Source organism: Nerophis lumbriciformis, linkage group LG08, assembly GCF_033978685.3.
Source record: "Nerophis lumbriciformis linkage group LG08, RoL_Nlum_v2.1, whole genome shotgun sequence".
Lineage (NCBI taxonomy): Eukaryota > Metazoa > Chordata > Actinopteri > Syngnathiformes > Syngnathidae > Nerophis > Nerophis lumbriciformis.
In genome coordinates, this window is record NC_084555.2 from 10,355,701 (window position 1) to 10,427,456 (window position 71,756).

General features: G+C 39.0%; 4 protein-coding genes across 13 annotated transcripts in view; 2 read left to right on the forward strand and 2 right to left on the reverse strand.

Moving 5' to 3' along the window:
* Window positions 1–408: 408 nt before the first annotated feature.
* On the reverse strand, window positions 409–12,671 carry LOC133611446 (uncharacterized). 5 transcript variants are annotated; one of them, XM_061968231.2, is made up of 5 exons: window positions 12,519–12,671; window positions 11,290–11,345; window positions 11,146–11,220; window positions 1,182–1,274; window positions 409–1,120 (listed from the first exon to the last, which is right to left on the reverse strand). In XM_061968231.2, exons 2-5 carry the CDS (start codon window positions 11,314–11,316, stop codon window positions 614–616), a joined length of 702 nt encoding a protein of 233 aa, XP_061824215.2. In that variant the 5' UTR covers window positions 11,317–11,345; window positions 12,519–12,671; the 3' UTR covers window positions 409–613. The 5 variants fall into 5 exon arrangements, with proteins under 5 accessions (XP_061824215.2, XP_061824216.2, XP_061824213.2 ...); XM_061968232.2 differs by lacking the exon at window positions 12,519–12,671 and adding an exon at window positions 11,556–11,930 and having other exon boundaries at window positions 11,146–11,217; window positions 11,290–11,376; XM_061968229.2 differs by lacking the exon at window positions 12,519–12,671 and adding an exon at window positions 11,556–11,929 and having other exon boundaries at window positions 11,146–11,217.
* On the forward strand, window positions 12,400–30,819 carry wdr20a (WD repeat domain 20a). Its single transcript, XM_061968227.2, has 4 exons — window positions 12,400–12,680; window positions 17,457–17,639; window positions 23,701–25,062; window positions 29,705–30,819. Exons 1-4 carry the CDS (start codon window positions 12,417–12,419, stop codon window positions 29,756–29,758), a joined length of 1,863 nt encoding a protein of 620 aa, XP_061824211.1. The 5' UTR covers window positions 12,400–12,416; the 3' UTR covers window positions 29,759–30,819.
* Window positions 30,820–31,958: 1,139 nt separating this feature from the next.
* On the reverse strand, window positions 31,959–54,095 carry LOC133611451 (MAPK/MAK/MRK overlapping kinase-like). Of its 4 annotated transcripts, XM_061968247.2 has the most exons (13): window positions 54,020–54,095; window positions 48,252–48,394; window positions 43,772–43,886; window positions 43,601–43,690; window positions 40,762–40,832; window positions 40,605–40,683; window positions 38,657–38,705; window positions 38,333–38,511; window positions 36,496–36,597; window positions 36,221–36,394; window positions 32,626–32,734; window positions 32,367–32,558; window positions 31,959–32,300 (listed from the first exon to the last, which is right to left on the reverse strand). In XM_061968247.2, the coding sequence occupies exons 1-13, from the start codon at window positions 54,022–54,024 to the stop codon at window positions 32,226–32,228; spliced, it is 1,383 nt and encodes a 460-aa protein (XP_061824231.2). In that variant the 5' UTR covers window positions 54,025–54,095; the 3' UTR covers window positions 31,959–32,225. The 4 variants fall into 4 exon arrangements, with proteins under 4 accessions (XP_061824231.2, XP_061824230.2, XP_061824232.1 ...); XM_061968246.2 differs by lacking the exon at window positions 54,020–54,095 and having other exon boundaries at window positions 48,252–48,588; XM_061968248.2 differs by lacking the exons at window positions 48,252–48,394; window positions 54,020–54,095 and adding an exon at window positions 47,913–48,154.
* LOC133611447 (ribosome quality control complex subunit NEMF) overlaps window positions 53,682–71,756 on the forward strand; it is a 29,249-nt gene continuing 11,174 nt past the window's right edge. For 2 of the 3 annotated variants that reach the window (XM_061968234.2, XM_061968233.2), the window contains exons 1-27: window positions 53,682–53,826; window positions 53,968–54,036; window positions 58,128–58,230; window positions 58,637–58,762; window positions 58,834–58,982; window positions 59,558–59,625; window positions 59,713–59,802; window positions 59,884–59,957; window positions 60,034–60,104; window positions 62,490–62,565; window positions 62,644–62,784; window positions 62,852–63,060; window positions 63,126–63,299; window positions 64,483–64,546; window positions 64,626–64,714; window positions 64,801–64,904; window positions 64,977–65,039; window positions 65,126–65,238; window positions 66,850–66,907; window positions 66,982–67,040; window positions 67,097–67,217; window positions 67,280–67,454; window positions 67,534–67,576; window positions 67,647–67,696; window positions 70,050–70,194; window positions 70,259–70,336; window positions 70,993–71,187. In XM_061968234.2, coding sequence (XP_061824218.2) covers window positions 53,768–53,826; window positions 53,968–54,036; window positions 58,128–58,230; window positions 58,637–58,762; window positions 58,834–58,982; window positions 59,558–59,625; window positions 59,713–59,802; window positions 59,884–59,957; window positions 60,034–60,104; window positions 62,490–62,565; window positions 62,644–62,784; window positions 62,852–63,060; window positions 63,126–63,299; window positions 64,483–64,546; window positions 64,626–64,714; window positions 64,801–64,904; window positions 64,977–65,039; window positions 65,126–65,238; window positions 66,850–66,907; window positions 66,982–67,040; window positions 67,097–67,217; window positions 67,280–67,454; window positions 67,534–67,576; window positions 67,647–67,696; window positions 70,050–70,194; window positions 70,259–70,336; window positions 70,993–71,187 — 2,766 coding nt within the window. In that variant the 5' untranslated portion in view covers window positions 53,682–53,767. The remainder of the gene's footprint in view (window positions 53,827–53,967; window positions 54,037–58,127; window positions 58,231–58,636; window positions 58,763–58,833; window positions 58,983–59,557; window positions 59,626–59,712; window positions 59,803–59,883; window positions 59,958–60,033; window positions 60,105–62,489; window positions 62,566–62,643; window positions 62,785–62,851; window positions 63,061–63,125; window positions 63,300–64,482; window positions 64,547–64,625; window positions 64,715–64,800; window positions 64,905–64,976; window positions 65,040–65,125; window positions 65,239–66,849; window positions 66,908–66,981; window positions 67,041–67,096; window positions 67,218–67,279; window positions 67,455–67,533; window positions 67,577–67,646; window positions 67,697–70,049; window positions 70,195–70,258; window positions 70,337–70,992; window positions 71,188–71,756) is intronic. The other variant, XM_061968236.2, reaches the window with a different exon arrangement.

Genomic DNA, 71,756 nt, shown 5'->3' on the forward strand with positions numbered 1-71,756 from the left:
TATGAGTTTGAACATCAAATATGTTGTCTTTGTAGTGCATTCATTTGAATAAGGGTTGAAAATGATTTGCAAATCATTGTATTCTGTTTATATTTACATCTAACACAATTTCCCAACTCATATGGAAACGGGGTTTGTAGGCTACGGAGTTTCATTTTTTTAAATATATTCTGCTAGTGGCGTGCCTCGGGATTTGTTTCATGACAAAGAAATTGCCTTGGCTCAAACACTGATTTACAGCCCTCATTTTAATATTACACTATTATTTTGCTGCAAATAAAACATCTGGGGGAAAAGAGCAGGCTATGTTTTCATGGATTTGATATTAATTTGTGCTTTTATCACTTCACCTTGGGGGGTGGGTGGGACTCACAAAAGTAAAATCATTTCATCAAATAAGTCAGCCTATTTAGTGAATTTCATTGGTACATTTATTTTGCAGCATGCACTTCCTTAACATAAAACGAAAGAAAATCTTAAATAACTCAATCCTCCACTATGGTTAAGGCCAACAAAAGAAAAAAAAAAAGTTGTCTCAGTACAGAGTTGTCGTTATAATTGAGGTAAATTAGAAGACACGAGTGCTTCATTAAAGAAAGTGCATCACAAGAGTTTAACATGCGTCCCAAGTAGAATCTCCTTCCTCCATGTTGACAACACACGGCCTCTTTCTGTGACCAAGCTCCAGCCCCTCAGCTGCGGGGACAGCCAGTTTCCTCTTGAACAGAACCCTGAGGTTACACGGTTTGCCGGGTGATCTGGCCGAGAGTGTAGACGGCAAGGCGGAGTCGTCGAAGAGTTTTACTTTCACGTCCGAGCCGGTCGGCATCTCCTCCGCAGGTCCACCGCGATACAAGTCCGCCTGGGAGGACAGAGAGACCAGCTCGCAAAGCCAAACCTCTGAGTCCTCCACGCACTTCATGTGGACGTCCACGAGATGCTGCTGCTCTGGTGGAGTTTTCACAAGCTGCCGAAAGCCAATCGCTGCAGGATGATGGAGGATAAAACGCCTGTTTTTACGTGACAGGCGGCCTCCTCCTTTTCCCTGCTGTCTCGTTCGCCTGCTAGGGACGTCCGTGTCGTCAGAATCTTCAGAGCTGCCGTCGTACGGGTCCAGAAACTACAACCATACACAGACTTGGGCTCATACAGTAGTGCCACTGGATTGTGTGGTGTCTTACCAAGGAGTAACAGCCATGTTTTCCAGGAGGTTCACGCATCAGAGGCAACGTCTGCTTTAAAGTGCCGCTCTCTGGTGCACTGCTCACACATTCCTGCCACAAACACACCATATAGACTAGGGATGTCCCGATCCAGGTTTTTGCACTTCCGATCCGATACCGATATTGTTTTTGCATTTCTGATCCGATACCGATACTGACCGATACCGATACTGACCGATACTGGCCTATCCGAGCATGTATTAAAGTTTAAAGTTATTTAGCCTACTTAGTTGTCAGAATCATGTTGAAAAGGGTTTTAGTACTCTTGATAACAACTAGCCAGCTGAATTAGGGGAGTTTGAATAATACACAATGGTTGGTAACAAGAAACTAACCTGTTTATTCAAGGATAAACACAAAATAGACAAAATTATACATGACAAACAGAAATGGCATCATTGAACTAAGGCTGGGCGATATGGCCTTTTTTTAATATTGCGATATTTTAAGGCCATATTGCGATACACGATATATATCTCGATATTTTGCCTTAGCCTTGAATGAACACTTGATGCATATAATCACAGCAGTATGATGATTCTATGTGTTTTGATTGATTGATTGAGACTTTTATTAGTAGGTTGCACAGTGAAGTACATATTCCGTACAATTGACCACTAAATGGTAACACCCGAATAAGTTTATCAACTTGTTTAAGTCGGGGTCCACTTAAATTGATTCATGATACAGATATATACTATCAGATATATACTATCATCATAATACAGTCATCACACAAGATAATCACATTGAATTATTTACATTACAATACCATCCAATATACAAAACCTATTCCAGGATAGAGATGCTCATCATAGTTACAGTCTAAGAGGAAACAACAAATTATATTTGCCTAAATTTAGAACAACTTTAAAATCAAATGTGCATTTCAGTGCGTGGAGTCAGTCTGTGGAACAACTTAGGGGACGAGTTAAAAACCTGTTCTAACATGATTACATTTAAAAGACTGAAGAAGTACGAGGAGGAAAGAGAGTGATGCCCTAAGCACAGAGCGATGGGAGAGAGGTGTATGGTCAGAGAGTGTTTGGGCCTGTGTGTGTGTGTGTGTATGTGTGTGTGTGTGTGTGTGTGTGTGTGCGTGTGTGTGTGTGTGTGTGTTTTGTCTCGTCTTGTCTTGTTTTATAGTAACAGTGGTACTATTGTATTGTTAGTGTACAGGAGCTTTTCTTGTTTTTGTTTGTATAGTATTGTTCTTGTATTATATTGTTTATGTTAAATGTGGAATGAGTGAGAGGGGTTGGGATATTATAAGCATTTGCTTCATCCAACCCCTTTTCAAGCCTTGCATAAATGTCCCTGCCAAAATGTTTAAAAAAAAAAAAGTGTGTGTTGTACTGTGCAGGTTTGAAATAAATAATTCAATCAATCAATCACATTATTTATAATCCAGGGTGTGGAGGGGGGCGCCGGATGTAAGTGTCAAAAAGACAGCCAAAAGAGTTTGATATGAGAATAAATCTAAAGTTAAAATATAGGGTAGAAATGCACCCATTTGCAGGAAATGTAGTCTTGATTTTCAAAATTTTCTTTCAAGGCTTGCATGTCTACATTAAAACATTCTTCTTCATACTGCATTAATATATGCTACTTTTAAACTTTCATGCAGAGAAGGAAATCACAACTAAAAAAATCACTATTTTTTTCATACGGTGTTGATGCGGAAATGTTTGCCTCTGCATTTTGATGGTGTGGACGTGTGGCCCCGAATGGAGATAAGCGTCTCGACAGACGTCACAATATTTTAACAATGATGACGAAAACTGTTTTCTCTGTCGTGTCCGTGTGTCAAAAATTGTTATGCGCTTATTTTTTTTATTTGATTTTGTGCGTGGCATAGATTTGCTATGCGCAGAGGACGCTTAAACAGTGCGCAATTGCACAGGGGAGCACCTTAGAGGGAGCGTTGATCGCACGGCTGCGCTAGCATCACAGCTAACGTTAGCCATGCTGCTACCTCTCTGCTCGGGGAGGACGTATACGTATATGACGTATGACGTGACAGTATGTGACGTATGTCGTGACAGTGTGTGACGTGTGTAAGAAGGTGCACTTGCTGTCTGTGAGAGGGAGACACAGGAAAGAGTGAGAAGAGCCTGTCGTGTAATGCCAGCAGCTAAAAGCAACTGCGTGAGAATTCACAGACCTGTGGATGTGTTGAAGGTGTGCTGGAAAATGCGGAACGGAAATTACGGAGCAGCAGAAAAGTGGAATGTATTATTTAAATCGGTGCGTTGGAAAACACGGACCGGAGTTTTTTTTAAACTGGATCTGGATCGGCATTTTCCCATGCTTTGCCGATGCGCAATTTTTGGCAAATATCGGCAGCCGATCCGATCCAAATATCGGATCGGGACATCCCTAATTTAGACCAGGGGTGTCAAAGTCACTGAATTATCTATGGCCCCCGGGATGATATTTGATTAGTATTAGAACCGGCCCGCAGGCCACAGCCGCCTGCTGCTGTTTTGCACGCACCAATACTCCCATCAGTGTTGGCGCTAGGAATTTTCAAAATGGGGTCCCAGGGATCCCATCAAGTCATAAAAATGGGGCCCCACAGTAAATTTTTGGGGTCCCACTTTTTTGTAACCGTTTTGAAAACAAATGATAAATGTATGCATTATCCTGTTATAGCTAACATTCTATATCAGGGGTCGGGAACCTTTTTGGCTGAGAGAGCCATGAAAGCCAAATATTTTTAAATGTATTTCCGTGAGAGCCATATAATATTTTTTAACACTGAATACAACTAGATGCGTGCAATTTTAAGTAAGACCAACATTTTAAAAGTATAATAAGTCTCTTATTCTTTTTAATAACATTGTTATTCTGAAGCTAACCAATAATAAATAAAATACTTCTTATAGATTCCTAATGAAGCCTTTAGCTTGACGCTCCTCTACTTTCTCCTGGCTGCCCACTGCTCCCCTCACCTCCCAGGGGGTGATCAAGGGGATGGGTCAAATGCAGATGACAAATTTCACCACACCTAGTGTGTGTGTGACAATCATTGGTACTTTAACTTAACTTTAACTTTACACATACAAACTGTAGCACACAAAAAAGCACATTTAATTAAAAAAACTTTATTATGGTCTTACCTTTACTTATAAGTGCGGGAACAGTAGTGTTCGTGTTGGAGGAGTTGTGAATGAATGAAATATGAAATCCGTGCTGCAGTCTGCAAGTGTACCTAATGTTGTGTCCCTGCAGTCGTTCACGGCTCCTCCGGCGCGAGCATTGTTGTTTTTGCACTTTTTGGCTTCTTGTTAAGTGACTTTTTTTGGGTGGATTCGGTCTTGCACGTGGAGGGTTTGGGTGCGGGCTTTGGTTGGTGTGGCGCTCCCGTCGGGGGGTGCATTAACCGGCACCAGGAGGCAGGATTACTGCGAGCCTCACACAGTGCGTCTTCGCAGCAGTTTTATGATTGCTCAGCACAAGAAATACGTTACACACATACAGTTGTTGACAAAATACACTGTACATTATATACCTCAGCTAACTAAACTATGGAAATGTATAATATAATTCATATAGCAACACGGTCTCACTGCACAGCAGGCCAGCAGTTAGCCGAGTCCGCAATCCATGGTGAGGCACAACTGAGTGACGTGCCTCAACTGGCTGCTTCTCAGTATTTGAACGGCAAATGTGAAAATTCAGCGATTTTGAATAAAAATAATCTAAAACTGGTGAAGTTAAATGGAAAATAACTTTGTAGTATAATCACTGAATACATCCATCCCATCCATCCATTTTCTACCGCTTATTCCCTTTGGGGTCGCGGGAGCCTATCTCAGCTACAATCGGGCGGAAGGCGGGGTACACCCTGGACAAGTCGCCACCTCATCGCAGGGCCAACACAGATAGACAGACAACATTCACACTCACATCCACACACTAGGGCCGATTTAGTGTTGCCAATCAACTTATCCCCAGGTGCATGTCTTTGGAAGTGGGAGGAAGCCAGAGGACCCGGAGGGAACCCACGCAGTCACGGGGAGGACATGCAAACTCCACACAGAAAGATCCCGAGCCCGGGATTGAACCCAAGACTACTCAGGACCTTCGTATTGTGAGGCAGATGCACTAACCCCTCTGCCACATACATATAACAATTTAATTACTCCGCTTGCTTAAGCAACCACAAACAAACTCCAGACGCTCCTCTTCGTTTTGTATCGTTTACTTGTCACTTAATTATTCAAAAACGTAAAACAATAACGATGTGGGAACAAATGAATGGCAAAATAAAGAGAGTTTGTTACAGTAGGTGTTAGAAAAAGCAAGACTAAGAAAAAGTAAGAGTGAGGTCAAAAAACTGTGTGGCTCAATTCCCCCGCACCTGACTGCCATTACCCATAATGCACTGTGTCCAAAAACCAACCAACCACACAGATCCTTCCGCCATATATGTAATCAAACAGTTACGTCATCAAATTTAGACAAATGTAATAATTACAAATAAAGTGTACCTTATAATTATTCTAAGCATGCAAATATATACATTTTCGTATTATGCAAATAAAGTAAATAGTCCCATTTTGGCTGAATAAACATAAAAATGTAAATTAACTTAAACAGCATTTAGGCTCCTACACTTCTTACCATTAATGCGACTTCTTGAACAGGTGCGGTAGAAAACGGATGGATGGATTAAAATGCATGAGAATGTTTTATATTATGAACGTTATTTTTAACACTGTGATTACCAGCTGAATTATTCATTACTTATCCTGTTAAGCAATGCCAGCTAAGATTTATCTGAGAGCCAGATGCAGTCATCAAAAGAGCCACATCTGGCACTAGAGCCACAGGTTCCCTACCCCTGTTCTATATTGTGTTTAGGAAAAAGATTGTCATAAACGTTAATTCATTAAAAAAAGAAAATACAAAAGAAAACACTTTTATGCATATGTAAATGTATTCAGTTATAAACATTCATTCACTTTCTTCTTTCCTTCATGGATCTAAACTTGACCGCTGACGGTATTTTTTTCTATATTTTTATTGTAATATTTTCAGAATGTGTTTGTTCTATTTTTGGCCAAAGTAAGACAAAGAAAACAATGAGAAGTTGTCTTTATTTTTTAGTTTTAATGCCATGATTTTAATAGTCCGGCCCGCGTGTGCACAGATTTCCCTCCATGCGGCCCCTGAGCGAAAATGAGTTTGACACCCCTGGTTTAAACAAACATAATGTATAGTAGATGCTATTTTTTGTTTTGTTTCAATAAATATACTGTAAATCAGGGATATTCAGCTAAATTGTTTTGGGGGATGCTAAGGAAAGCTAAGGACCTTCTTCCATCACAATTTGTCTTATTTTGCATATTACAGAGAATCAGCGTCCTCTACAGCAGACATTTAATTTTGGTCTATTTATTTGTCGGAGTTACAAGAACATTCTGCTGTTTTTAAGGACCTTCTGAAAAAAAAGCTAGTCAAAGATCATCTCTATGGCAGCACTCCAGTGTTTTCAGGAATCTGCAGCAAAATGTGAGTCTCAAGTTTTTTTTTTAACTGAACCTGCAAGCTTCCAATTGAATAGCCCTAATGATGAAAAAGAGGGGACCTAAAATGCAACCTTGAGCAACACCAAGAAGTTGAACAAATGACTACTGACTGCATCTGAAGAAACAAGCTACAGCAAAATACGTTCAAAATATAAAACATTCTCATGCATTTTAGTTACATAAATTACATTACAAAAACAATTTGGAACAGTCAAACGTGGAGAAGACTTAAAGGGGTGCCTTGAGGAACGCCTTAGTTATGTTAATCACTAGATTGGACACCTAGATTTGCTAGTTATGTTAAAACGTCAATGTGAGGCTCTGCCACTGTGTTCAGACTGGTCCAAGTACCTCTATACAACAGGAGCATTCTAGTCTTTTTTGGAATTTGCTGCGTTTTTCCTTTCCGCTTTCCTATGCACTCCAAATTGTAAACAAATATGGAATATAAATGTTTCCATTTAGGACATAACAGCCTCTCTCTCCAATTATTGCCTGCTCCTAATTAACGCCCTATCATCTTTGCAGTTGAAACCCCAACTATAACGAGCATGTCATGTCATTTATATTTAACCCTCAGTGGACAAAGGTCGACTTTTTTGTCCTTTCAGGAATTTTTAGCTGTATTTTTGGCAATATGTTTTTTGTGTTACTTCGTTCCGCATGATTTTTGCGGAGAGTTTTTTTTTGTTCATGTTTCATTCAAATTTTAATTTCTAATTATTTCACAGTTGTAGGCCAGATACACTGGCCAAAAGTCTAAGGGCATAAAACATTTGGATTTATATATGTATATTGTAACATGTTATGCTTTTCCATATTATCCCTTTTTAGGTTTTTTGATCAAACTATTTCTCCAATTGTCAATTAGTAAAAATTTGCATTATTAGTAAAAAAAATAAAAATAAAAGTTATTTTACTGTCCTAAACATGTGACATTATCTGATTAAAATGCCTTCAAAAGGGTCAAATGTTTAAAAAACATTACATATTTGATATTTCAAAAACTGAAGTTTGGGAAATTTGAGCAAAAAAGTAGAATATATGATTCCAAAATGTTTTTATGCCCTTTAAAAACATAATTAATTACTTTTTTATGTCCTCTTTGGCTTTGAAGATAATTAAAATGGAATGTCCCCAAAGTGGTGAAATATTTCCATTGTATATTTTTAAAGTAATTTAAAACATTTTTAATCCCCCCAAAAAATTACCAACTGGTTCTAGTTTTACACAGTAACCAGTAATTCCAGAATTTTGCAGGCTTTTTTTTTTATGTGGCCTAAAATGCCTGAATTTGCAGCAAGTTTTTCAGAAAGTTGCAACAAAATTAAGACATTTTGAGGCTTTTTTTTCTTCTCTCAAATAACATTGAATCAACTTCGCCTAAGCAGGGAAGCCCAGACTTCCCGCTCCCCAGCCACTTCGTCCAGCTCCTCCCGGCGGATCCCGAAGCGTTCCCAGGCCAGCCGGGAGACCTAGTCTTCCCAACGTGTCCTGGGTCTTCCCCGTGGCCTCCTACCGGTCGGAGGAGGCGTTCGGTGGGACATCCTGACCAGATACCCGAACCACCTCATCTGGCTCCTCTCGATGTGGAGGAGCAGCGGCTTTACTTAGTGGTCCTCCCGGATGACAGAGCTTCTCACCCTATCTCTAAGGGAGAGCCCTGCCACCCGACGGAGGAAACTCATTTCGGCCCTTTTGTACCCGTGATCTTGTCCTTTCGGTCATAACCCAAAGCTCATGACCATAGGTGAGGATGGGAACGTAGATCGACCGGTGAATTGTGAGCTTTGCCTTCCAGCTCAGCTCTTTCTTTACCACAATGGATCGATACATTGTCCGCATTACTGAAGACGCCGCACCGATCCGCCTGTCGATCCACTCTTCCCTCACTCGTGAACAAGACTCCAAGGTACTTGAACTCCTCCACTTGGGGCAAGATCTCCTCAACCCGGAGATGGCACTCCACCCTTTTCCGAGCGAGAACCATGGACTCGGACTTGGAGGTGCTGCTTCTCGTCCCAGTCGCTTCACACTCTGTTGCGAACTGATCCAGTAAGAGCTGATGATCCTGGCCAGAAGAAGCCATCAGGACCACATCTCCTGCAAAAAGCAGAGACCTAATCCTGCAGCCACCAAACCTGATCCTCTCAACGCCCTGACTGCGCCTAGAAATTCTGTCCATAAAAGTTATGAACAGAGTCGGTGACAAAGGGCAGCCCTGGCGGAGTCCAACCCTCACTGAAAACAAGTCCAATGCGGAACAAGGACCCTGCCGAGAGTATAGAGGTGGTCCACAGTTCCACAAACATGACGAAAATCATCCACTATCCACAGGTGAGTGATCCATAGTGCTAATTTTTGCTGGTAAAAGAGATGAGAGATTCTCATCACACATCAACATCTTTAACATATTTTGTAGGTCAGCATTACAAATGTGAATCTATTCTGAATTTCCCTACAATAGATGATTATGTAAACTAGGAAGTAAATGTTTATACTACATTACCTTAGCGCAGGGGTGTCAAACTCAAATATAGAGTGGGCCAAAATTTAAAACTGAACAAATTAACCTTTTAATAGGGACCCAAACAATTTTTGCATTGAATATTGAGCAAGCAAGGCTTATATAACTTTATAGTGACATGCAAAATCGAGTTTCAAATAATAATAATAATAATAATAACTAAAAAAAAATCAATGGCATATCAAATAAAATTTTAATAAAAATTGAATGCCTATTTTCTATTTGCAGCCTTCTGAAGTAAATATCAAAATAAACTTTTTCCACAGACTAATAATAAATTAGAAAATAAAATAACAATAATGAATGAATCAAACATTCAAGCCTTGAAGTAGCAAGAGAAAGTGCATGAATAAAACGTTAATTATTGCTCAGTTTTCTACACTGATTTGCTTTAACACTGAATATAGAACAAGCAACGCTTATATAACTTAATAGTGCAAAATCAACTTTCAAAAAACAAACGAAAAAACATCAATGGTATATTAAATAAAATGTAAATAAAAAATGGAATGCCTCTTTTCTATTTGCAGCCTTCTGAGGTAAATATCAACATTATTTTTTTCCACAGGCTAATAAACTTGAAAATAAAATAATGAAAAAAATCAACCATTCAGGACTTTTTACTGCTCAGTTTGCAACACACAGATCTAATCTGATGTGCCCAAGCCAGATACCTGCCATCTTTTCTGGGATGCTAGTTCATTAATGTCGGGGCTCAGGTGGGAGGGGTTGGGGGGGCGGGGTTTGGTGGTAGAGGGGGGTGTATATTGTAGCGTCCCGGAAGAGTTAGTGCTGCAAGGGGTTCTGGGTATTTGTTCTGTTGTGTTTATGTTGTGTTACAGTGCGGATGTTCTCCCGAAATGTGTTTGTCATTCTTGTTTGGTGTGGTTTCACAGTGTGGCGAATATTTGTAACAGTGTTCAAATTGTTTATGCGGCCACTCTGTGTGACCTGTATGGCTGTTGATCAAGTATGCCTTGCATTCACTTATGTGTGTGTAGAAGCCGCATATATCATGTGATAGGGGCCGGCACGCTGCTTGTATGGAGGAAAAGCAGACGTGATGACAGGTTGTAGAGGATGTTAAAGGCAGTGCCTTTAAGGCACGCCCCCAATATTGTTGTCCGGGTGGAAATCGGGAGAAATTCGGGAGAATGGTTGCCACGGGAGACTTTCGAGAGGGGCACTGAAAATCGGGAGGGTTGGCAAGTATGAGTATTAGCGGTGAATGCGGTGTTACAGCGGCACCGCCGCTGTATAATACCGGCGGGCCAGCTCTAATGTTAATTTGATATAAATGAAATTACACGAAGGTCCTGAGTAGTCTTGGGTTCAATCCCGGGCTCGGGATCTTTCTGTGTGGAGTTTGCATGTCCTCCCCGTGACTGCGTGGGTTCCCTCCGGGTACGCCGGCTTCCTCCCACTTCCAAAGACATGCACCTGGGGATAGGTTGATTGGCAACACTAAATTGGCCCTAGTGTGTGAATGTGAGTGTGAATGTTGTCTGTCTATCTGTGTTGGCCCTGCGATGAGATGGCGACTTGTCCAGGGTGTACCCCGCCTTCCGCCCGATTGTAGCTGAGATAGGCTCCAGCGCCCCCCGCGACCCCAAAAGGGAATAAGCGGTAGAAAATGGATGGATACACGGCGGGCCAAATTTGGCCCGAGGGCCAGAGTTTGACACCCATGCCTTAGCACTTTACAGAGGAACCATGTGTGTCTGGTCCCAACCAAATTGAAGGGCATGAGTTAGTTTTGTTAGTTATATTCAAACATGTAGGTAATATTTGTAAACAACTTAACGTAAAATTGTGTTTTCAAATTTAAAAACAAGCGATATTTTTTCAGAGAGCTTACCATAGTGCTGGTGTCAGACCATCTTGGACTAATCTCAGAATCAGAATCAGTGCTGGACTCCACTTTACACATCTTCTGAAGACAACACAAACACATCACATGTATTAGACGTTGACTTAATGAGAGGCCATTTTGACATTTCACCATGTATTTGTTGGCAAGCTGCTCCATGTTGCTTTTTTGGCCACCATCACTATGTTCTGCGGCGCACAAAAGAACACTTTAATGACACTGGAAACACATCAAAAATAGCTTTGTTGAGAGAATAATTCAAAATGTGTGTGTGAATGGGTAAATGTGGAAGTAGTGTCAAAGCGCTTTGAGTACCTTGAAGGTAGAAAAGCGCTATACAAGTATAACCCATTTAAACAAATTAACGCCGACATTCACTAATTAACGCTGACGCCCACCTGGAATTAAATGTCGTCTTCTCCTGAAAGCCATTCTATGCGTGGGCTCATTGAGACAACAAACAATACTACAAAGTTATCTTCTTCGTTTCTATAGTGTCATAAATGGACGACTTAACAATTTCAGTAACGTTTACTAGTTATGCCACAAGTGTTCTCATTTCACTCCGGCCATTGGCGTTTATTATGGTTTAACAAAATAAAACTTCCGGTGTTTTTAAATTTAATTTACAAACACATCCGCTGTCGAAAGCGCTTCATTTGTTTGTTTTCTGATAGATATATACCAAAGTACAAATAGGTACACAGTAAAAAAATAAATAAATGAGAGATGATGACAGACCTGGATGGCTATCTATAGTATAGTGTACCAAGTTTCTGGGTGAAAGTAATAACGTTAATATTTATTGTGTGTTGTATTAAAGAACAACAATATTTGTATATAAATAAACAGTTATTTATTATGTGTTGTATTAAAGAACAAAAATATTTGTATACAAATAAACAGTTATATATATGGAAATAAAGCTAATGGTTGCGCAGTTAGTTTTATTGCAAGCCTGTGATGTTAATTTCTTTATCAAAATAAAATATCCGGTGTTTTTAATTCAATAGATTTTCAGATTAAAACTCACATCCTTTGTAGGAAATGATTGATTGGCAAAATTATCAAACTACAACTATGAGCAATACATGAATAACTATTAGAAAGACAATATAAACCCTAAAGTTGGTCATTTAAACAGGTGTCGTAGGGCGTCCCAGAGCTAGTTTCCCGTAGTACGGACTACCATAGCATAGCCCGCGCCCCCTCCCTCCCTCCCTCCCGTGCGTAAGATCCGGCCTGGGGGAGAGGGATGAATGTTAATTTCAAAGATGGCGGCGGAGGGAGGAGGGAAGGAGATGAACGAAATTAAAACTCAGTTCACCACCCGGGAAGGCGTCTATAAACTCCTCACTCACTCCGAATACAGCCGTCCGAACAGAGTGCCTTTCAACTCGCAGGGCTCCAACCCTGTCAGAGTCTCCTTCGTCAACGTCAACGACCAGTCGGGCAACGGCGACAGGATCTGTTTTAACGTGGGCCGAGAGCTCTACTTCTACATCTACAAAGGCGTTAGAAAGGTAACCCCGTGACGGCACGCTAACTGTCAGCGGGCACTTTAGTGCCGCTTTTTGTGGATCACATTCGGGGGGAGTTGTCGTCCGGTTGAGGCGGTGTTCGCTTAACTCTGGCAGGTGTGTGACTTTGAAGTAAGCCAGTCGGCTAGTTAGCTTCAGTATTAGCTTACTAGTAAGACTAGCTATCGAGACCAGAGGCTACATTCCACTCCCTATTTGTTCATTTCGTAAATATTTATTCACTGTGCTCGTTTAAGGAATTGTGTTTGAATGCGTTTCTGACACTTAGAAAGCTTTAGTGTGCTAATAACTTGTGGTGACGAGTGACAGCTCCGGTGTTAAACCACATTTCGACGCCCCACATTCTGACAGGTGTCCACTTAGCACTGTTTGTATTGATATGAATGGAATTAAAAGTTAAAGTACCAATGATAGTCCCACACACACACACACACTAGGTGTGGTGAAATTAACCTGTGCATTCGACCCATCCCCTTGTTCACCGCCTGGGAGGTGAGGAGAGCGGTGAGCAGCAGCGGTGGCCGCGCTCGGGAATCATTTTGGTGATTTAACCCCCAATTCCAACCCTCGATGCTGAGTGCCAAGCAGGGAGGTAATGGGTCCCATTTTATAGTCTTTGGTATGACTCGGCTTGGGTTTGAATTCAGGACCTTCCGATCTCAGAGCGGACACTCGGTATAGCTCGGTTGGTAGAGCGGCCGTGCCAGCAACTTAATGGTTTCAGGTTCGATCCCTGCTTCCGCCATCCTAGTCACTGCCGTTGTGTCCTTGGGCAAGACACTTTACCCACCTGCTCCCAGTGCCACCCACACTGGTTTAAATGTAACTTAGATATTGGGTTTCACTATGTAAAGCACTTTGAGTCACTAGAGAAAAGCGCTATATAAATATAATTCACTTCACTAATTCGCACTCTAACCACAGGGCCACTGAGCAGGCTATCAATTAGCCAGCTATCTTGCAGCTAAACGGGTTGCGAGGACAAATTATAGCCTATAGTAACTTCACTGAATATGCTGCGTTGTGTTTAGGAATTTCTTCAGGCTATATGTTGTCAAAGTTAATCCTGGAACCTAATAATTAAGAGGTAAGGTTATAAAGAAATTGAGCTAAAAGCCGGAAATGTTGTTGGAGAGCAGTTATTGCGATATCTTGTTTGTATTGAGTATATAAGGGACCACCCGAGATCGATACTGTCATGGAGCAATATACTCTATTACAGTGTTTTTCAACCATGTGCCATGAGATAGTCTGATATAGGGCTGGGCGATATGGCCTTTTATTAATATCTCAATATTTTTGGGCCATGTCACGATACACGATATATATGTCGATATTTTGCCTTAGCCTTGAATGAACACTTGATGCATATAATCACAGCAGTATGATGAGTCTATGTGTCTACATTAAAACATTCTTGTTCATACTGCATTAATATATGCTCATTTTAAACTTTCATGCAGAGAGGGAAATCACAACTAAGTCAATTTACCAAAAGTGTATTTATTAAACAGTTATTAAGCAGTGGCACAAACATTCATGTCATTTCCAAAACAGAAAGTGCAAGATTGTCAGAGACATTTTAAAACAAGCTATAAGTGCACTTTTGTAAATGATGTCACTAAGATGACATTTCAAAACAACACTAAATTAAAGTGCACTTTTTGTACAGAACGCCACTACAATAGTTTGAAACAAATAAAGTGCACTTTTGTGCATGATGTGATGTGAAGTGAAGTGAATTATATTTATATAGCGCTTTTTCTCTAGTGACTCAAAGCGCTTTTACATAGTGAAACCCAATATCTAAGTTACATTTAAACCAGTGTGGGTGGCACTGGGAGCAGGTGGGTAAAGTGTCTTGCCCAAGGACACAACGGCTGTGACTAGGATGGCGGAAGCGGGGATCGAATCTGGAACCATCAAGTTACTGGCACGGCCACTCTACCAACCGAGCGACACCGCTACACCGCCCCCTATGATGTCACACAAGATATTTCAATAAGTGTCACATAAAAATGAGCTGCATATCAAATAGTATATGTCCTACGGTGTTGATGTGGAAATAGTTGCTTCGGCATTTAGTTGGTGTGGCACCGAACGGATATGTTGACATGTAAAGACATCTTCCCGCTTGAAGCCAAACCACCGCCAGACGATGGACCCTGTGCTGTTTTTCTTGGGAATGAAATATTCCTCCATTTGTTACCAGATTCGCACCTTCTTTCTCTCGTATTACCACTCAAACCACACCGTTAGCTGTTAGCATCACAGCTAACGTTACCATGTCTCTACCTGTCTGCTCCGCGGGAGCGTGTGACGTTGCTCACGTGATAGTATGTGACGTATGTAAGAATATGCGCTTGTTTTAAGTGTCTGTGAGAAGGAGAGACAGGAAAGAGTGAGAAACGCATGCAGTTGAATGCCCCGCAGCTAAAAGCAACTGCCTACGAACGTATACTCGAATATCACGATATAGTCATTTTCTATATTGCATATATCGATATATCGCCCAGCCCTAGTCTGATGTGCCGTGGGAGATTATGCGGTTTCACCTATTTGGGTTAAAAATATTTTTTGCAAACCAGTAATTATAATGTGCCAATGTTGAGTGTCGGTGCTGTCTAGAGCTCGGCAGAGTAACCATGTTATACCTTACCATATCAGTAGGTGGAAGCCGGTAGCTAATTGCTTTGTAGATGTCAGGAACACGTCATGTGAGACGACGATGGTTTGTCGTGATCACAATATGCAGGCGACAGCGGGAGGCAATGTGCAGGTAAAAAGGTATCTAATGCTTAAACCAAAAATAAACAAAAGGTGAGTGCCCCTAAGAAAAGGCATTGGCGCTTATGGATGGCTATGCAGAACGAAAGTAAAACTGAACTGGCGACAAAGTGAACAAAAACAGAATGCTGGACGACAGCAAAGACTTACAGTGTGTGGACGCCGTCGGAGCAGAGACGGCGTCCACAAAGTACATCCATACATGACATGACAATCAACAATGTCCCCACAAAAAAAGATAGCAACAACTTAAATATTCTTGATTTCTAAAACAAAGCAGGTGCGGGGAATAGCGCTCAATTGAAGACATGAAACTGCAACAGGAAAAGCCACCAAAATAGGAACGCAAGACAAGAACTAAAACACTACACACGGGAAAACTCAAAATAACTCACAGCGTGATGTGACAGGTCGTGACAGTACACCTACTTTGAGACAAGAGCAATAGTGATGCATGGCTGGTTATGGTTTAAATTCATATCCAACAATTGCGACAACGACTTTTTATTGTCTACTGAGTTTCATTTTTTAATGATTTCTGCTGGTGGTGTGCCTCCGGATTTTTTCAATTAAAAAAATGCGCCTTGGCTCAAAAAAGGTTGAAAAACACTGCTCTATTGTAGGTGTCAAACATTTTTTTATTATGTTCAACATCTTAAGGTCTCTATCTATGTAAACGGAAATTAGAAGCAGCACCTCAGTGTGATCGGTGCCGTTAATAACATAAATATTATGTACTGTATTCTACTGGATGCCGGTGTTGTGGCAATAAACAGCTTAGTTTCCTTCAGCAAGTCAGCTGTCTGCGAAATTGAAGCAGAGACAATGCTGGTCATAGGGCTGCACGATTTTGAGACAAAACGTAATTGCGACTTTTCTTCAAAATTGCGATTGCAAATTAATTTGCGATTTTCAGATTCTATACATAAAAATGCATAAAACTGCGAAAAGAAAGAGTAAAGGAAGACATGTTACTTTTAGACTGTCAACCAACATTATTCTTGTGTCAGGGGGCCACACATCATAACAATATGCAATAATTTACTTTCAAAAGTATTTGGCTTTATGCAGACAGACTCGAAGCTTTTGTCTACATAATCAATCAATCAAAGTTTACTTATGTAGCCCTAAATCACGAGTGTCTCAAAGGGCTGCACAAGCCACGACATTGTGCACTTAAACTGAAGAAATAACCAATAAAAACTGCACAGTATTTGTAATGTAATGTAATAATGTATAAGTAACCATCTAAAAGGATATGAAGTTATTTCTTAAGTAACCATCTAAAAGGATATGAAGTTATTTCTCATTACTGTAGAATTGTTTACCATTGTACTGTAATTGGAATGTAAATAACGTTGTTAAATAAACAAGCAAATAAAATTGACTAACTTCTGTAAGCAAGAATTTAACCTAAATAAATCTTAAACATATTAAAGTTCATTTTTTCCCCAGTTGGAAAAACTAGGTCAGACATTGTCTTTTTGTTTGTTTCCATCATGTGATCACGGCATTCTTGCTTGTTCGTCCGTGTTGATGGGGTCATATTGCCTATCTAATTTCATATTGCCTATCTAATTTGAAGCTGAAATATTCCCATAATGGGGGAAAAACTCTCGAATGTGTGGTCTTTGCTAACAAAGAGCTTGTAATGTGTGTATTGGTGTACCTATGTTATGTTTCTTAAAAGTGCCTGCAGACAGTGTTTAAACGGTGCAGTTTGGATTGACTTTCATTAGTACAGTCCTAGAGTTTGTTCTCGCTTAAGTAGAATCATTCAGTGTCACATGTAGCCGAAGTAGTGGAAACATGCAGACATTCCCATTGTAGCAGTAGTGTAAACTGTAAATAATCAACCAACAGGCTGGACTGTTGTCAGGCTGCTCGCCATGCTTTTATATAGTATGCCGTTTGCATTTTCCACCATCATGTGTTCCTTATGTGGTCCTAACCACACCCTTTCTTCCCTAGGCCGCTGACCTGAGTAAGCCCATTGACAAGCGCATCTACAAGGGAACCCAGCCCACCTGTCATGACTTCAACCATCTCACTGCGACAGCCGAGAGCGTGTCCCTGCTGGTGGGGTTCTCCGCGGGACAAGTGCAGCTCATCGACCCTATCAAGAAGGAAACAAGCAAGCTCTTTAACGAAGAGGTAGGTCTCCTTAAGTCAAGTTAGACCCTAAAGGACGTAATTTTGTAACCTAACCAGTGTTAATTTTGTTGACTAAAATTTTTCGGAGTTATCGTGAACAACCTATTTTCCCTTGACGAAATTAGGACGATATCGAATTAAAACAAAATGACGTTAACCAAAACAATGACGAAATTAATTGACAATTTAGTCAAAGAATTAAAATGAGACAAATGTTGACCGAGACAAAATTCAATCATATGCTGAACAAAAATGTAAATGCAACACTTTTGTTTTTGCTTCCATTGTTCATGAGTTGAACTGAAAGATCTAAACTTTTACGATATACACAAAAGACCTATTCTTCTCAAATATTGTTCACAAATCTGTCAAACTCTGTTAGTGAGCAATTCTTCTTTGCCAAGACAATCCATCCCACCTCAAGATGCTGACTAAACAGCATGATTATTGCACAGGTGTGCCTTCGGCTGCCCACAATAAAAGGCCACTCTGAAAGGTGCAGTTTTACTTTATTAGGGAATTGGGGTGTCAGAAAAGCAGTCAGTATCTGATGTGACTACCATTTGCCTCACGCAGTGCAACACATCTCCTTCGCATTGAGTTGATCAGGTTGTTGATTGTGGCCTGTGGAATGTTGGTCCACTCTTCAATAGCTGTGCGAAGTTGCTGGATGTAGGAGGGTTGAATATGACGTCACATCCGTTTTTCTTCTTGGCGGCTTTATTCACACAATGGTCAAGCAGCTTGACCATTAAAGCAAGTGAGTGTAGAGTTTGATCAGAAAATGCTGCATTGCTGTTCTGTTCTTCGGTATTCCGATCTTGGAAATAGAGAGTTGGGAAGAGCTTTAATGGAGTCCCGAAAGAAGTGGCTCATAAAGGTAATAAATTCAGGAAAATATTAAAGTGCATTGAAGGAAATGGCTCAGTCAATATCACTTTCATCATCTTGTGGAATACAATCAGACCATGCTTGTGTCTGCAACGTTCCCTTTGTCAAATGTTTGTTTAAACATTTGATTTGTTAGAGAAACTTTCTGTGATGCAATAGAGTTTATTCTCTACTATATTAGTAGTGTTTGATAGCAGAACTAAAGGTAAAGAAAGGACAATAAGTCACATTAGTTTGTGTTCTTTTGTGGTTGCTATGCCTAAATATAAGTACGAAGACCTGCTTGTGCAAATAAACTAGTCCTAGTAATAAATATTGTGATTGCTGGTCCAATCCACCATATTTTTGTTGTCAATTTTCATAACCGAAACTAAAAGCTTAGTTGTTGTGCAGGAAGCCAAGTGCTTTATTCAACACGGATGACCACATTATAGCGTCTTTGGTGATATTTGTTAGCATCAAGAAAATATCCTTAATAATTTTAATATTCAAGATGAATAAATCCCTCGTAGGCTCAACAGCGTATCTTCATTTCGCTCGCAAAGATTCATGCTGAACAACAGGGACATATACAGTTAAATAATGAGACACAATATGAACTTCACACCATAAAATCAACTGCAGACATGAATTGTAGATGAGACTAATATTTATAGCAGGAAATCAACATCAAACAAATGTATTCTTTTTCTCATTAGCGTCACGATCACAGCAGCACGGCACTTGTTATGTCAATCAAATAAGTTACTTAGCGATGCACGAATAAGTCCAACTTTGTCTTTCACCGATTAATGTTTAATTTGTGGACGCCTCAGATGTAAAGACATAGTGTGATGATCAATGATTTAAATAATTAAAAGATATATTTTTTAAGTGTATAAATCCCATTGTAAGTATTTTTTTCATGATCGCTTATATATTTGCCTTTTAAACCTTTCAAAATACGGCCAAATCTGCACTGATGCAGATAAATAAACAGTAGCCTAATGAGGCTTAGACCCTCGCCTGAAACCCAGAGGTGCCCGGATGTGCCTCTAGGTCACGTGATTGCATCCCACCTATTGGCAGGAACCAGAACTAGAACATGTTGTCGTATACGCCGATTCACAGCATCACAAACATGCTCAATGGGTGAGTATGCTGATCATGCAAGAACTAGGATGTTTTCAGCTTCCAGGAATTGTGTACAGATCCTTGCAACATGGGGCCGTGCATTGTCATGCTGCAACATGAGGCGATGGTCTTGGGTGAATGGCACAACAATGGGCCTCAGGATCTCGTATCTCTGTGCATTCAAAATGCCATCAATAAAATGCACTTGAGTTCATTGTCCATAACATATGCCTGCCCACATCATAACCCCCACCCCACCAACATTGACATCAGCAAACCCGTCTCCCACACGACGCCACACACGCTGTCTGCCATCTGCCCAGAACAGTGAAAACCGGGATTCATCCGAATGTAAGCATTTTCCCACTCAAGTCAGTTACAGCAACAAACTGCAGTCAGGTCGAGACCCAGATGAGAACGAAGAGCTGTTTTACAGTTTCACTGTTTGTGCAGACATTCTTGATTATGCAAACCAATTGTTGCAGTATCTGTCCGGATGGCTGGTCTCAGACAATCGTGGGGGTGCACCTGCTGGATGTGGAGGTCCTGGGCTGGTGTGGTTACACGGGGTCTGAGGTTGTGAGGCCGGATGGATGTATTGCCAAATTCTTTGAAACGCCTTTGGAGTAGTAGAGAAATGAACATTCAATTCACGGTCAACAGTTATGGTGGAAATGTCTGCAGTGAGCATACCAACTGCACGCTCTCTCAAAACTTGTGACATCTGTGGTATTGTGCTGTTTGATAAAACTGCACATTTCGAATTGGCCTTTTATTGTGGGCAGCCTAAGGCACGTCTGTGCAATAATCATGCTGTTGAATCAGCATCTTGATATGCCACACCTGTGAGGTGAGATAGTCTATCTTGGCAAAGAAGTGCTCACTCACACAGATTTGTGAACAATATTTGAGAGGAATAGGTCTTTTGTGTATAAAGTAAAAGTTTTAGAACTTGTGAAAAGTGTTGTGTTTTATATTTTTGTTCAGTGTATTAAATCAGTTTTTTTTCCAGCTGACTGTTTACACTGCAAATCAAATTTGGTTTTATCAGACTCTAGTGTAAACTCGCATGTGGCCACAATGTGGGCTCGACGTCACTTGCAAAAACAAAAAAAGGTGACCGAGAGGAAGTCGCTACTACTACAAAATAAAATTAAAGTTATGTTTCTATGTGAAAATAAATTAAAGTAATATAATGTATGAATGGATGTATGTAGTGTAATATATTTGTGAGGGTTCTAATCTTTTAGTGGCTGTTAAGTAGAGGAGACACGGACATCAGCTTGGATCTACGTGAGCTTTTTTTTTTTAACTCTCAGGTCCTTCAACAATCCCCATTTCTTCGGAATCAAAATACATATTCATATACTACATATAGCCTATAATTTGTGCACTATTGACAACGGATGCACTGAAAATTCGGTCATTTTACAGAGACTTTGCTCATCAAATGGATATTGTGACGAAATATTCACTTACAAGGCGACTGCGTCTTTCCCGGATGAAATATTCACTTACAAGGCAACTGCGTCTTTCCCGGCGCACACAAGTGACGTAGCTTGCCCAAAGCTGATGAAAAAGTCACATACGGGTTGCAATCGGGTCGCATTGCGTTTAGACTGAACTCACATTTGAAAAGATCAGATTCCAATCGGATTCAGGACTACCTCCTGATGTGGCCTGAATCTGCTGCCAAATGATCAGATATCAAGCACTTTGGAGTGTTTAGACTGGCAAAAATAATCAGATCTGTGTCACCTGAGGGCAAAGAAAATTAAATTTTGTGTGCAGTGTAAACTGGGCCAATATGTCTATTACGCCTGAAAGTTATAGAAGAGAATACATGTGACCTTTGCCGTGGTAGACAACAAAACAACTTGTAAATTCGATTTTCTTCTTCAAAAATACAACAAACTTGAAGACTAACCATTGGGACATCTTCACAACAGTAAGTAGGCCGAAGCTAACATTTTGAAATGACTTATACTGTACTGAATTAATTTTACTATTAAAGACGATAGAGCCACATGTCCGAAAATAAATACTTACTTAAAAACAAACTACTTTTGTTGCAGCCAAGGATGCCGCGAGCTGAGCCGAGCTTACCCGCCAATATATATACTTGTACAGTTCACTTTAATCGATGTTCACCTGTTCTGTTCAGCTAGTAATTGCACAACTTGACAACCCAAAAGACCAGATTTGTCGTTTTTCAAACTAACACACAAAGAAAGACAGCTATGTGAGACATAAATATCGGTATCTCCTTCCAGCTCCATATTATCATGGATCAATGGCCAATGTTTAGATATTATTTTAACAGTCTTGGTTGGCGTTAGACTCTTTCTTCTTTAGTATGCTGCAGAATAGCATTACTATACGCCAAGTTGATGACAACCTTGGTCATGTTTCTGATTATTTACTTATTTAATTCAATAAGATCAGCTGCTCCTCTTAGTACTGTCCTTCACACTTAATTTCTTTGTTCCCATGGTTGGAAAAACAAAGTTATGTCGATCTTTAGCTATAAGGTAATGCTGGCAAATAAGACCAGATGTTTTCACTGTGACATTTGTTATGCCAATTAATGGCTGAGATGATTGTATCTCAAATATTTTCTTGCAACTTAAAGCATACCAATTATCCCAGAGAGCTCTTATCTCAAAGCACTCTTAAATTGAGGCACTTTTATGTTAAGGCACCACTGTACTTACATCAGTACTGCCATATTGAAAAAGCCTTTTAGGATTGAGCAGTGTTTGCATCCTGCACAAAATGTGAAACGAAAAGAAGGCAGCTTTTGTTATGACATAATTTCCCTTCTATTGTCCTTTACAATCATTATAGACAGGTCGCCACAATAAGCAGGTTGACATGACGGATAGAGACGGCGAGAGTAGAAAGCTGCTGCTGAAAAAACTAAACAAAAAACTAAAATGAGTAAATCGTTGAAAATTACAACTCACCGCAAATTTGCACTAATGGGGTAGAGCGAGACACAGTACAGCACATAGACAAAATAAATCTGATCGACTTTTAGAATAAAACACTTGTGTTTAAGAATAAATTACTCACCCATGTTAAAAGCACAAAAATCAGGAAATATAGACAAATCCAAGCATGTCCGCCTTTCTTCTCCCTCCAGTTGGATTGTCTGTTTGCTGTTGAATTTATCTCAAATACCAGTTCTATTCCGCAAATGTGCACGTTTTTACCGCTAGAACTTTGTGCGTCGTCACTGTTACTGTCTGGCAGAGCAAAGCCGCAATCTGCAGCAGCCGGTCAGTGTTGGAGAACGCAGCAATCTCCAAGCTCAGCCGCAACGCAAATGCACCCAGTGGAATTTAAAACTACTCTATGATGCAAATGAAGTGGCCGCATCAAATAGGTGGCCGCTATAAACAAGGTTTATACAGTGCATCCAGAAAGTAGCCGCAGTGCTTCACGTTTTCCAAATTGTATGTTACAGCCTTATTCCAAAATAGAATACATTCATTTTTGTCCTCCAAATTTTACACACAATACCCCATAATGACAATGTGAAATTGTTTTATTTAAAATTTTTTACAAGTTTATTAAAAATATCAAATCATATGTACATAAGTATATTTACAGCCTTTGCCAAGAAGCTCAAAAGTCAGCTCATGGGCATCCTCTTTCAACTGATCATTCTTAAGATGTTTCTACAGCTTTAATTGGAGTCAACCTGTGGTAAATTCAGTTGGTTGGACATGATTTGGAAAGGCACACACCTGTGTATATATGAGGTCCCACATTTGACAGTGCATGGCAGAGTACAAACCAAGAATGAAGTCGAAGGAATTGTCTCGAGGCACATATCTGGCGAAGGGTGAAGAAAAATATCTGCTGCCTTGAAGGTCCCAATGAGCACAGTGGCCTCCATCATCCGTCATACTTTGAGTGCACTGTATAACATTACTTTTCTCTGTTGGTGAAATTTTTGTTGCCGCTGTTTCACTTGTACCCTAACTGAGACATGGCTAAGCTTTGATTTGTAATGCTATCATACTGACATTGTTTCACTCTTCCTTGCCAGAGACTAATAGACAAGTCCAGGGTCACATGTGTGAAGTGGGTACCGGGCTCTGAGAACCTCTTCCTGGTGTCGCACGCCAGTGGGAACATGTACCTGTACAACGTGGAACACACGTGTGGTACTACGGCGCCCCACTACCAGCTGCTCAAACAGGGTGAGAACTACTCCGTACACACCTGTAAGAGCAAATCCACACGGAACCCCCTCCTCAAATGGACAGTCGGCGAGGGCGCCCTTAATGAGTTTGCCTTCTCGCCGGACGGCAAGTTCCTTGCATGCGTCAGCCAGGACGGCTTCCTGCGGGTGTTCAACTTTGACGCTGTGGAGCTCCATGGCACCATGAAGAGCTACTTTGGCGGCCTGCTGTGCGTGTGCTGGAGCCCTGATGGCAAGTATATTGTTGCGGGTGGCGAGGACGACCTCGTGACCGTGTGGTCGTTCTTGGATTGTCGTGTCATCGCCCGGGGTCACGGCCATAAGTCGTGGGTGAGCGTGGTGGCGTTTGACCACTACACTACAAGCGTGGAAGAGAGCGACCCGCTGGAGTTCAGCGGCAGCGACGAGGACTTCCAGGATCAGATGATCAACTTTGGCCGGGACCGGGCCAACAGCACGCAGTCGCGCCTCTCTAAGCGCAACTCCACGGACAGCCGGCCTGTCAGCGTCACGTACCGCTTCGGCTCAGTGGGCCAGGACACTCAACTGTGCCTGTGGGACCTCACCGAGGACATCCTTTTCCCTCATCTTCCACTCTCACGGACACGGACGCACACTAACGTGATGAACGCTACCAGCCCGCCGGCAGGGGCCACCGTACTCGCCAACACCTCTAGTAACGTTACCAATGGAAACAACAGCGGCGCCAGTACACCTGGCGTGAACTCTGTCTCTACTACATTACCACGCTCTAACAGCCTGCCCCATTCCACCAGCGCCACCCCGCCTACTGCCGCCACCACAATAACGACAACGGCAACAAACAACAGCAACAAGGTGGTGGGTGGCGGTGGCAGCATCATGGACAGCGCCATCGCCACGGGCGTGAGCAAGTTTGCCACGCTCTCACTCCACGACCGTAAGGAGCGTCACCACGAGAAGGACCACAAGCGCAACCACAGCATGGGACACATCAGCAGCAAGAGCAGCGACAAGCTCAACCTGCTGACAAAGAGCAAAACGGACGCCGCCAAGACGCTGGGCACGCTGCTGTGCCCGCGCATGGAGGATGTGCCACTGCTCGAGCCCCTAATCTGTAAAAAGATAGCACACGAGAGACTGACTGTACTCATATTTTTAGAGGACTGTTTAGTGACTGCTTGTCAGGAGGGATTTATTTGCACGTGGGCACGGCCAGGCAAAGTGGTAAGTTCTTTTTAACGGAGGGGCAAGTAAAACTCTCAAATGTCCAAGCTGGTGGTGGGTTGCAAATCGACACGCCAGACGTCAGCTGAGTAGCAAAAGTTAGCTGTGAGGTTTAGATGAGTCACATATCACATCCTATTTTTTCCACTTGCCAAACAAGAATACATGACCAGGAGGGTTTTCTTTTTGGGGAGGAAGAGCTTATCTTTCATAACGCATCCATCCATCATCTCTCGGTGCAACGTAGCACATTTCTGCTTCTTTGCAAATCAAACAATTGTTCTATGCTCACACCTTTATTCAGTAATCATTCATCAGTTGGTCGTCAACTGAAAAAGCAAGTAACAATAAACATGGTGATACAGGACCCCCCCTCCCAAATTATAGAAATTTACAGTGGACAATGCATTTGTTTTAATGACAAGCTAGACATAATTTAGAAATATTTTTATAAAATAAAATATTGCATACATTTAATAATGAAAAATTCTATTTTGATAACAGCGTTTGGCCAATTCATCCAAATTAAGAAATGCTTAAAACAGGAGTTTGGAATGTGAACCATTTTCAAAACTTTTTTTGGGCATCGATAAAAATATGTGCAATATGGTGATAATCCAATTGGGTGCCATTTTTTGTTTTGTATGAGTACATTTCTTTCAAAGTCACAAACTGTTATTTTCTTTCTTCCTTTGTTAAATCCCCAAACTATTGTGTTCATCTTGGCTATTGCTGTAAATCAGAGGAAGAAGTGGAACCTCAAGTTCGACAGTCTGTTTTGTGATACTGACGGTCAAGTTCAAGACCATTTTCCACAGGGATCAATTCTAAAAAATAATCTGTTCATGGGTTTAAACATCACCATCGTAACGGAAGGGGCTATTTAGGTCAGAGGTCTTCAACAGGGGGTCCACTAACCAAAGGGGCACAGGTGTTGAACGTGTTTTCATTGAGTGCCACATTGCAGTTTTGGCTGCTCTTGGAGGGTTGCTTGTAACCGTGAAAAGTTTATGGATACAAACATATAGGGATTCCCCTCATATTATTTCAGGCAACTGAGCTGCTATTTTTTGAACCATAAAATCTATTGTAATTTCGACAGTGTACAATTTGATGGATAACTTACTTTGAAATCATAAGTCAAGCAAATATTATTACCGGTACTATTTTTATGTTAATAAAAAAAAAGTTTAAAATGTGTGATAGTATTATATTTGTTGCATTATTAGGTAATATTGAAGTTTGAAAGACATGCAATTGCATGTATTTCATGTATTTTTTTTTTAAATCAAACTGGAGGGAATACATTTATTGGGAAAAGATAAAGTACTTTATTGATGCTATTATTTCAAGGCTTTCACAGGCCACATTAATTGATGTTGCAGGCCAGATCTAGCCCCCGGGCCTTAAGTTTGACACCTGTGCCTCAGGGGGTGCTCAGAGGTACTGCAGGGGAGTCCTGATATTTTATGTTTATTTACTTTTTTTAAAATATATTTCTTTGTATTCCCACCAGAAATGTTCCATACAATTTAAATACCTTTACATACACATTAGTTTATAAATGGTAGTGGAATGGCCACCCTAGTTATTGTACCGTGCAAGTCTTAAAAAAACAGCCTAGAAAATGTTGAAGACCCCTGATTTAGGTAGCATGTTTGGCTATCATCTGGTGTTATTAATATCAATGGCATTACTGTGTGACACAGCTTACTTTTCGATGTACATTAGCCATGTTGTACTGAGCAGCCAGGACAGACATGTAACCGGTTTCCTATGTTTCTCACACAAGTTCCAGTTCTGTTTGCGTGGTTATCACATTTTGCCATCACAGAGTTGAAGATGGGTTGTTTTTACTTAACTTTCAGAGGACATTTTTTCGAGTCGAACTTCAATTTGTACTTTTAAGCACGTTATATATTGCGGCCTTAGTTTAAAGGTTCCACTTTGTTTTTAGCCTTGAGAAGTCTACCGGTACATGAATTACTGTAACACCTTACCTTTAATTTCTTTCGGAAGGAATCCTTTGTAAACTGACTGCTAATTTTTAAGCAGGGCTGTCCAATATTTTTCCAGCGAGGGGTGCGCACAGAGAAATTGAAAGATCCCTAGGGCCACTTTGATACATTTTATACATTAGAGATGCTAAATCCAATGCAAGGTAATTAAGGTTATGTTAAGCTATCTGGAAAATGTAACCATGTCTTTGTTTGTGACAAAGCTAAATATTGTAATACACCGTCGTCCCTCACCATGTCATGTGGGCGGCGTGGCTGGGTTGGTAGAGCGGCCGTGGCAGCAACTTGAGGGTTTCAGGTACGATCCCCGCTTCCGCCATCCTAGTCACTTTACCCACCTCCTCTCAGTGCCACCCACGCTAGTTTAAATCTAGCTTAAAGAGGTAAATGATGGGTGTCACTTTGATTCTCTAGAGAAAAGTGCTATATAAACATAATTAACTTCATGTTACCTTTCAAAGTTTGCAGCTTTTGTCTTGCATTTTCTACTTATATTTGGCCAATTTTAAGCATACAAGTGAACTAAAAATAGCAATACTACAGTCACATTTGCCAATAGATGAGACCAAACCAACCAGAGAGTGCTGTTCAGTATTGTGGCCACTGATAGGCTCAGTCTCAGGCAGCATTACTATATTAGATTAGTGTATTGGTCACTATAATAATGTGAACAACCGTATTTAGTTGGTCGTAAACCGTTTTTTTAGCTCCAGCTAAGAAAATATTCTACTTATAATTACTAATACCTTGTGGAAATTAATTTACCCGGATCCAGTTAACAGCGATAAACAAGGGATTACTGTATATCATAATACATTTTATTTTGTATTTATTTATGGCAGCCCGCTATGAAAGAAAAATGAACACTACCTGTTTGCACTTCCTTTTAAACACATTATGTGACTGTGAATGTAGCTTGCTGTAAAACTCTGTACAATAGGTGGCGGTATGCATCGTAACTGGGCTTCTTGACACACTCATACGTACCTGGGGCCTCATGAAAATAGAAAACTGTGTAAGCAAGTAAAAATTCAGATGTATTAGTTGGCATGCACAAATCCAAGTACCGTATTTTTCGGAGTATAAGTTGCTCCGGAGTATAAGTCGCTCCGGAGTATAAGTCGCACCAGCCGAAAATGCATAATAAAGAAGGAAAAAAACATATATAAGTCGCACTGGCGTATAAGTCACATTTTTGGAGGAAATTTAGTTGATAAAACCCAACACCAAGAATAGACATTTGAAAGGCAATTTAAAATAAATAAAGAATAGTGAACAACAGGCTGAATAAGTGTACGTTATATGAGGCATAAATAACCAACTGAGAACGTGCCTGGTATGTTAACGTAACATATTATGGTAAGAGTCATTCAAATAACTATAACATATAGAACATGCTATACGTTTACCAAAGACTCTGTCACTCCTAATCGCTAAATCCCATGAAATCTTATACGTCTAGTCTCTTACGTGAATGAGCTAAATAATAATATTTGATATTTTACGGTAATGTGTTAATAATTTCACACATAAGTCACTCCTGAGTATAAGTCGCACCCCCGGCCAAACTATGAAAAAAAAACCTGTGACTTATAGTCCGAAAAATACGGTACATTTCTTTGTTACATCGCAATCAACTTGGAATCCGCGGCACCCATGTGCGTGGCTTGGCACACATAGAAAACCCCTCTTATAAATATGCAAATCATATTGAAAATAGCCATGTGCTTGAGCTTGGCACTGTCAGACCAATCAAGTCAGTAGGAGGTGCTTCTTCCTCGTATTTGGAGTAAACTGCAGAGCAATTGTCAGACAGCCTGTGTCTCTGAGAACAAATGGAGTTGCCGTGAGGCAGCGCTCATTTCCACATCAAGGGCTTTGATACATCTCATATTTGCCGTGAAAGACGGCGTACGCCAGGCTTTTGTGTACATGAGGGCTCTTGTCTGCCAGAGAATAAGAAGAGGACACAGGAGGGATCAGTGTTGCCAACTTAGCGAATATTCAGACCCCAGTTACCTTTTTTTTTTTTTTTTTTTTTTTTTTTGGCGTCTAACATGTCTCGCTTTTCTCAACGAGCAGCATGTGCCGCCGTGGGCCGCTATACCCCATCATCTGTCTTCCTTCTGACGTTTTTTGAAAATCGACTTTTTAAAAAATCGACACATTTTAAAAACATTTGTTTTGCTTTTCATGCTTTTACTTACCTCAACAACATAATTCCTCTCTCCTAGAGTGTCTGTTAGTTACATGCGCCATGGCAATGTATGCAAATTAGACAGACATCATTTAGTGATTGCAGCCATTGCAATCTGGTGGGAAACACTAAAGGGTCAATAAGAAGCCAAAATTGACCCACACTTTGGATACCCCTGTCTTAAAGTTGAATGTGTAGTGAAGCCCTGGCAGCTTTAAATTAGAAATCCAATACAAAATAATGAAAATAAGGCAAATAATTATTTAAAAGACATCCATGATAAATTACTCATTTTGCAACAGTTGTTTTTGTCGCTTCATTCTTTTTCTCTTCTTTTTTTTTTTGTTTTGTTTTTTTGCTGCACTTTGTGACAACCGATTTTTTTGTTCCTTCCCAATTGCAAATCTCCTTGTTTTCCTTTTTCCAGGGTTTATTGTCCTCCCAAAACCAAGCCAGCTCTCCCAGCGGAACAGTAGTATAGCCACAATATTTTCTGCTGCTAAAGAAAACCCTGCAAGCCACAGTCTGATGCTGCTCTTCACCCCTGCAAGCATTGCAAGTTTTTCCTTTCCTTTCCTTTTTCTATTTTTTTTCTTTTTTTTCAAAAAAATCCCCCTTCCTCTCCTTTTGTTAACAGCTTTTTTGTCTTATCACTCACTCGACCTTAGAAGAATGCACCAAGAGATAACTGTTGTTTTACTCATTTTAGATAGTTAATTTTTTTTAAATTGTATTTCTGTATAAAGATAAAGCTAAGATACAAAGCAGACACATTGGATAGTTTCATAACATATGTAACCTTTTTAAAAAAGAAAAACAACTACTGGTGTAGCATAGACTCTGCTCAGGGTTACTTGCTTATCAACATGTAGTGAAGCTATCTTCTTTTCATGTGGGAATGTTGCATTCCTTCATTTTCATTAGTTAAATATACCCGTTTTTTTTGCACTGATTTAAAAATATATATATATATATTTCTCTATTGAAACAACAAAAAAGAGGACCACTTGCCTTGTTGCACTTGGCTTTAACGTCCTCATTTCCCTCCCTAAAAAATCTGAAAAACTATATGCTGCAATCATCAGTCTTTTTAAAAGAGAGCGTTTGCACTTCAATGAGTTTATTAGAAGAAAAAAAATGGCTTTACGTGTTTTTGGTGTGCTCACACTCGCAGATGGCTAATACAGTAGAAAATTATCTATTGAGCATTTATTTTAATATTTTTTTTCCAGATTGAAATCTGCTTTGTATCATACTGTGTATATTGTAATTAACGGATTTGATGAGGGGGGTGTTGGGGGGCGGGGGGTGTCAGAGCAAGCTTACCATTTCTCTTGAAGTTTTGTCATTAATAGTTATATTTCTAAAGCCTAAAGTATACATAATAATATTAAAAATAATCTTGAATACATGGTTTTCTTCTGTCTTTTACGTCCTGTGTTTGTCCCTGCTGTATTTACTAGTATCTTTTCAACAAGGGTGGAAAAGTCCCAAAACCCCAAATTAAATAAGATCTGAAAATGACGGGAAGAAATGAATGCAAAGTAGTGTGCTTGGGGAAAAAACAAAATTATATATATATAATATAATAAAAATTAGGTTTTTCCAAATGTATTTAATTTTATATATATATATATATATATATATATATATATATATATATATATATATATATATAAAATTAAAAAATATATTTTTCCAAATGTATTTAATTTTGCTTATATATATATATATATATATATATATATATATATATATTTTTATTTTTTTTTCCAAATGTATTTAATTTTGCTTATATATATATATATATATATATATATATATATATATATATTAGGGCTGCAACTAACAACTAATTTGATAGTCGATTATTACTTCGATTATTACTTCGATTAATAATCGGATAAAAGAGACAAACTACATTTCTATCCTTTCCAGTATTTTATTGAAAAAAAAAACGCATACTGGCACCATACTTATTTTGATTATTGTTTCTCAGCTGTTTGTACATGTTGCAGTTTATAAATAAAGGTTTATAAAAAAATAAAAAGTAGCCTCTGCGTATGCACATAGCATAGTTCCAACGAATCGATGACTAAATTAATCGCCAACTATTTTTATAATCAATTTTAATCGATTTCATCGATTAGTATCGAATATATATATATATATATATATATATATATATATATATATAAACAAAATAATTTAAAAATGTTAGTATATTCACACTGGTTGTCCTGGTTCACTTTCAAAAACGATAGTCCCCAATTAAACTAGAATATTAAATAATTAGCTCTTCATAAAATCATAAAGTATCCATATTTTTCATTTCTTGTGTTGTATTTGTTCAATTAAAATGTATTAGAAATATTAATAACCTTATTACTTAAATATGTAAAAATCTGAACCTTGTGACTCAAAACTTTTTTTAAAGTAATGTTCAAGTTTGTTTTATATATAATCCATTTTTATTTGTATATTTTTAACAAACCTCTATTTTAAATTTACAATAGTGTTCCTTAAACATTTTTATTGAATTCACCAGCTCTCTTGCTTTTATTCAATAGCTGTGGCCATTATTTCTTAGTATAAAAAATGTAATTATGCTGACCACATCATTTTCATGGTTTTTAAAAAAAAAACAAAGACTTGGAATAAAACCAGGCAAACAAATACCCTTTCTTGGTTTTTTTTTTTTATTAAATTTGACATTTTTACAACACAACAAAGTGCAGATTTATTAGTAGCTACATTGTGGCGATAAATAAAAACTGACATAGACCTGTTTGATACTTTTAAAAAAGCCCATAGTATAAATAACATTATGTTCATTGTATTGTGTGTAATATCTAAATCACAGCCTTATTGACTCGCGAAGGGGAATTTTCAGGTTTATCCTGCTTTGAGAGGAAGTTTTCAATCATACGTTGACGTCTGTTCGGCTCTCAGCAGCCTCCTCCGTGTTTCCTACCCAGAGGCGGCATGTAGAAGTTCTTTAAAGACGCCTTTTGTGACTCGGCCTGTGCAGAGGAAAAAGAGACCTCACAACCTAAGGCCAAATCGATGAAAGCATGCTTTGACTTTACCTTGACCAAACGTGTCTGGCATTTCTTAGAGGTGATGGCTGGCAGGGTGCCCCGGTGGGTCAGGGCGAAGGCGGGCGAGGTTGACGCCGGTAAGGAGCGCGGAGGCCCCGAGAAGGACATGTTTAGTTCGGGCAGCTCGGTAGTGTAATGGGAGACATTTCGTCTGCAGAGGGGCTCCGCTAAGTGCTTTGTCTAAAGAAGTCCTTACAGTTCATAAATAATAACATTAAAATCATGAACATCTTTAAGGGGTACTTACGCTAATTAAGGGGGTGGGCCTCATGTGTCTGCCTCTCATTTGTTTGCCAAGTCGAGTGGGTCGCCACAGGAGGTCAGAGGTGATTCCACTGGTTTTCTTCTCAGCTAACCTAAAAAGGAAGCATTTACAAAAATATAAACCTACAGAATTTGGATACCTTCATTGGGAATTAATGGTAATTTATCAGTCAGCTCTTTCAAGTCAAACACCTTATGATGTCTCTGTAATACAATATACAAACCCCAAACCAGTGAAGCTGGCACGTTGTGTAAATCGTATACAAAATACAATGATTTGCTAAATCCTTTTCCACCAATTGAATAGACTGCAAAGACAATATACTTAACGTACAAACTGGAATACTTTATTTTTTGCAAATATTAGCTCATTTGGAATTTGATGCCTGCAACATGTTTTTAAAAAGCTGGCACAAGTGGCAAAAAAGACTGAGAAAGTGGAGGAATTGCTCATCAAAAACTTATTTGGAACATCCCACAGGTGAACAGGCTAATTGGGAACAGGTGGGTGCCATGATTGGGTATAAACGCAGCTTCCATGAAATGCTCAGTCATTCACAAACAAGGATGGGGCGAGGGTCACCACTTTGTGAAAAAATGCGTGAGCAAATTGTCGAGCAGTTTAAAAACAACATTCCTCAATGAGCTACTGCAAGGAATTTAGGGATTTCACCATCTACGTTCGGTAATATCATCAAAAGGTTCAGAGAATCTGGAGAAATCACTGCATGTAAGCGATGATACTACGGACCTTCAATCCCTCAGGCGGTACTGCATCAAAAAACCCGACATCAGTGTGTAAAGGATATCACCACATGGGCTCAGAAACACTTCAGAAAACAACTGTCAGTAACTACAGTTTGTCGCTTAATCTGTAAGTGCAAGTTAAAACTGTACTATACCAAGCGAAAGCCATTTATCAACAACACCCAGAAACGCTGCTGGCTTCGCTGGGCCCGAGCTCATCTAAGATGGACTGATGCAAAGTGGAAAAGTGTTCTGTGGTCTGACGAGTCCACTTTTCAAATTGTTTTTGGAAACTGTGGACGTTGTGTCCTATGTACCAAAGAGGAAAAGTACCATCCGGATTGTTATACGCGCAAAGTTCAAAAGCCAGCACCTGCGATGGTATGGGGGTGTATTAGTGCCCAAGACATGGGTAACTTACACATCTGTGAAGGCACCATTAATGCTGAAAGGTACATACAGGTTTTGGAGAAACATATGTTGCCATCCAATCAACGTTATCATGGACGCCCCTGCTTATTTCAGCAAGACAATGCCAAGCCACGTGTTACAACAGCGTGGCTTCATAATAAAAGAGTGCGGGTACTAGACTGGCCTGCCTGTAGTCCAGACCTGTCTCCCATGTGTGCCGCAATATGAAGCCTAAAATACCACAATGGAGACCCCCGGACTGTTGAACGACTTAAGCTGTACATCAAGCAAGAATGGGAAAGAATTCCATCAGAAAAGCTTCAAAAATTGGTCTCCTCAGTTCCCAAACGTTTACTGAGTGTTGTTAAAAGGAAAGGCCATGTAACACAGTGGTAAAAATGCCCCTGTGCCAAGTTTTTTGCAATGTGTTGCTGCCATTAAATTCTAAGTTAATCATTATTTGCAAAAAAAAATGTGTTTCTCAGTTCAAACATTAAGTATCTTGTCTTTGCAGTCTATTCAATTGAATATAAGTTGAAAAGGATTTGCAAATCATTGTATTCTGTTTTTATTTACGAGTTACACAACGTGCCAACTTCACTGATTTTGGGTTTTGTAAAATATGACGCAATTTACACTGTGGTACATACGGTACACAAAAGATTAAAGGGGTAATATGATTTTTTTCTTCTACATTTAAAACGCTTTCTGGCCGTCTCCTCAGCATGTGCCGTTTTGTGGACTGTTTACAGTATTTACGTGGCTCCACTTCGACAGCGTCTTCTCTCCGCATCTTTGTTGTAGTTTTTAGGGCTTCCATAGCAGATCTACTGACAGATTAGGTTAGAACTATACGCTACTTTGTCTTAGAAATGGCAACAGCAGAGGATGCATGTGCATGTACGAGCCAGTCTGCCCCACAACAAGAGGATAGAGAAAAAGAAGGCGCTTACTGACTACAGTGTCGGACTACAATGGCGGAAAAGCAGTTTGGGTAAATTTATAACATATACTGTACAGTATGGATAATCCACTGACGCCCCCCTCGGAAAAACAACACACTTGGGGCAAATTCCAAACGGCTTATTTGGCGGAAGTATGAAAGAAGGCAAGATTGTTTTATGAATATCTCCGCAAAGCCTCCACGGTTTCATTTCAAAATTTCGGGACACATACACAGCAGCAGGGACCAACAGATAAAAAAAAGTTGGTTTTGCATAAAAAGGCCCCTTTTGATATTTAAACTATTTGAAAGAGTAGAAATAAATTATTATATTATATTATATATATATATATATATATATATATATATATATATATATATATATATACACGCACACATATATATTTAACATACAAATACTGCATCAATTAAAATAATGATACATTCGTTTCATATTCTCTTTTACAATTACACACATTGATGAGAAATATATATGGCAAAAAAAAAATCAGAATACATACATTTAAAAATTATCCAAAAAACTTGGGATTATTGTTGAGTATTGTGGAAATACAATACACAAATATATACAATAGATTATTTTATGTTTTAAATTTAAAAACACATTCCAAAAATATATTTTGAATGTTTTTTAAAATGTATACATTATTTTTTATGGTAAACATCTATTTAAAATGTATTTACAATTTCATACTTTAAACACTTAATATGTAAAATAACGTATTTGTAGATTTTTATTTTTTTTTAAACATGCATTTCTAGGAAATACTGTATATGCCAGTATAAAGAATTATATACAATACATTTTTATATTTCTGGAATTAAAAAAATGAGTGCATAATATGTTTTTGAATGTATACATTTCTGGAAAATTGATTTAAAAATATAATTATTACTGAAATATTTATTTTAAATATGTTTTTTTCAATATATAAGTTAATATTTTTATTTGAAATATGCCTTTGTGGTAAACATCCATTTTAAATAAATCTTTGCAGTTTTATGTTTTGAACATTTAAGAATCTATAAATTCATTATATTGCGGTTCTAAAAATATATGCATTTCTAAGAAATATAGTATATACAGTATAAAAAACATTATACAATATTACATTTTGAATAAAAAAAACAGGTGCATTATATTTGTTTTTAAATACATTAAAAATATAAAAACATCAAAAAAACATTTTCTTTTTTTTAAATATATACATTTATATTTGTTTAATTACGCAATTATGGGAAATCCATTCAGAAAATATTTACAATGTTGTATTTGGAACATTTAAAAATATAGTAAATAATGCTACCGGTGATTTTTTTAAATTATTTTCAGGAATCAAATATTTGGTTATTGCATAATTCCTCATTTAAAGTTTCCATCAAAAAACATTCCCACACCATTTACCAAACATTGGAAATTGTGTATGACTGGTACTGTCTACACTTCGGTACGTACCGTGTTTCCCGAAAGTAGGTGTGTTTCAGGGCAGTTTCTGTCGTGATGCGCTCGTCAGCATCGTAGGCCAACATCTGGTAGAGCAGAGACAGAGCCGGTGTCGGGCAGTTGGGGATGAGGCGTGAGATTCCGGAGCCTTTCTTGGCGGGGAAGTTGAAATGCATGGCTCTGGATCTGTCAGTCATCAAACATCACATCAGCACCAATAGACACCACAAAGGTAAGTCTGTCAGTGTATGATGACTAAAGGGACATGTTTCAACTCGATAACCTACTGCTTGAATTTCCGCAGGACGCTTTGATCGGGCGTGCCTAACACGTCGTGGATCTTGGCGATCTGATCCAACTCGTTGGTGCCGGGGAAGAGGGGATTCAAGCTGACAAATGAAAAGACAGGTGTGTATCTTAAACATCCCATAGCCAGCCATGTAAATGTGGGTTATACTTGTATAGCGCTTTTCTACCTTCAAGGTACTCAAAGCGCTTTGACACTATTTCCACATTCACCCATTCACACACACATTCACACACTGATGGCCAGAGCTGCCATTCAAGGCCCTAACCACGACCCATCAGGACAAGGGTGAAGTGTCTTGCTCAAGGACACAACGGAGGTGACTAGGTTGGTAGAAGGTGGGGATTGAACCAGGAACCCTCAGGTTGCTGGCATGGCCACTCTCCCAACTGTGCCACGCCATCCCCAATGTCATGCACATATGATTCATCCGTTATCTACAGCAGTGGTTCTCAAACTTTTTTCACCAAGAATACACTTGGCTCTCCAAGTATCACCATAATGACTAACATTAAAATACAGTAGCTTGGTAGGCCTTAATATTAATTAAAAACAAGGCAGGTTTTATTTTAAAATATAGACTGTTAAATGTTGCTAACATTCAAAGATTAGCATCAATACGAATGGCCTATCGAATCCTAAATAACACTGCACCAGCGCCACTTAAGCACTTTGTCCAGTTTACATCTGCTGGGACAACTAGAAACACACGAGCCTCCACCAGGGGGCAGTGTAGCGTACCCAGATGTAAAACCTCTTTTACACAATCAGCCTTTTCATATAAATCGATAAAGGAATAGAACGACCTCACAACAAACTTGAAAAGTCTAACAGATTACTCTTCATTCACAATTGAAGTTGAAAAGTGGCTTTGGAGCAATCAAAGCTGCTCACACGGTCACTGAGGTGGGCACTAAGTTTGACATGTCAACTTATTGTGTATTATATTTATGCATGAGAATATTTTGCTGTAAGTTGTGTGTTAAAATCATGGTTGTTGTTTTTTTTGTACAAATGACAGATGTGAACAAGAGCATGGATTGTCTATGTGTGATGATGTAAATGAGGTGTGGTTGTAATAAAGTAAAGTTAAAGTACCAATGATTGTCACACACACACCAGGTGTGGTGAAATTTGTCCTCTGCATTTGACCCATCCCCTTTGATCACCCTCTGGGAGGTGAGGGGAGCAGTGGGCAGCAGCGGTGCCGCGCCCGGGAATCATTTTTGGTGATTTAACCCCCAATTCCAACCCTTGATGCTGAGTGCCAAGCAGGGAGGTAATGGGTCCCATTTTCATAGTCTTTGGTATGACTCGGCCGGGGTTTGAACTCACAACCTACCGATCTCAGGGCGGACACTCTAACTACTAGGCCACTGAGTAGGTAATGTATAAGTAGGTATCAATGAAAGGGCATTTTATGACTTTTCTTAATTTGAATACATGCTATAGTATACTTTTATTGCTTATTTTTGTATCGCTTTAATTTAGGTAGCCAGGGACTGCAGATGGAAAAGAGCTATTTAGCTATAATCTGGTGCAGAACATATCTGTCTTTGACCTGAATGTTTCTATGCATTGTCCCTTCAAATAAAGACTAAACTAAACAATTATATGTAATATTTTTGGCCACTGTAACATACACAGTTTGAACAGTAACACTGTTTGAATAATAATTTCAGCGACTCTTTGGCGTACCACTAGATGGAGCCCGCGTACCAGTACCACAGTTTAAGAATCGCTGTTCTATAGGAAAAAATAGTCACACAATCTGCACAACCTAAGCCACAAAATGCATCTTCTTGTGGAGTTTATACCTCATGACCTCAAAGAAAACACAGCCCACGCTCCAGATGTCCATCTTCAGGCTGTAATAGCCGTCAGTAAGGAGGCACTCTGGGGCTCGGTACCACCGGGTGGAGATGTACTCAGTGTGCGGGGGCTTGGACTGCACGCTCCTGCACGAGCCAAAGTCTCCCAGCTTCAGAACGTTGTGCTGCAAAAAAAAACAAAAAAAAACGTTTGGAAGTAATATTACATCAAAATCCAGTAGTTTATTATGGTGTCTATCAAAAGCATTGAGCATTATCTTTGTTAATTGAATCTCGTTAGATTTTCTGCATGAAACAAAATGATCTTACTTTGATGAGAATGTTCTCTGGCTTCACGTCTCTGTGGAAGATCCCGCATCTGTAAAACGGAGAGTCGCAATTTAGCCGCTAAATTCAATTATATTCTATAATGTTTATATTAATGATGAATTATCTATTGGACGGAGACCTAACCGCCATTAAAACATTAGAGCTGGTCTGACTGTGTGGAATGTAGTTATAATTTATATGAACCTCGACCAGTAGGGGGCGACACCGGAGTCAATGTGTTCATGCTGTTAGGCCAGGGGTGTCAAAGTCAAGACCTACCAATGAATTACCTACGGCCACCGGGATGATATTTGATTAGTATTAGAGCCGGCCCGCAGGCCACAGCCGCCTGCTGCTGTTTTGCACGCGCCAATACTCCATCAGTGTTGGCGCAAGGACATTTCAAAATGGGGTCCCAGGGACCCCATCATGTCATAAAACTTTTTAGTAACCGTTTTGAAAACAAATAATAAATGTATGCATTATCCTGTTATAACTCACATTCTATATTGTTTTAGAAAAAGTTTGTCATAAACGTTAATTCATTTAAAAAAATAATGCAAAAGAAAACACATTTTTATGCATATGTAAATGTATTCAGTTATTAACATTCATTCACTTTCTTCTTTCCTTCATGGATCTAAACTTCACCGCTGCTGGTATTTTTTCTATATTTTTATCGAAATATTTTCAGAATGTGTTTGTTCAATATTTTTTAGTTTTAATGCCATGATTTTAATAGTTAGGTTCGGAGCATCAGGGAATATACTTATGACAGTTTTCATTTTACACCAGGAGAGGGTGACCCACAAGTATGGAGGGTCAAATGGGACAAAAATTCCAAAAACATTAACAATTTAAAAAAAAAAGCATTTTGAGATACTTTCTTAAACGTTTCATGATTATAATTGGGATTAAGTACATCATGTTATTAATGTATTTAATGTAAAAGTACATTTAAGTATTACAATATTAAATTATTTGATAATTTAATAATCATTTCATGATGTGATTAATTACTTCACAATATTTCATGATGAGAGGCATATTATAGGGTTTAGCGCAGAGGTGGAGGCCATTAATATATTATTACAGAAAGACACATTAAAAAGTGAAATTAAAGAGCATATAGGTGAAATGTAACGAGGAAAAGTTGCAATGTTGAATAATAACACAAAGCTGCCATGCAGGCCGTTTTTTTCTTTAAACCGTCATTGTTCAAAAAATAATCAATAAAAAATCTAAATCAATGTTATGAATTACTGACCTATTAAAGGCTCCAATTACTTCAAATCAAATATGTGTGTGTGTATATATATATGTACATACATACTGTATATACATATATATTTGACAATTTCATGATTTCATTAGTTATTTCACAACTTATTTAATGATGTAATGATGTATTTAATTATTTCATAAACCTGTGTCAGCATTTTATTGATTTATTTTATCTAAATAGTTAAATCAATTATTAAATTGTTTTAATGATAAAATGAACTATAGGTCGTGAAATAATAAAATCATGACATAAGGAAATCAATATTTAATTAACGTATCAAATAATTAAATATTGAAATAATCAATTCAATGATCTTTAAATTAATATTATTTGATTCATTTAACATGTTTTGATTTAATTGACATTTTTATTTAAGTAATTATTTAAATGTATTTAATTTTTTCCCATTTGACCCTCCATACAAAGACCAGTAGGTGACAACATTTCTCTACAAAGTGTATGATGTATCTATCTGGGGTATTCAAAGGGTGAGAAGTATTTTTTTTTAATCTGGTAGGGGTTAACTTTTTTCCACTTGTAAGATAGTTAAAAATGCGTCTTAAAACATCACCTACACCGTTAAGAGAGGTTGTATGATGGCGACAGTTTGTGACCTAGGAACAGATTCCTAATATTGCTGTACTGTAGTTATATAAAAGCTACCTGTGCATGTGGTCCAGTGACTTGCACAGCTGGTACATGTAGTTTTTCACTGTGTTATCTGGCAGTGGCGTTTGTCTCGCTGCAAGGTACAAACAAACATTATTCCATAGACCAAAACTTTTACTGTGACACTTTTGGGATTTGCAGCCACACCCACCTTTGATGAACTCGTATATGTTCATTTCCATCAGCTCACAAATCAAAGACACTGTACCGTTTTCTTTGTCGCTAAAACATAGCAGAAAATACAGTAAAGTGTCCAACAAAAGTAAGTATGCACCCCTCACATTTTTTACAGTAGAAAACTACATAAATGAGACTTGGATAAAAAAAAGTACTGCATCAATTAAAATCATATATTCGTTTCATATTCTCTTTTAAAATTGAAGAGAAATATAAACATCCATGGCCCCCAAAAAAATCAGAATACATACATTTTAAAATGATCCAAAAAACTTGGTTTATTGATTTTTTTATTATTATTTACTTTTCTAGAAATTTCTATAAATACAATATAAAAATATGTACAATAGATTATTTAATTTAAAAACACAATGTACCATATTTATGTTTTTAAATATATACATTTTAATTGAAAATATGAAATGAAACATCTAAATAAAATTAATTTTTAAAATGTTTTTTAAAATGTATAAATTATTTTTTTAAATTTAAAAATATACCTTTATGGTAACATCTATTTAAAAATATATTTACATTTTCATATTTTAAACACTTAATACATAAAATCATTTATTTGTATACATTTTTTTTAAACGTGCATTTCTAGGAAATACTGTATATACAATATAAAGAATGATATACATTTGTATATTTCTGGAATAAAAAAAAGGATGCATAATATTCATGTTTTTAAATGTATACATTTCTTGGAAATTGATTTAAAAATATAATTACTGGATTTTTTTTTATAATGCTTTTTTCAATATAAGTTCATATTTTTATTTGAAATATACATTTGTGGTAAACGCCCATTTTAAATAATTCTTTGCAGTTTTATATTTTGAACATTTGAAAATCTATAAATTCATTATATTGCGGTTACACTACTACTTTGTAGTAGTCAGTGTACAGCTTGTATTGATCCCCCTGCATATTCTTGGTTTGGCAGTAACTTCTCTGCATAGTCGGGAGATACATTTTAAATTGTAAATGTTTTTTTTTATAGTAACTTACATGGAAAATTGTTTGATGGCTCTCTATCTGCAGGGTGAAAAAGATCCAGCAGAGGACGCTGTTTCCTAACTGAATTTACCTAATATATTTTTTAACATTAGTTCGACAAGATGTGATGTTGTGTAACTGGAGTGTTTCTCTTTGATGAATGTTTTTGTTGCGGGACGGCCACGAAAACATTTCTGCCGCCACAAATCAACACATTATAATGGGACTGTTTGCGAATGTCGCTTGTCATTACAACTTCGTACAGTAGATGGCACCGTAGCAATAGGGATCAGTTTTGCCAACTTAAGGCCTGATTTCCAGTACTTATGGTCTGCGTGTACTAAAACATGTGCAAACATGATAGCACACGCAAAGCTAATCTATTAAACGAGTGCAAAGTGGATTGTGTCTATTTAGTGAGCAGAATAAGGCGAGCAATCCATTTTGCGTCTTTGTCTTCATTAATATGCAAAACATATGCTGATCATCAAAACGCACACAACGCTGGTGAGAGAAGATGCAAATATAATTGTTTAGCACGCGCGATGTGATTTATCAACACTCATCACAGTTTTGCGAGCATTATTTAACGTTTTATTTAGCACGTGTAAGAAAGAGTTGCAAACTGACAGTTCCACACACGGCTAAATATTCCACTTTAAATATGTTTCGGGGAAAATATTGCATAGTTTGTGTAGTTTCCATAAAAAAAACTAAGTTTTCTATGACAAAAACGGAATAAAACAAACAAAACAGTAATAAAAAAACTTATAATCGACAGATAGACCTTGAGTTGATGTAGAGATTTAAGCGTTGAAAGTTAAACAAAATGATAATGGATGACCTATTTTTAACACGTGTGTGATGGATCCTTGGTGGGATTTTTTTTTTCTTTGTTAAAAATTAATAATGAATCAAAAATCAAAAAAACTATTTCAGGCTCTAATTATTTCACATGAAATATTCCAATTCAAACATGTTGGGGGGGAAAGATTTTATGTTTTTGCCATTAAAAAAAAAAAAAGGAATTTCTTTAACAAAAAGGGCATAAAACATTTTTTTTTTTTTTACTTTATATCGACACATAGATCCGAAGTTGATATAGAGATTTAAGCGTTGGAAAAATAAATAAATAAATAAATAAAGCCTTATTTCTAACATTTTTATGACTGGAAACCCTTCTGGGACCAAACTTGAGGGGAGCCTGAAAGGTTAAACAAATCTACGGCGTGGCTAAGTTGGTAGAGTGGCCGTGCCAGCAATCGGAGGGTTGCTGGTTACTGGGGTTCAATCCCCACCTTCTACCATCCTAGTCACGTCCGTTGTGTCCTAGGGCAAGACACTTCACCCCTTGCTCCTGATGGCTGCTGATTAGCGCCTTGCATGGCAGCTCCCGCCATCAGTGTGTGAATGTGTGTGTGAATGGGTGAATGTGGAAATACTGTCAAAGCGCTTTGAGTACCTTGAAGGTAGAAAAGCGCTATACAAGTATAACCCATTTATCATTTATACATTGTATTGGGTTTGAGAATGAAAAATAGCCCTCGCCTGTTTTGATGTTTAAATGTGCGGCTCTCATTGTAAAAAGTTTGGACATCCGTGGCTTAGCGTATCAAAAATAAGGATTTTTAACTTTTTGTGCATATGCCCATTCTTGCCCTTTTTGACATTTACTCTAAATAGCACAAAGTGGGAGGGGAGCAGCGGTTCACTAATAAGTTATATCCCAAATGTAATTTCTGTATTACTGACACTTGAAAAGATTTAATAATACCATATTTGATCACAACAAGGTTGATCAAAGAACTCACAAAATGAGGTCATGCAGCTGGATGATATTTGCATGTGGGCCGAGTCTCCTCATGGCCTGAACTTCCCGCAGGTTGTTAGCCTGCTCCGCACTACGCAATAACACACACACACACACAGGGCACATTTTTACTTCATGAAACCATATATGTCTGAATAATATCAGTCCTCACCTGTTAACGGTCTGCTTCATTGTTTTGCATGCGTAATACTTCCCATCCTTCATGCTCTGAGTTTTGACCACCTCAGAGAAGCTGCCCTCGCCGATCTTCTTGATCATTTTGTAGCCTGCAACAACATTAACACTGACCTCATTTGTGCACGGCGACAACATGAAGACTGCTCATTAGACACTGAATATAGCAATTAAACAAACCCCGATTGGATAATACAGTCTACAGGGTTAGGGAATTGGGATTTAAAGAGTACTTATTATCTTTTCATCCATCCTATATTTCCTGAGGGAGCATTCTTCTCATCTTTTTAACTAGGTAGTGTACTAACTACGCTTTTTATAATGTATAATTAAGCCCCAAATTAATTACGCCATGGTCAAATATATAATTAAGTATTATATATAATATTATATTTAACCCAAATTAATTACGCCATGGTCAAATATATAATTAAGTATTATATATAATATTATATTTAACCCAAATTAATTACGCCATGGTCAAATATATAATTAAATATTACATATAATATTATATATAAAGGCAGAAGAAGCCAGAGCAATGTCTTTACTTAAGCTATTGTGTTGATTTTAGGGCTGCAACAACTAATCGATTAAATTCGATTATAAAAATAGTTGGCGATTAATTTAGTCATCGATTCGTTGGATCTATGCTATGCGCATGCACAGAGGCATTTTTTTTTTTTTTTTTATAAACCTTTATTTATAAACTGCAACATGTTAATTTAGTCATCGATTCGTTGGATCTATGCTATGCGCATGCGTAGAGGCTTTTTTATTTTTTTTATTTTTTTTTTATAAACCTTTATTTATAAACTGCATCATGTACGATTATGAAAATAGTTGGCGATTAATTTAGTAATCGATTCGCATGTGCAGAGGCATTTTTTTTTTTTTTAAATAAACCTTTATTTATAAACTGCAACATGTACAAACAGCTGAGAAACAATAATCAAAATAAGTATAATGCCAGTATGCTGTTTTTTCCCCCAATAAAATACTGGAAAGGATAGAAATGTAGTTTGTCTCTTTTGTCCGATTATTAATCAATTATCAAACTAATCGTTAGTTGCAGCCCTAGATGATTTACTGCATTTTCATCCAGCATGAAAAATCAGATGTTATTTATTAAGATAATTTATTATTATATTTATGTTATTTATTAAGAAATAAACAATTCTGTGAAATAAACAGCTCCATTTATTTAGCCGGAAGTTACATATTAAAAATTTGATCATCCTTAACCTTTAAACCACATTAACTATGATGGTGAATTTAAAGTCATTGTTTTATTTGAGGGCCTTTGTGCCCTCAAAACGTTGACGACACTAAAGGCCAAGTGGCCTTTCCCCTAAAATGACAACATTCCAGGCCTGAGTTAAACATTAATATTTTAGATTAGAATTTTTAATTTGAATTACAGTACATTTCAGCTGATCTTTAGGTATATTGTTTGTATATGTACAATTATGTTGTGCATTTGTCTTAAACATAATATTGTTAGTGTCCCTGAGATGAAAAACTTTTTGAGAACATTCTAATGAATTCTACATTTAAAAAATGGATTGTTATTGAGAAAGTGTATACAACATATACAGTATACTATTTGTCGGAATGAAAAACTAATAAAAGTAGTGTTTGGTTTTTTTTAGTACAAAAATGATTCATCACACCATCTCGTCGACGTGGAACATGGCAGCAAATATCTGTATATAAAGTATTTACTGTAAGTACTGTACTGCAAGTATAATTTGATCTAATAGTTTTACTTTGTTTCTGTAGTCGTGACTGTCACATGATTTTATAAATATGAACAATTAATCAACACTGAGCCTACATAGCTGTCTGCTATCCACTTGACTTGTGGAGTCCCAAAGGGTCAATTCTCAGACTCGTGTTCAAGCTTTACTGACCCTCTTGTTTAGTTTGATCCTTTTTAATGTTTTAGCACAGGGGTGTTGAACTTGTTTTCAGTGTGGGTCACATTGCAGTTATGGCTGCTCTCAGAGGGCCGCTAGTTCCAGTGAATATATATAAATTATAATGTATAATCACCTTATTATGTTATCACACAATTACTTATGAATGAGATTATGATTTTTGTAAATACACAATGATAGATCAGTGTTTTTCAACGACTATGCCGTGAGATATTGTCTGGTGTGCCGTGGGAAATTATGCAACTTAACCTAATTGGTCCAAAAAATATTTTTTGCAAATCAATAATTATAATCTGCGAATAATGTGCCGTTGCTTATTGTCTGTGCTGTGTAGAACTCGGCAGGGTAACCACGTAATACTCCATATCAGTAGGTGGCAGCAGGTAGTTCATTGCTTTGTAAAAGTCGGAATGTGTCGGGTGAGTAGAGGATGGTTTGTTGTGATCCCAATATGCAGACCACAGCGAACGCAGCGTGCAGGTAAAAAGGTATGTAATGCTTAAACCAAAAATTAACGAAAGGAAAAGGTAAAGGAAAAGGCAATGGCTATGCAAAACGAAAGTAAAACTGAACTGGCTACAAAGTAAACAGAAACAAAATTCTGGACGACAGCAAAAACTTACGGCGTCCACAAAGTACATCCGTACATGACATGACAATCAACAATGTCCACACAAAGAAGGATAGCAACAACGTAAATAATCTTGATTGCTAACATAAAGCAGGTGAGGGGAAAAGCGCTCAAAAGGAAGACATGAAACTGCTACAGGAAAACCAACAAAACAAGAAGGGCCACCAAAATAACAGCGTAAGACAATAACTAAAGCACTACACACAGGAAAACACAAACGGACTCAAAATAAGGCACGGCAACCTGGTGGAGTTTCATTTTTTAACGTTTTCTGCTGGTGGTGTGCCTCCGTATTTTTTTATGAAAAAAATGTGTCTTGCCTCAAAAAAGGTTGAAAAACACTGTGCTGGATAACATACTTGCTTTTGAAATCAAGTCTGGGGCACAAGCAATTTTATTCTAACAAACAATGTTTGAAACTTAAAAAAGGGGTGTTGCAACTTTTTCAAACAAGGACTGTATACTAAAAAGTTGAAAGTATGCGTGGGCCAAATTTGGATATTTTTATTTTATTTTTAAAAATGCTAAAAACAGACATTACGTATGTTTAAAACAAAACTTAGTTTCAGCTTTCGGGTATGGGTAAACAAGGGTTATTATTAATGAAAATATGTATATTTTTTAAAAAGTAAATGTTTACTGTTTTTGTACCTGCATGTGTAATAATAAAAAAGCCAAAAAGTAATGTAATGAGAAAAAGGTGAAATGTTGATACTCACACCTAAGAATAATTCAATGTCACTTATAACACAAAGCTGACCCTAGGTTTTGTCTTTAAATACTGTCAATATAATGTACTTTAAAAAAATATTTTTTTAGACAAAAAACCCCCATCAAAATGGCCCTACATACTTAATGTTATGCGACCCCTGGTGGAATAATTGTGTACACACCTGAGTTATTAGTATTTATTTTATTTTTGTTTGCATTACATTACAAATATTTGCTTTTTTTCTACATTTTAATGTTTTTTGTATTCAACATTTTGCTGCGGGCTATATTTTGGACACCCTTGTGTTAATATAATCGTTTTGCATGGTCGCAAAGCTATCAAGTTTAAAAGACATGCAATTGTATGCATTGCTTGCAATTTTTGGGTCAAAATTAAAAGAACGAATATGTTTAATAAGAAAGATTAAGTGCTTTATATTTCCAGGCTTTCGCGGGCCAGGTCTGGCCCCCGGGTCTTGATTATCATGAATAATAAAATGTTAATAAGATAATAAACTAAATGTTGCAGCGTAAACCAGCACAAATAATTGGTACAAGTTTGGCAAGATTTTGACAAAGTGAGGGGGCCAACCTCACACAGTTTTAGGTACGAGGCAAAACAATTATAATAAGCAGTTTATCAAATAATTAATTAAACATTTTTTAATTGCCAATTTTGGAATCCCTTAGAATAAACATTTAGCACAAACCGTGCAAAATTACAACTTATGATACTGTAAAAGGGATGGAATAAGTGCTGATGACGTCATTGGATTCAATCTCTCTGAGATGCTAACGCAACACAAGCATACAAAATGCGGTCGAATGATACTTACAGTGCATTCTTTTGACACGTTCATATTCGGTGCACGTTTTTAACGTATTTATTTTTAATTTTTAAATGGCGTAATATGTTAAAGGACGAAGCGAAATCGCCCCTCGAGTGCTAGCCCAGAGACCTGTTAGCTTGACCGTCGCCTTGGTAACGGAGCACGCCTTCGCCCTCCCCTTTTGACCCGGCGAAGATAGCTCGCAACTCCGGCTCGGAAGTCTTGTAGAGGTTATTTGCGTACAAAATAAAATGCGATGCAGCGCACGGATGACTAACAGTCGCAAGATGTCACACTTATACCCACCAGGCCCTTGTTATTCAACGCCGAATCGTTATTTCTTACCCTTTTTCCAGAGGTGGGCGGTGACGGCGAGCCCGCATGTCTTCTCGCTGGGCTTCGGGTTGTGGCGGTTCTGCACGTCCACATCGCCGATGTTGCTCCAGTCACTGTTTGACCCATTTTTCCAAGCATTCCGGAGGTTTGCCCTGTTTTTAAGACCAATCAACCAGTTGGAGTAGTGCATCATGAATGCACATGGAATTTGACGGGGTCTAGCAAGCATGCGATCAATAGTCTAACACGACGATGCAATAGTTACTGTCTGATTTAGTTAAATAATGTTAAAGCGGGACCGGACGCCAGTGAATCATCATCAAAATCAATGATTCCACTGACTGGTGTGTGTTTTGCTCCAAGTCGGCTTCCGTGCTTGTAAACCAAATTGCGCATGCTCGATGATGATCTCGCGCACATAGACATCTTACGTCACAGCACTGGCTGCTGTGACGCGAGAAATTCGGCCGCCATCTTGAAGTGGTGATGAGGAGCCGGCGAGCAGACTAAACCATACTTGCCAACCTTGAGACCTCCGATTTCGGGAGGGGGGTGGGTGGTCGGGGGGGCGTGGTTGGGGGCGTGGTTAAGAGGAGTATATTTACAGCTAGAATTCACCAAGTCAAGTAGTTCATATAAATGAACACTGAAATTCAAGTATTTCTCTTATATATATATATATATATATATCAGAAATACTTGACTTTCAGTGAATTCTAGCTATATATGTATATATATATATGAATAAGAGAAATACTTGAATTTCAGTGTTCATTTATTTACACATATACACACATAACACTCATCTACTCATTGTTGAGTTAAGGGTTGAATTGTCCATCCTTGTTCTATTCTCTGTCACTATTTTTCTAACCATGCTGAACACCCTCTCTGATGATGCATTCTGCTTCGTCTCCTTGTTGTGTGCGCAGTTGTGCACTGCACAAAAGCCCTAGATGTTAATGTCACATATGCATGTACAGTAGATGGCAGTATTGTCCTGTTTAAGAGTATCACGACATTGCTGTTTACGGCAGACAAACTGCTTTACGGTAGACGAAAACGGGACTGCTGTTGTTGTGTGTTGTTGCCGCGCTGGGAGAACGTTAATGAAACTGCCTAACAATAAACCCACATAAGAAACCAAGAACTCACCCTCGATCGTTCTACAGTTGTAACGTGATTGGGCAGGCACGCTGTTTATATTGTGGGAAAGCGGACGTGAAAACAGGCTGTCGACACGTCACTCAGGTCCGCCTGAATTTCGGGAGATTTTCGGGAGAAAATTTGTCCCGGGAGGTTTTCGGGAGAAGCGCTGAATTTCGGGAGTCTCCCGGAAAATCCGGGAGGGTTGGCAAGTATGGCCTAAACTGACCGTTGACGGGTAGAAACCTGGTGTTCAGCGTTTTCCTGCTCAAATGAGCGGACTGTTGAAAATAGGAATCGGGGGATTACTTTTCACAGGTAAGATTTAACATCAACGTACTATTGGTTGTATTTTGTGAAAAGAATATTACCAAAGAGTTGAGAAGGAGCAAAGATCTTCAATAGTACTGGAATCGTAGCCGCTAGCAAACAAGAGTATGACCATAATAGAATTGCTTGTCAATGAAATTAATACAATTTAAAAATGTCATACTTGATGAAGATAAAGATTGTAAAAGCCAACAGGGGTAAAAGTTAGGACCACAGTCCAGATTGTGTAGTGTGTGTGTGTGTACGAGACAATCAGATGGACAGTGGCTATACAGTATTATACAAGTCTACATTTAGTCTTGCTTTCCAACCCAATTTTGAGTAGCCCACCTTTGTGAAATGTGTGGGACTTTTATCCAAAGCGACATACATAAAAAAATACATATAAAACAATCACTTTAAACATTATCATTTAAGGGAAGAATGTTATACAAAATATTAATACAAAATGTCAAAACAGAATAAACTCTGCTGCTGCAGCAACAGAGATACAGTCTATAGGTCCCTAACATGCGCTGACAGTTCATTGGTCCTACCAAATGAATTGCACCGAGTGGAGCGGATCACCACACCAAAATGGCGGCCCCGCGTCTCGTAAGCGCCTGAAGGCAGTAGCACTCGATGCTGTGTCTACTTATAAGATGTCTATGCTCGCGCATGCTATTGTCATAAGTAGGGCTGTGCGATATATCGAGTTTGTAAGATATATTGATATATTTTTAATCAAGATATGAAATAAGAAAATATCGTAATGTCGATATCATTTATTTCACGTTAAAATGACCAAACGCCGCTTATTTGTTGTGTTCCTTGTTGTCTCCCGCCAGCCCTCCATGGACTACTAAACCCCTCCCCTTCCTCCTTCCAAGACATGCTTGCACGTATAAGAACATCCATGATTGGTTGGTTGTTTACTATGATGAGTCACGATTGGTTAGAAACAGGCCAATCAGAGGCAAGATAGGGCGGGTCATCGAACCAGGAAGAGAAATCACAAAGTGCCTGCTGTCACGCCAAATTTATTCCTCCTACAAAAATGACATCGCCTACAAATGTATTTATTTCTGAGTTTGATACATTTTGTATTACTTGCACAGCTATGTTATTTATTTTATGTAGATATAATATTTTTCTATTTCATTTATGTTATGTAATTCTGTACTACTTAAACCGTTTATTTTATGTGCTGTTAATACCCATCCATCCATCCATCCATCCATCTTCTTCCGCTTATCCGAGGTCGGGTCGCGGGGGCAGCAGCTTAAGCAGGGAAGCCCAGACTTCCCTCTCCCCAGCCACTTCGTCCAGCTCCTCCCGGGGGATCCCGAGGCGTTCCCAGGCCAGCCGGGAGAGATAGTCTTCCCAGCGTGTCCTGGGTCTTCCCCGTGGCCTCCTACCGGTCGGACGTGCCCGAAACACCTTCCTAGGGAGGCGTTCGGGTGGCATTCTGACCAGATGCCCGAACCACCTCATCTGGCTCCTCTCTATGTGGAGGAGCAGCGGCTTTACTTTGAGTTCCCCCCGAATGACAGAGCTTCTCACCCTATCTCTAAGGGAGAGCCCCGCCACTCAGCGGAGGAAACTCATTTCGGCTGCTTGTACCCGTGATCTTGTCCTTTCGGTCATGACCCAAAGCTCATGACCATAGGTGAGGATGGGAACGTAGATCGACCGGTAAATCGAGAGCTTTGCCTTCCGGCTCAGCTCCTTCTTCACCACAACGGATCGATACAGCGTCCGCATTACTGAAGATGCCGCACCGATCCGCCTGTCGATCTCACGATCCACTCTTCCCCCACTCGTGAACAAGACTCCGAGGTACTTGAACTCCTCCACTTGGGGCAAGATCTCCTCCCCAACCCGGAGATGGCACTCCACCCTTTTCCGGGAGAGAACCATGGACTCGGACTTGGAGGTGCTGATTCCCATCCCAGTCGCTTCACACTCGGCTGCGAACCGATCCAGCGAGAGCTGAAGATCTTGGCCAGAAGAAGCCATCAGGACCACATCATCTGCACATAGCAGAGACCTAATCCTGCAGCCACCAAATCAGATCCCCTCAACGCCCTGACTGCGCCTAGAAATTCTGTCCATAAAGGTTATGAACAGAATCGATGACAAAGGGCAGCCTTGGCGGAGTCCAACCCTCACTGGAAACGTGTCCGACTTACTGCCGGCAATGCGGACCAAGCTCTGGCACTGATTATATAGGGAGCGAACTGCCACAATAAGACAGTCCGATACCCCATACTCTCTGAGCACTCCCCACAGGACTTCCCGGGGTACACGGTCGAATGCCTTCTCCAAGTCCACAAAGCACATGTAGACTGGTTGGGCAAACTCCCATGCACCCTCAAGGACCCTGCCGAGAGTATAGAGCTGGTCCACAGTTCCACGACCAGGACGAAAACCACACTGTTCCTCCTGAAGCCGAGGTTCGACTATCCGGCGTAGCCTCCTCTCCAGTACACCTGAATAGACCTTACCGGGAAGGCTGAGGAGTGTGATCCCACGATAGTTGGAACACACCCTCCGGTTCCCCTTCTTAAAGAGAGGAACCACCACCCCGATCTGCCAATCCAGAGGTACCGCCCCCGATGTCCACGTGATGTTGCAGAGTCTTGTCAACCAAGACAGCCCCACAACATCTAGAGCCTTAAGGAACTCCGGGCGGATCTCATCCACCCCCGGGGCCTTGCCACCGAGGAGCTTTTTAACTACCTCGGCAACCTCAGCCCCAGAAATAGGAGAGCCCACCACAGATTCCCCAGGCCCTGCTTCCTCATAGGAAGACGTGCTGGTAGGATAGAGGAGGTCTTCGAAGTATTCCCTCCACCGATCCACAACATCCGCAGTCGAGGTCAGCAGAGCACCATCCCCACCATACACGGTGTTGACACTGCACTGCTTCCCCTTCCTGAGGCGGCGGATGGTGGTCCAGAATTGCTTCGAAGCCTGCCGGAAGTCTTTTTCCATGGCCTCCCCGAACTCCTCCCATGTCCGAGTTTTTGCCTCCGCGACCGCTGAAGCCGCACACCGCTTGGCCTGTCGGTACCTGTCTGCTGCCTCAGGAGTCCCATGAGCCAAAAGAACCCGATAGGACTCCTTCTTCAGCCTGACGGCATCCCTCACCGCCGGCGTTCACCAACGGGTTCTAGGATTACCGCCACGACAGGCACCAACTACCTTGCGGCCACAGCTCCAATCGGCCGCCTCGACAACAGAGGTACGGAACATCGTCCACTCGGACTCAATGTCCAGCACCTCTCTCGTGACATGTTCAAAGTTCTTCCGGAGGTGGGAATTGAAACTCTCTCTGACAGGAGACTCTGCCAGGCGTTCCCAGCAAACCCTCACAATACGTTTGGGCCTGCCAGGTCTGTCCGGCATCCTCCCCCACCATTGCAGCCAACTCACCACCAGGTGGTGATCGGTAGAAAGCTCCGCCCCTCTCTTCACCCGAGTGTCCAAAACATGAGACCGCAAATCCGATGACACAACTACAAAGTCGATCATGGAACTGCGGCCTAGGGTGTCCTGGTGCCAAGTGCACATATGGACACCCTTATGTTAATACCCATCTTGACTAAATGGGTTAATAAAAGTGCCTCTGACTGTTTACAGAACAGTTGTCATTCACTTCAATTTTACTGAATATCGCTCAAAAATGAATATCTTTATATGTATACTTTCACCGAAAAATATTTAGAGATATATATCGAATATCGAGTTGAAGTAAAAATATATCGAGATATACTTTTTCGTCCATATCGCCTCGCCCTAGTCACAAGTAACATTTAGGTGTTTTTTTGGTAACACACATTCATTAAACAGATTTTGGCCAGTTCAATACATATTAATAAACATGGAAACCAAAGTCACCCCAGCCTAGATGAGTGACACAAAACAATCTCATTTCTGCTCAACGTCGGCTTCCGTACGTGTATGCCGAACTGCGCATGCGTGGTATTCATCCCGGACATGTGTGTGGCACAAGCTCGTCCTCTCATTTTTTACACGCCTTCTTCCTCCAAACACATTAATTAAACATGAAAACAAGATTTGCCACAGCGGACATCAGAGCGGTTATCGCTGAGATAAATGCCAAGTAGGTGGCGTGTTTTTCCTGCCCCTTAAACACGCTAAACTTTGCTCATCTGTGAGGTGCTAGCTAAAATGCTAAAGTGTTTACTTTCGCCTTCACGGCATTCATGTTCTGTTTTGTGCCTCTTTTCTTTTTCTTTGGCAGCTACATCGGCATGAGAGTGAACAATGTGTATGACATCGACAACAAGACGTACCTCATTCGGCTACAAAAGTAAGGACCTCGTTATAACCCACGCATTAGTCTTGGCGTGTGTTCTTTTAAGAAGTTTACCACTTTGCCTAGCGAGCGTAATGCAGTGACGTCAACATAGATTTTAAAGCTGTGATGACAATTATGACCTTTTCCAAAGCATTTTTCTATTATAAAAAAAGACAGTATAATATTGATAAGTGTCTTAAAATTTAGTGCAAACTAAACATTTGAACTAATTAAGTGGGGGAAGAAATGTCTATTTGTAGCTCCTTCCTCTATTTATGATGCCCAAATTATACTGTAAGAAAAAAATCCAAACTAAACATATATATATATATATATATATATATATATATATGTATATACTTACACACACATGCATACATGCACACACATACATACAAATATATATGTATGTGTATATAAATATACATATGTATGTATGTGTGTATGTTTAGTGATGGGTTGATGAGGCGTCATGAAGCGTTTCGACACATTGCAAAACTGTATTGATACTGTGTCAATACTGTGTCACTAAATACTGACATCTGCTGGACATTAAAAATCCCTACAGGCCACCTATGGACCGACTCAACTGACACTGATTTTATGACCTAGTACAGGGGTGCTCACACTTTTTCTGCAGGCGAGCTACTTTTCAATTGATCAAGTCGTGGGGATCTACCTCATTCATATATATAATTTATATTTACTTATTTATGAAACATATGTTTTTGTTAACAAGTTAAAGGTGTTTAATGATAATACAAGCATGTTTAACACATATAGTTAATATTGTTAAGTTAAAGGTGTTTAAAGATAATGCAAACATGTTTAACACATATAGTTAATATTGTTAACAAGTTAAAGAGGTTTAGTGATAATGCAAGCATGTTTAACACATATAGTTAATATTGTTAATAAATTAAAGGTGTTTAATGATAATACAAGAATGTTTAACACATAGTTAATATTGTTAACAAGTTAAAGGTGTTTAAAGATAATGCAAGCATGTTTAACACTTATAGTTAATATTGGTAATAAGTTAAAGGTGTTTAAAGATAATACAAGCATGTTTAACACATATAGTTAATATTGTTAATAAGTTAAAAGTGTTTAGAGATAATACAAGCATGTTTAACACATATAGTTAATATTGTTAAAAAGTTAAAAGTGTTTAGAGATAATACAAGCATGTTTAACACATATAGATTCATTTCTTTCATGAAGACAAGAATATAAGTTAGTGTATTACCTGATTGTGATGACTTGCATTGATTGGAATCAGACAGTAGTGCTGATAAGGTCCGCATTTTCGAATGGAGGAGAAAAAAAGTCCTCCTTTCTGTCCAATACCACATGAAAGTGATTGGTTTTTGGCATTTTATTTATCCAGCTTCCGTACTCCTTTGTATACACTTTACAAGAAATACATTGTCGGCAAACTCCGTAGCTTGCTAGCTTGTGCACGCCAGCTTTCTGAGACTCTTATTTTGGTAGCGCAGGCAGGATGAAGTAGCGCTTTTATTGTGCAACTGTGCAGTCGGTCTTTGGAGTTTTGACGACAGATACGGCGCCAGAGTCTGTTGAAATAAAGTGTTTCTCGCCTTCCAGTCGGTAATTTTAATGAGCTGGCAGCAGCCAGCATCATCTCAGAAGACCCTCGGGTGCCGTGAATGTCAATCAAGTGACGAAAGTGACGTCATAGTGAAGATTTATGATCGCTCATTTTTAGGACTATTTTTTTAATGGCTGGCTGGTGATCGACTTACACACCCTCCGAGATCGACCGGTAGATCGCGATCGACGTAATGAGCACCCCTGACCTAGTATATACAATAATATAAACCAAGTCATTGTATTTCATTCAGGATTATTTCATATCTTCATTTCACTAAAAATATATTTGTATCTTTTTTAGATACAGTCAATAAATAATGTGAACATGTATTATAACATGGAAATCTAAGAGAACGTGTTGTGAATGAGGATGCTTGTGGACTGGGAATTTTTTATTTTTTTTTACACATTTTTATTTAAAAAAAACAACAGTTTTTCCAACATATTAAATTTTAGACGATTTGTCTTCACAGTTATTTTTTCTCCGGCTGTAGAAAAGACCTGCTCACAGGGCACAGAGGAGGCGTCAGTGCGACACAGTTCGCGTATCGGTCACGTGACCGAAACAGCTCATGATCGGTCACGTGACTTTCTAAAAGCGGTACGCGCACCGACACAGGGTTTTGCTCTATGAGCTTGACGCATGCGCCGATGCATCGGTGTTGCCGGACCCATCACTAGTGTATATATATATGTATGTATGTGTGTATATATTAGGGCTGCAACTAACGATTAATTTGATAATCGATTAATCTGTCGATTATTACTTCGATTAATTGATTAATAATCGGCTAAAAGAGACAAACTACATTTCTATCTTTTCCAGTATTTTATTGGGGAAAAAAACAGCATACTGGCACCATACTTATTTTGATTATTGTTTCTCAGCTGTTTCTAAATGTTGCAGTTTATAAATAAAGGTTTATTAAAAAAAAAAAAAAAAAAAAAAAAAAGCCTCTGCGCATGCACATAGCATAGAGCCTACGAATCGATGACTAAATTAATCGGCAACTATTTTTTATAATCGATTTTAATCGATTAGTTGTTGCAGCCCTAGTATATATATATATATATATATATATATATATATATATATATATATATATATATATATATATATATATATATATATATATATATATATATATATATATATATATATATATATATATATATGCATGTGTATATGTATGTATGTGTGGATATAGATGGATGGATATATGTATATGTTTGAGTTTATTTCGAACATGATACATCACAATTTCCAGTTTCTCTTTTCAACATGTTCAAAAAGGACTAGGAAGGAGCAGAGCTTATTTAATCCTCCCCCTTTTTCATTACATAGTGATTGCTAACATATTTGTTCACTTACTTTTCTCAATTTACTCCATAAATAAAAATATTTAAAAAAGTTTGTGAAGTATGTTGTATTTCACATGGTAAGATAAATAAGATTATCAATAAGTTCAGAATGTTTATCCTGGTTCTTCATTTACTCTTTCAATTTCAATTTCGTCTATTTGTATTTGTGTTTGACTTTATCTTCTACTGTTACCAAATAGCATTACTTTAGTTTTACTGAGGTCTGTTAATGTCAAACCATCTCTTTAATTTACTTATTTTGTTATCATTTGTATTAGCTTCTGTGTGTTCTCTCCTGAAAAAAACACTGTTGTATCGTCCGCGAATAATACTAACTTTAAAGTCTTTTGTAACTTTACCATTGTCATTTATATAAAGATTGAACCACTATTTGCAATTTATTAAAAATTAAAACTAAGAAATTAGCCAGATCCAAGTCTTTAATCTTATTGAACATCTCTGGAGAGATCTGAAAATGACTGCGCAACGACGCTTCCCATCCAACCTGATGGAGCTTGAGAGGTGTTACAAAGAGGAATGGGCGAAACTCCCCAAAGATTGGTGTGCCAAGCTTGTGGCATTGCAGTCAAAAAGACTTGAGGCTGTAATTGCTGCCAAAGGTGCATCAACAAAGTATTAAGCAATGATTGTGAATACTTATGTACGCATGATTTCTTAGTTTTTTATTTTTAATGAATTTCAACAAGCTCTAAAAAAAACAATTTTTCACAAAAACACTTTTTCCCACTGTCATGATGGGGTATTTATAGAATTTTGAGGACAAAAATGAATTTATTCCATTTTGAAGTAAGGCTGTAACATAACAAAATGTTCCGAATCCACTATAGATGTTCAAGAAAGTTCTGCAAGTGCTTGCAAATGAATCCATGAAGCCAAAGCTTAACATTGCAACAATGTTCACTTCCGTTTTCTGCTAATGATTTTGATAAAAGGGGGTTAAGCAATAATAATATTGTTATCGTTATATTTAAGTTGAAACAACTTTACACTTACCTTAAAAATGTGGGTCTGTGGTTTGAGAACCCTTGGGATAGATTGTCTTCAAGTAGTACCTAATGTTGTGGCCAGTTGATATACTGTATGTCATATTTTTTTGTGTTATAAAGGCCTGACTGCAAAGCCATTCTGCTGCTTGAATCTGGCATCCGGATCCACTCCACAGACTTTGAATGGCCGAAGAACATGATGCCTTCGGGCTTTGCAATGAAAGTAAGAAGTAGATGTTTGAAATAGGCTCATTTATTCTGGTGTCTGTGTTGGGAATGTGCCATTTTCCACTTAAAGGGCTGTCTCCGTAGAGTGATTTGCCCTGAAACCGGACTGAAAGGTTTCACAGACCGGTAGTGTATATCATGAGGTCAGGATCAAGGTTAGCAGTGGATGAATAACCGCTTTTTTGAATGCTAGGGGAACATTGCCAGAGGAAAGTGATAAGTTAGTTAAGTACAGTTAGTTATCTACGGAACTCAAATAGTAATATATTTTATGGGAAATGACTGCCAAATTAATTTTCAGGAGGGAAAAATTCCTAAAGAGTGTACATTAAATGCCGGTCATCTGAAGGATATGGGTCCTTTTAAGAGAACATTTTAATTTCAAGCCACTGTCCTCATAGTGCCGCAAGCACCTGAAATCGCGACGGCTCACCCAGGTGAAGCAGCTCGGCATCGACAGAATCGTCGACATCCAGTTTGGCTCTGACGAGGCGGCCTATCACCTCATCGTGGAACTTTATGACCGGGTAGGACGACGTTGTATGCATAAACGCACAATACAGTATGTACCGTATGTCCATATGTTGTGCGTCTGCAGGGTAACATCATTCTTACAGACTACGAGTACACCATCTTGAACCTGCTGCGATTTCGCACAGCCGAGGTTGAAGACGTCAAGATTGCCGTGAGAGAGCGCTACCCTGTGGAGAACGCTCGGCCCCCGGAACCACTCATCACTTTGGAACGGTAATCTATTTCCATATACTGTATAACACAGAGGATGTTTATCAACTCAACTGCAGAGAGTACAAGGCGTTCATTAGTGCTACAGGTTCTTTACATATTGATTTTTCTATTATTAAACTGTGTCTGTATCTTTACTTTATATTTCAGAATAAATAATGCTACTTACATACTAAATGTACTGTATGTAACAACTTGAATATGTGTACCGGTAATACAAATAAAATATACAAGATATTTTTACTGTGCAATTAAAAGTATTGTGTGTTTTTTATTCATCCAAAAATATTTTCTGTAAAGGATCTAAAAATATTAATTAATTTGAAAATATTTTAGAAAATATTTAAAATAAAATACAATACTAGTCAAAAAATACATGCTTTTCATCTAATGATATATGTTGTTTTGCATTACAGACCCAGTCATTGTAAATTAAATCACCACCATATATGTTTTTCCTGAGGAAACAAATGTGTTTATTTTGATGTGTGATGTGAAAGAGGATCCTGGTGTGTATTTAAGCGGAGGCCGTTATTAATGTGTTGGCTTCATTCTAATTTTTTTATTTCTACATGTAGACTCAGTGACATCATCAGCAAAGCACCAAATGGAGAGCAAGTGAAAAGGGTGCTGAACCCTCACCTTCGTAAGTAACCAGCAACAACATAATCCATTTCACATCCTTTCAAATGAACTATATTGTTATGATCCAGTATGTTGTGACATTCTGCAGCGTACGGAGCCACTGTGATAGAACACTGTTTAATAGAAGCTGGACTGCCAAGCTCGGTCAAAGTTGACAGCGAAGTGGAGGTTTCCCAAGGTGTGGAGAGAGCTGATATTACGGATTATATTTATGTGAACTATTTATGTTTATTTTGATATTTAATATTATGTTTTTTAGTCGCACCTAAAATACTGGAAGCCCTGCAAATGGCTGAGACGTACATGGAAAAAACGGAGAACTTTAGCGGCAAAGTATTTATTGTGATTTTATTTTTTCCTTTTCCCTCCCCTGTTGTATATTTTAAAATTATTCTTTGCTTTACTGAAGGGCTTCATCATTCAGAAGAGTGAGAAAAAACCGAGCTTAATTCCTGGGAAAGCCAGTGAAGAGCTGCTCACGTGAGTTACTTCACACAATGCTACAATAAGTACGATTACTACAGTAGTGCCTCAACTTCCGAGCTTATTTGGTTCTGTGACGGAGCTTATGACTCAAAACATTTGTATCTCAAACCGTCTCCCACTGAAATGAAGTTAACTCAATTTAATTGGTGCTCAATCCCCCCCTAAAACAGCACAATTCTAACATGTAACATGCCCTTTAAAAATAAAAACTAACTTTTAGATAAGGAATATCGTACCAAAAAAAATTACTGCTAACAACCACATCACACCAATTCTCAAATCCCTTCACTGGCTTCCTGTTCCACTCAGGATTGAATACAAAGTCTCCCTACTAACCCACCAGTGCCTCCATGGAAATGCCCCCCTCTACCTCAAATAACTACTCACCCCCAAATCCTCCACACGACACCTCCGCTCCGGACAGGCTAACCTCCCCCAACTTCCGAGGACAAAGCTATGAACTATGGGAGACCGGGCTTTCTGCTCCGCCGCTCCCAGTCTGTGGAACGCTCTCCCTGACCACCTGAGGGCACCACAGACTGTGGATGCTTTTAAAAAAAGGCTTAAGAACCCTTCTTTTTTTTAAAAAAGCCTTTTTATAGATATATGCATACTAGTTGTAGCTTTTAGGCTGTTCTAGTTTTTATTTTAATTTTTTTTAAATTTTTATTATTATTCTTTTTTTTCAATACACTGTAGCACTTTGAGGTTGTTTGCTCAATGTAAAGTGCTTTTTACAAATAAAATCTATTATTATTATTATTGTTAACTACAGTATTTTTATGAAGTAATGTCATAATAATCAGTAACAGCATTAACCTTTCTACTGTGTTAACTTCCAGCTGCTCTGCCGTCAAACATGCCATCAGCAGCTTCTCCATAGTTTCATGGATGTCTGCTGTTTAGATATTATCTTAACATTCTTGGCTGGGGTTACTCATTTCGCTTCAGTATGGTGCAGACAAGCAGCTCAAATTCCTTTTCCAAATTGGCGACACGCTGGGTCATGTTTTTGATTATTTCTTTCCAAGTGGAGGAGTTCAAGTGCCTCAGAGTCTTGTTCACGAGTACAGGAAGAGTGGATTGTGACATCGACAGGTGGATCAGTACAGCGTCTGCAGTAATGGGGATCCTGTATCGATCTGTCGTGGTGAAGAAGTAGCTGAGCTGGAAGGCAAAGCTCTCAATTTACCGGTCAATCTACATTCCTATTCCTCACCTGTGATTATGAGCTTTGGGTTATGACTGAAAGGACAAGATCACAGGTAGAAGCGGCGGAAATGAGTTTCCTCCGCTTCAGGGCTTCCAGGGCTCTCCTTCAGAGATAGGGTACGGAGCTCAGAGTAAAGTCGCTGCTCCTCCACACTGAGAGGAGTCCGATGAGGTGGTTCGGGCATCTGGTCAGGATGCCCCCCCAAACGCCCTCTTGGGGAGGTATTTAGGGGAAAGTCCGACCGGTAGGAGGTCACAGGGAAGACTCAGGACATGTTAGAGAGACTATGTCTCCCGGCTGGCCTGGGAGTGCCTCGGGATCCCCCGGGAGGAGCTGGACGAAGTGACTGGGGAGAGGAAAGTCTGGGCTTCTCTGCTTAGGCTGCTGCACCTGTGACCCGACCTCATGTAAACGGAAAAAGATTGATGGGTTGATGGATATTCATCAGCTTTACTGTCCTTCACACTCACTTCGTTCCCATGGTTGGAAAACAAAGTTACGTCGATCTCTAGCTATAAGATAATGTTTGTCAATAAGACCAAATGTTTTGGTTGGCTCTTACTGTGACATTCCCTATTTTAGTTTAATGAGTTCTGTAACTTAGTGCTTAAAAGGGGACCTATCAGGGAAAAACAACTTTTCTTACTTATTGGTACCTGTTTTTGTGTATTTGGGATCTGCCTTAGTCCCAAAAATTTGAAATCAAAACATGGAGGTATTGCTGAGATATTTAAAAAACAATCTTGCCTTCCTTTATACTTCCTCCAAACGAGCCATTTGGAATTTGACCCATTTGTGGCATATTTCCCATTGGTGACGTTTATTGTGACATTTGCTACACCAATTAATGGCGGGATGCTTGTAAATCACATTTTTTCTTGGAACTTAAAGCATAACAATTAGCTCAGAGACAGCTTTTCCCCTAAAACCCTCCTAAGTTGGAGCACTCTGAAATTGAGCTACCACTGTACTGTTTACAGTAGAATGATGCTACACTGAAGTTTGCGTGATAAACTTTTTGAGATGCATATTGATGATGATGAATACAAATGTGCATGCTTAATCATAGTTGGAAGTATGTAATCCAATCATATTATTGATACTTATTTACTGATAAGATAAGATGCAGACAAATCCAACCTGATAACACAATATGCTTTACACAGCTATGATGAATTCCACCCGTTCCTCTTTGCCCAGCATTTAAAAAACCCTTACTTGGAATTTGATACTTTTAACAAGGTAAATACTCCCAAGTTATCACATTTCATCTCCACTACTATTCTACCGCACCGATCTCTTGTGATGTTGTCTTTTCAGGCAGTAGATGAGTTCTTTTCTAAGATGGAGAGCCAGAGGATCGACATGAAAGCTTTGCAACAAGAGAAGCAAGCCTTGAAGAAGCTGGAGAACGTCAAAAAGGACCACGAGCAAAGACTGGAGGCCTTGCATCAAGTGCAGGTAAAGTCGTAATACCGACTTTAAAAAGTCAAGCTCCGCCAGGACATGTTTTTTGTGTTGCTAACAGGAAGTGGACAGAGTGAAAGGTGAGCTGGTGGAGATGAACCTGACGGTGGTTGATCGGGCGCTGCAGGTGATCCGCAGTGCCCTGGCCAACCAGGTGGACTGGACGGAGATCGGCGTGCTCGTCAAGGAAGCGCAAGCCGCTGGCGATCCTGTGGCGTGTGCCATCAAGGAGCTGAAGCTGAAGACCAACCACATCACCATGCTTTTAAAGTGAGACCCTACACAATCAGTGCACAACAAAATGGCTATCAATCATCCTTTTTAATGAAATCTAGGAATCCTTACATCACTGAGGAAGAGCAGGAGGAGGAAGCCATTAAGGAGCCCAACGAGGACAAGGGGAAAAAAAACAAAAATAAAGACAAAGGACAGAACAAGAAGCTGCAGAGGAACAAGCCCACATTGGTGGATGTGGATATTGGCCTGTCAGCCTACGCCAATGCCAAAAAGTCAGTACAGATTAACTACAGTTGATCCCCACCGCCCTATTGCGGGGGTGATGTTCCGAGACCCCCTTGTGATTAGTGAAAAAAAACGCACATAATGGACATAAAAACAGCTATTTTTTACACTAAGCCCTATAACAGGAGTTTCCAACCGGTAGCTCGCCAGTTGATTTTGAGTAGCTCACCAAAGGATCAAATACTATTTCTTTAAACTCTTTGTATTATTATCATAAATGTTCAATTCAGACATGATGCCTCTATTTAATGACAAATTACCACAAAGGCAATGAACACACATTTGTTTTCTGATAAAAGTTCAATTTAAAATGTTGCCAGCCATATAAGTTGAACACAAAATAATAATTTTTTTTGTTAAAGTAGCTATGTACATACACTGAACTAGAAAGAAATGCATACTGGAATACTGATTAAATTATTATTATTTTTTGTAATACAAAGGTGGGGCATGTTGGCGTGACCCCAGAATGCAGTGATAGAAGGTGACGTGCAGGTTAAAGAATTAAATTATTTACTTTGAGAGAAAAAATACTGGCAGAAACAAAAGGTTAGTGCAAGACACGTAGCGGCAGCAGGGTAATACATGCACTCTGACAAAAAGCCAATAATACAGCGCTAGAAAGGAGCGACAGCCGAACCTAAATAGGCTTATAAGAGCACCAGGACAGGAAATGATACAGAACATAGGATAAAAACTAACAAAGTCTGTCATGTAGGATCATGGCATTGTAAATACCAACATTTTGATTAAAAATGGATAAAGTGTCATCCAGAGGGGATCAGCGTTTGTGATTGGCATTAAAAGGCAATGAGGATCACACACTTTTTCACAAAACTGGCCAAAACTAATCACTGTAAGGATTCTGACCCTATGTACCATATTTCTTATGATAAGGTGTTTGTTAGTGGGGAGCACAATGCAATTTTATCGTAGTACTATGCTATATTTATAAATAATGACACTCAATTTAGATCAAATGTACATTACAATAGAAAGGCATTGCTCGTCGTAACCAGATTATTCTCCCCTCGATTCCCTAATAACGTGTACATACAGCAACATGTTGTCTTTAAAATGCACAATAAACACCAGCTTTACAAATGCCGTGCCAGGAGCAGCACACAGTGCTATTAGTTGTAATAAATGTATGACATTTATTTTTTCCAGATACTATGACTGCAAGCGCAGTGCTGCAAAGAAGGAGCAGAAAACCATCCAAGCAGCAGATAAGGTAAAATAGAAAACAAAGTCAACTCCCTCCAAACCTACAGTCAATGCCCACTGAAAATGTTCCACTGACTCCACACAAGGCCATGAAATCAGCAGAGAAAAAAACCCACCAAACCTTGAAAGAAGTCCAGACGGTGACTACCATTCAGAAGGCCAGGAAGGTTTATTGGTGGGTGGCGGTTTCACAGCTGCTGATTGCTCGTGTCCACGAGGTCACGATAGACAATTTTCTGTGTTGTCCTCCTTTTTTGGCAGGTTTGAAAAGTTCTTGTGGTTTATCACCTCGGAGAACTACCTCGTCATCGCAGGAAGGGACCAGCAGCAGAACGAGATAATCGTCAAGCGCTACCTGCGGGCTGGTAGGGAATGTTACTAATTCAGAAGTTGTTACTTCTCTTAATTCATTGTCACAATCTGCCATTTGTTGCTAGGCGACATCTACGTCCATGCTGACCTCCACGGTGCAACCAGCTGCATTATCAAGAACCCCTCAGGTCAGTCTGTTTGTCTCCTGATTGTCTACACTGTAAATTTAGATAGTTATGGTAATTCCTAATGGAGGTATTCATCTTTGCTGCAGGTAATCCCATCCCCCCTCGCACCCTGACAGAGGCGGGCACCATGTCTGTGTGCTACAGCGCCGCCTGGGATGCTAAGATAGTCACCAGCGCTTGGTGGGTCCACCATCATCAGGTGAGAGCAGTACAACAAGAAATTAGTTTATCTGTTGGATGTCAGACGTGTACAAAGTACGACTCGCTGTGTCTTTGTATTTTTACTTTATGGGCCGGCTGTACATTGTAGAAATGTGGAAACCCCAGCAAAAATGGGGAAAAATAGAGTGAAAAGGAAGAATGTAAAGAAAACAAGCTAAAATGTTCATCCTCATTAGAAATAGTAACAAAAAGCTTTGTCTTAAAAAAAGTTATGTCTCTATTGAATTTTGTGTATGCAACTCTCAGTGGAAAAGGTTTGGACACTCCTGATGTATACCGTATTTTTCGGACTATAAGTCGCAGTTTTTTTCATAGTGCGACTTATACTCAGGAGCGACTTATGTGTGAAATTATTAACACATTACCGTAAAATATCAAATAATATTATTTAGCTCATTCACATAAGAGACTAGACGTATAAGATTTCAACGGATTTAGCGATTAGGAGTGACAGATTGTTTGGTAAACATATAGCATGTTCTATATGTTATAGTTATTTGAATGACTCTTACCACAATATGTTACGTTAACATACCAGGCACGTTCTCAGTTGGTTATTTATGCGTCATATAACGTACACTTATTCAGCCTGTTGTTCACTATTCTTTATTTATTTTAAATAGCCTTTCAAATGTCTATTCTTGGTGTTGGGTTTTATCAAATACATTTCCCCAAAAAATGTGACTTATACTCCAGTGCGACTTATATATGTTTTTCTCCTTCTTTATTATGCATTTTCGGCAGGTGCGACTTATACTTCGAAAAATACGGTATATATGTGTACAAAGAAACCGCATAAATTAAATTATTTTACACTAAAAAAAGACAACACCTATGTATGTACTGCATAGTTGTTTTTTTTGAGACTTTTCTTTCATTTTTTGTTTTAGTAATTTAATGAATCAATGTAGAGGCTGTAATATATGTGTGATATTATAAAATATATAAAATATTTTAGATTTTTTTTTATGTGTGTTTTTTTGTGTTATTTTAAATTTATGGTATGGAGAAAACAGTTGCTAAAAATAACCTGGCAAAGTATTTTTCTTCAACTCGCAAAAATAAATCCATCCTAAATTATATTTTTACAAGACAGTTTTAATTTTATTATGAAAAAATATGCAATAGTAATAATATTTCTTATAATATAATGAAAAAAAATCATTATGTAATGTACCAAAATATAAGATATAATAATTACATTTTGTACAATTATACATATTTTTGTGTGATATTTTTATTTAAAAATATGACATGATTATAACTTGACTATTGATAAAATTGTTTAATTTGATCTTTTTTTTACACTACAGAATAAAATATCTTTCATTTAACAACAAACCTAAACCCAGGAAATAAATACATGAACAATTCTTTATTAATGTTTATGGATCTTAAAGTGCTTGTTAGATGCAGAAATACAGATATACCGAGTATGTCTGTAAAACTCATGTTACATAACAGAACTGTGTATTTTATAGCATATCATATTTTATTAATGCAGTATGATAATTATTTTGAGGTTGTATGTTGTAAAGAGCTGAAAGTGTGTATGATTTATTGATGCCAAGTGTTGCTGTTGTTGTAGGTGTCCAAGACAGCACCTACAGGAGAGTACCTGACCACTGGTAGCTTCATGATTCGAGGTATGAAAAATGAATTCACATTTTAACACACCTACTCAACAAAATGCTGAATCAATGCTTACTTTTGTCCTCAGGGAAGAAAAACTATCTTCCACCTTCCTACTTGATCATGGGCTTTGGCTTCCTCTTCAAGGTAAACGCACAAGCTAGTGTGTTAAAGCGTGTGTATGTCCAACATTTGTGTTGCAGGTGGACGAGCAGTGTGTGTTTCGGCACAGAGGCGAGCGTAAAGTAAAGACGGTGGAGGAGGACATGGATGAGGTGGCCAACAGAACTGCTGAGCTGTTAGAGGAAGGGGAGGAGCTGATTGGTGCGTGACCATTGGTGTTATGTTAACGTGCTAGCATCAGAAGACTGAGTGCATTGCCCTAGCAGGTGACGATAGCGGTGGTGAGGATGAAGCAGGAGGAGAGGAGGAAGAGGAGGAAAATAAGCTGCAGGTTGACGATGTGGAGGATACGAGGGGTAACGACTCGGAGGCAGAGGCGAGTGAAGAATTGAGCTACCCTGATACCACCATCGCCCTCACTCATCTGCAACCCAACAGGTACTGAAAGCATCGTCTTCCAAACACATCATGATAACTCGTATTGTTGGGTGTTTTTTTTTTTGTATAAACCATGCAGGAGCTCCCAGAAAGTCACCTTTAAAGAAGATGAATCCCCTCAGGTTCCCATCTTTATTTCAATCACACGTCCAGTATGTCTTTAAGATGCATTATCAATGATTTTCTGCCCAGGCCGACGTCCACTTGCTGGGGAAGAAACACATGACAGCGAAACAGAGGCGGTGAGTTCACTTCACAATAAAATAGTCGAGAATTTGCAATGAAACAGTTTTTTCCTTGTGAAAAAGTTAGCTTATTGACAAGCCAAGGCACATATTTTAGATGAGAAAAATGTCACTGCTCACCGCCAGATGGTATACACATATGAATTATGTACCTTCTGCCATCTACTGGAAAATAATTGAATTGTTTTCCTCTCACTACACACATGGCAAACAAACATTACTTTGTACTTAATTATAATCCGTTTTGGATAGGGCTTGTCCTCATTAAGGTCACAGGTAAGCCGGAGCCTAACATCAGTCAATCAATCAAAGTTTATTTATATAGCCCTTAATCACAAGTCTCAAAGGGCTGCAAAAGCCACAACGACATCCTCGGCTCAGATCCCACATCAGTTGACAGCCAACCACAGGGCACATGTAAACGAACAAGCGTTCACACTCTTTGACTATAGAAGGTCAAATGGGACAAAATTAAATAAGTAAATCAATCTTTAAATAGTGACTTAAATGTGTCATTAATTAATTATAATTGAATACACAAATGTGTTGTTAAATGTGTCATTATTTGATTTCAAATTACATTTATTTTAATCATTTAATTATTTAATGATTAATTATTTAATTTAATTTAATTTAATTAAATAGTTCTATATATATATATATATACACACAAGAATGTTGAAAGATGGCACCTGATGGCCGTAAGACATAATTGCACTTTTTGTCCATATAGATAAAAATAGTGTTCATGTATGAGATTTAGGCTGCCAATTAAGGTTATTGTTATCAATATTGAACTTATGTTTACTGATTGTTAGGTAAAGCAGTGTTGGGATGTGAACGTACTGTAATACCATCATAATAAACGTTATCCAAATATCTAAAGACAAATATTAGTTTTTGTTATTCTTTAATAATATAGACTTGTCAGCTTTTTGTCATTACATGATGCCTTTATTTCTATTTTTACATTTTCATAGAGGGATTAAAAAAAAAAAATGTTTTAAGTCATGTACATTTATATGTACATGTAGATGCTGTATCGGGACAGATCCATTAAGAGTATGAGCAGAAATATGTCATACAGTAATTAACTATAGACAAAATAAAACATTAACAAAAGCTGCGTCACATGAATGGTTTTTGAAGTAACACCTTTGTGACATGAAAAAACACAAGTAATGTAAAAAAAAAACCCATGGCATTTACTTTTTAATATCAAAATACCGGTAATACACAAAGCAGTTTGGCTAATGAAAATGAAGTCTAATCAACAAGGTTTTTTGTTCTCCAACACCTCCTTGTGGTTCAGTACAACGGTTTGGCCAACAAAAACAAAGAGGAGTGATACCTCTCATACACAATCTTCACAGCCTTCGTTCAGTTCGATGAGATGACAAAACATTTTAGCCAGTATTGATGTTATTTGAACACTGGTACAGTTTGCAGTTAAATAAAGGACAAGTGAACATCCCAGTAAACGAACTAAAGACTTTATAAACAAGTTGTGACAACGTTCCCGACACATCGCCTGCTACATGTTTCCTCACCTCATTAACTCTCAGTCACAGCAGCTGAAGGTCGCTGTACTGAGAAAATAAAAGCAATATCAAATATTTTTTCTCCTTCGCTGTATACTTTTAGTGTGGGGACAAGTGCGTCCGTCTCCAATATTGTCCACACCTGTCTCCATCTAAACACAGCAGTGCGCTCTTAAACACGTGACGGAAAATGACGTTAAACCAAGCGCTTGGCTCTGTTTACTCTGAGGGGAAATCTTCGGAGCAAAGTCCGTGTAGTTAGTTCGCCATGATTATCACGCCAAACGACGCTAGTGCGCATGCGCCTGACTTCGTGTTGCCTAAAATGCATTAATAAATGACGGGTTTTCGGTAACTAAAATATTAGACGGTATTAGTAATCGTTTGGAATTTTATCGCAAATTATCATTATACCGTTTACAGTCACATCCCTAGTCCATTAACAAGTAAAAAGTCAAGGGCGGTCACGGCATGTTCTTGCCGCAGATGTTGGTCAATTTTTTAGGGCATCAAGGCTAATGACAAGGGCGGTCGCAGCGGTTGCCGTGGTAAATTCGAACCCTGGGGTCATCCTGCAGCGTGTAAAAAGTCAGACCTTCAAAATAAAAGCCAGTAAAATAAAGCACTGCACAGGCGACGCATGAGTTGGCAAACTGACAATGTCCCATATTTTAAAACGCAAGTGTTGCCAGGTATGCACACACGTGCTAAACAAGCAAACTTCACACACCGATGTCCAAACTGAGACTGTGAGGGAATCAGTCGACGTTCTTCCTCTCATGTTTTTGTCTTCTGACTTTCCCTACTAGAGAGGAGAAGAAGAAAAAGCAGAAACCAGAAGAAGCGACCGACCCCGACAACAACACCGACCCCACACCTGCAGCACCGGAAGTGGACCCCGGCTCAAAAAGTGTGACCGGCCCCTCCCAGGCGCCGCCCAAGAGAGGCCAAAAGGTTGTGAGGATTCTCTCAGCTCATCTTTCATGGAAGCCTAACGTGTGTGTTGTCTTTGTCACAGAACAAGATGAAGAAGATCCGAGAAAAGTACAAGGACCAGGATGATGAGGACCGCCAGCTCATGATGCAGCTGCTCGGGGTGGGTGTGGACACACGTTCACAACACACAAAATCACTGACCACAAACAAATAAAAACACACACACACAAAATCACACACACACAATGGCCAATATACAATTGCGCGCGCACACACACACACTCAATCACATGTAAAGTCACACAATTACACTATTTCAGACACACTTACAATCACACACCTACACACACTTACCCACAAATACATAATCACACAGACACCAACATACAATCAGACATAAAATCACACACACAATTACATTATTGCATAAAATCACGCACAAACAAAGTCACAAACCCACTCAATCACATTCAGACTCCTACAATTCCACACAATCACACACACGCAAAATTCCACACAATCCCACACAAAAAATTACACACAAACACACACAATCATACACCACCATACAAACACAAACAGAACATCACACAAATACACAAAATCACACAATCACAAACAGTCACACACATAAAATCACATGCACAATCACACGTACACAATCAAAAACGCAAAAACAACCGCACGCACACACACACACACACACACACACACACACACACACACACACACACACACACACACACACACACACACACACACACACACACACACACAGTGACTTAAGAGCAAAGGTGTAAGACGTGGTCCTCTTAGTCAGCAGGTTCCACAAAGGAAGAGAAGGAGAAGGGAAAGAAAGGCAAGAAGGGAAAAGGGAAAGAGGAACTCCTAAGGAAGGCCGCCCCTCAGAAGCCTCCTCCGAAACCTCGCCAAGAGGAGACGGTGGCCAAAAGACCACAGCAGAGGACAGGCGAGGAAGAGGAGGGGGCTCTTGCGGAACAAGAGGAGAAGGTATGTGGTAGAGATGCGCGGATAGGCAATTATTTCATCCGCAACCGCATCAGAAAGTCGTCAACCATCCGCCATCCACCCGATCTAACATTTGATCAGAACCGCACCCACCCGTTGTTATATATCTAATATAGACGATGCAAGGCATTAGTGAGGTTATAAAGCTTTTACCTGTTAAAGAAAGGAGACTGATCCAATGCAGCACAGACATTCGCGTGCCACGCTGTCACGGCCCAGACGCACACCAGTGCACAATCATATGGGAGCCGCGCTGAGCGCACCTCCAAGCGCGTTTCGCTGCCGGCGACGGCCGGGTATGGGCCCGACGCTCCAGCGCCATCCATTTTCAGGGCTAGTTGATTCGGCAGGTGGGTTGTTACACACTCCTTAGCGGGTTCCAACTTCCATGGCCACCGTCCTGCTGTCTATATCAACCAGGGTGAGCCCCACCCCTTTCATGAGCGCACTGCGCGCGGAGTGACCCCTGTTACGGGCCCCCGGCAACAGGGGTGGCGGGCAGGTAAGCTGCGCGGGCGGAGCGCGCGGAGTGACCCCTGTTACGAGCCCCC

Coding starts and splice junctions, on each gene's coding strand:
- LOC133611446 (XM_061968228.2), bottom strand. CDS start 11,589: ATGGCTTTCAGGAGAAGACGACATTTAATTCCAG. Junction 11,221..11,289: donor AGCTTGCCAACAAATACATG/GTGAAATGTCAA, acceptor TGTTGTCTTCAG/AAGATGTGTAAAGTGGAGTC. Junction 1,121..1,181: donor AACATGGCTGTTACTCCTTG/GTAAGACACCAC, acceptor GTATGGTTGTAG/TTTCTGGACCCGTACGACGG.
- wdr20a (XM_061968227.2), top strand. CDS start 12,417: ATGTTAATTTCAAAGATGGCGGCGGAGGGAGGAGGGAAGGAGATGAAC. Junction 12,681..17,456: donor TCTACAAAGGCGTTAGAAAG/GTAACCCCGTGA, acceptor TTTCTTCCCTAG/GCCGCTGACCTGAGTAAGCC. Junction 25,063..29,704: donor GGGCACGGCCAGGCAAAGTG/GTAAGTTCTTTT, acceptor TCCTTTTTCCAG/GGTTTATTGTCCTCCCAAAA.
- LOC133611451 (XM_061968245.2), bottom strand. CDS start 48,471: ATGCTTGCTAGACCCCGTCAAATTCCATGTGCATTCATGATGCACTAC. Junction 38,512..38,656: donor CAGAGAACATTCTCATCAAA/GTAAGATCATTT, acceptor TTTTTTTTGCAG/CACAACGTTCTGAAGCTGGG. Junction 36,598..38,332: donor GTTTTCTTTGAGGTCATGAG/GTATAAACTCCA, acceptor TTCATTTGTCAG/CTTGAATCCCCTCTTCCCCG.